Here is a 72,089-nt window from a genome sequence, read left to right on the forward strand (position 1 = left end):
AGGTACCCGGGAGAGCTGGACGTCTCTCCTGTTCCTGGTTTCTTATGGCCAGGATAAATTCGGACCCGGGTTCCACGGTTCCGTCTTTGTCCAGATCCCTGCACGCACACGCGAGTCTAATCCCGGAACATCTCAGCTCAGGACGAGCTGAAGATCGAGACTGAGAACGGCAAGCCGATCCCGAGGGAACAGAGGCCCGTGACCTGTCCTGCGATTGGGGCAAATCTGACGAATCAGGATATAGGATCCCTTGGGTTATCGGCGCGTCGCCGAGAACATCAGCCAAAACAATTGTACTGTTTGTTTACGACCGAGATACAGTCGCCGTACACGTATTGTGGGCATTTCATGTAGCAAGGTTTAAACTCACCTGAAAATCGTGGGAGATTCGTTATTAAATCCGTGATTTAATAAAACCACCGTTTATAAATTCCGCCAAGTCTTCCAGCTAAAATCGCAGAAATCCACGGGAGTCGCCGACTACGCGCTCTCTAGGGCTTCGGGGCTCAATATAGACGCCTGCGTAAATAATAATAATAGTAAAGTGTATTAAAAAATCGTATACAATTTTGATTTCCGTACAGTGATTCGATTCGGTCGCGCGTACCTATGGCAAAGTAAGCATGTACAAAAAGGTTCCTCCGGTCCTGGGACTCGATTCTCGAGTTCATACGGATTTCTTTTTTTTTTTCGCATACAAATAAATTATCAGGCATTGTTGCAAAACCGCGTAATTAATCAACATTTAAAAGACGCCCACGAAATCGTCAATTGTCGAATTTAAATGTTGATCCCAGAAGAATCATACACTTGAGAGAGCCAATTCTTGTACACGGATTTTCTTTCCCACACGAATGGATCCGCGTAAAAAATCAGGCATTGTTGCAAAATCAACATTTAAAAATCGTGCACGAAATCATGAATTTCGCCCGCAAAAGTTGATCGTATGAGTTCGAGAATAGGTCCGTTCGTCGCATCGCGTAGAATGAACGGATCGAGAGAGACGGAGGGACAAGGGGGAAGGATAGAACAAGAGAGAGAGGGAAACGGAAGATCCAAAGGAGAAAATCCAGCCGGCTTAGGAAGGTCCAAAATTCTCGTCTCGCAGCTGCATCTGCGGATGGAGAACGCGTGGCCGACGTCGAGAGGCCGCAGGAACGGGAGGGTCTCTCACTCGCTTATACTCCGGTACCTTTCCTTCCTTTCCTTTTTTTATTGACAATCATCGTGACAAAAAGAGTTCCGTACAAATCTTCCTAATATAAATCCCTCTACCGTCCCCTTGTACCCATCCGAGCGACGAGAGAAGCGGTCCCCTCGCTACCGTGTGCGCCTTTTAAAAGTTCGACCGACGAGCCCGCCGCGATTCTTCGCAGATAAGTGTCTCTACGTATATTTATCTGTATACATATATGCGTACCTACGTACGAGTAAAGGATATATATATACAAATACATACACATACGGGTGTATATAACCTCGAAAAAGCTTAAGTCCTACTCCGAAGCATCGCGTTTCCTGCCTCGACCTCGACCACGTCTTAGCATCCGGCCTCTCATTTGCGACGTGATATGTGGAGAGCGATCCCATAATGTACGTATATCCGTACCGATACACGCGTCTCTCCCTCCCTCTCGGTCTCCCTTATTAATAATTACTCTAGATACACATACGCCGGTAATTGCGGGACCGATGAAATCGTCGTAGGCAGTGCGTCTTCGACTGGCAAGCTTCCTTTTTTCCATTTCGCGGTCTGTTTTCGGCGATTAAATAGGACTAATTACCGGCCGAGGACTCGATAGCTCGCACTTAGCCTTATTGCGGAGAGTACGAGTACCCCTGCGGATGAAACGCTGCGAGTGGGCCGCGAGGGATCGTCCCTAGAGGCTTTTCGCTCAGGAAATCTGACATTTTAGCTTTAGAAAATCGCGCGGAAATTAATTTAAAAAAATCATTAAGAGTATTGTTGAAACACGTAAAATGTAATTGTATCAAATCAGTAAGGAACTCGCGAGAGTGATAAAAATCCTTGGAAATCATACAAAACATAAACATTGTTATAGAAATTTAAATCACGAACATCGGCATCCGATTATTCATTGTTATTCATCCTATCATATTAATCGCCCGATTTTCCGACTGAACAGCCCCTGTATAATTTTTTCCTCTCTCCTCCTTTATTGCAGACTTCCTCCAGGATCTGCTCCGAAAGTTCTAGGGCAGTACGGATGAGAAATTAATATTAATCGTAGTGATATTAATATCGTACGGCGCCGGCGTGGGTTTGTACACGTATCGCGTATATTATAAATACATACCGGGTAATCCAAGGTACGAGCGACGGTAAAACCCCTCGTAACTTCCTCGCATTACCGAAAAAAATGTCCCAAAAAAAAGAAAAGAAAAATTGCAAGACTCACAATCAACAATAAGCACTGCCAGTCGTTGCAGATATCTTTATCGCGGGATATTAAAATGACCGGAATCATTTTAAAGCGGTACTCTTTGTCATTATCCTAAAGAGACCGCTTTGAAGAAGAACCCTTAACGGGGGAAAAGTCGCCTCGAAGTCTCGCAATTTTCGTCCAGGTAATTTTGTTTCTTTTTTTTTTTCTTAATACCGAGGAGGTAGGAGGGTCCTCCCGATTGGACCATCCGGTATTTATTGATATAATATAATACATATAATATTTATATATATATATATATATATCTGATACCGCAGGATATTTTTAGAGCTATTTTAAGACTGTGTAAACCTCCAGGACGCGTACTTGGGTCCTTCGCTTGCGTACTTATTTAGCTACATGGCAATATCGCTCCCTACGGTGCTCGCCTCTCTTTGCGGAGAATTACGCCGGAGAACGAGAGGGAGAGAGAGACGGAGGGAGGGGAAACTCGCTTCCAGAGCAACGAGGGAGACGGAGAAAATAGAGAAAGACGAGCGGTACAATGTATCGAGGTATTGCGGGATCGATCCCGAGAATGAAAGAACAACGAGCTCTCGCTTTACTCGCTTCGCGAAGGCCCGACCTCGAGAGAGTCTTCATTCTCACGCGCGTTCTCATCTCCGTTACACTCTTTGGACAAATCGACGGTTTTAAGGTCGTGGCGAGAGCGGCTCGACGTCGATATCCGGAATAAGAGGATCATAAAGGACCTACGGGCACTTTTTGCGGGAACGAGACGCGCCGGAAGGCGACATTTCTCTCGTCATCTCCAGGAGATTCCCCAAAGGTGACGAGGGGGGCCATCGACTACAGGAAATCCTTTCAACGCCTTGAAATCCTGGAAATCACCTGTCACAATTTTAAGGCCGAACCTTGTTACCGATTCGCAATGCTTTATCACACGAAATCAAAGGAAATCGCTATCACTGATTTCCAGGTGACAATGGCCCCTTCACGTGTTCGGATTCCCACTCCAGGTCTGGCATTTTCCCTTTAGACTTTATGACATTTTTTAAAATTAAAGTTTATCAAAATTTATTATCGTTTGGTGATAAGGGACGAGTGGATTTTTTTTCTGATGATAAGGGAGAACTTTAGGGAGATATCGGCGACGCGGTGGGTACTTAGTAGCCGTTTGAGAGCTTTTTAGGGGCTTTCTTTCGGACCTATCGGAATGGATAGCAATTCTTAAGGTCTATACAGTCTCGAGAGGGGGAGAAAAAGGAAGTAAGGGAACGGAAAGAGAATCGAGGCACGAGTCGGCCGGAGAAAGGGGAAACTCGAACGTTCCCTTTTTTGCGCGATCAGGTTCTCGTGCGGTACCCGCGATTTCTCCGCGGTTCGAGATCTTGCCTCGGAATATTTATCCAAGTGCACTCCCCGAGAGGCGCAATTAAAAGGGGAGGCGGACTTTTAGCTTTTGCCCGTAATTTTGAGGAGCCCCACGAAAGGATCGGCCCTGGTTTCCCTTTTTTCCACCGGCTGCGAAATCTCGATGAGCACGCGATGCCCACGACACCCAGACTCCATCTTGCACGCCTGCAAGGTGGCTCGCTAATTTCTGAGAAAACAGGGAATTTTTTAGAAACAAGGGAACTTCGCGAGTCCTGGAACGAGCAACCTTAGTCCTCCCTACCCGGGAGGAAAACCCTTGCAAAGGACTCTTCGAGTTTTCGACCGCGAGTCCGCTTCGTCTTCCACGTGAAGTGCCCGATGAGAAAGCGGGGAAAAAAATAGAAAAAAAAATAAATAAAATGCGCCCCATCCGCCGCAAACTTCGGAATGTAGAGAGAAGCTATCTAGGTCCTTTCCTCCGGAATCCCTTGCGGAAAGTCTCGCGGAATTAATTTCCTTTCTTTTTTTTTCTGGAGGGCGAAGTCTCGTTCGCCGCTCCGGCCACGAGCCCGGACTCTCGCTCCCTGTACATCCTTTCTAGTTCCTACAAAAGTGCTGGATCGATACTCACACTCTGACGACGACGTTATTTACAGTGAAATTCTACCGACTAAACGTGATATTTACAAGATATAGTACTTTGTCACTTACGACGAATCTAACCTATACACCTTTGATCATCGCGCGCCTCGTCCGCGAAGACGCGTCGTCCCAGAAATCGGCGAAAAATCCGAAGAGTGATCCAGTTCCCTTGTTCGTCCCCCGTAAAAAAATTGCCGAGTGTACCCGGGATCGCGAACAGTTCCTCAGGACAATTCCCACCTCCTCGCCGTCTTCGTTGAGCCGAGGTGTCCATCATATTGACTAGCGTTTCCCCCACATAGTGGCCACAAGAGTCGGCATTTAGGGTCGTTTCTCGCCTCTCGTCTTCGACGAGGTCTCAAGAAATTCCCCCCCGTAGGTTCCTCCTCATCTCCGTAGCCATCGTCAAGGGTTAAATTGACCTAGGGCTTTAATTCGTTCCCAGAGCCGTCCACGTCGGTGTCCAGGTCCAGTCGTTACCCTGAATCGCGTTTCCAAAGGACCCCCTTTCACAACGCAAGATGGCGTCGCCCTGATCGTCCAGGTCCCGGTATGACGGATTACCAGATCCTGGTAATCCATGTCCATGGAAAGGATCTCGTCGCAGGCGAGAGGAGGGACTCGATCCTGTCATCGATCTGCGCGTAACGAGCGCAATTTCACGACAACGGCGGCGGATAAGAAGAAGAAGAAGAAGAGGAAGAAGAAGAAGACGAGCGTCCAGCGGCGAGGCGTCGGGCGAGTTCTAACAGTTACGATGACTATCGATACGGCTAGCTGCTAGATAAATAGACGAGACGATGATACACACGTTAGACGGACCCACGATGTCCGCGGAGAGCTAACTCGACCCGGGCAAAGTGGAGGAGAGATGGGGTAGAATAGAACAGACGGACGCAGGGCGTGGGGGGGTTGGTGGGGGACACGTAGAGAGAAAGACGCAAACGCGTTACACATTCAGACACGCATTCAGGCATTCCGTTTGGTGGGAACGCCGCTCGTTCCCATACCCACACACACACATGCAACGGAGCCAGGAGCCGCGGATATCCTGGTCGGGGGGGTGGAATCCGTCGACCCCCGGTCAGAATTCCGCGGCTCGGGGCTCCTCCACGCGAGAAGACACGTGCGGGCCAGTACGTATATCTGGTAAGCTTGTGGCCATCCGGACTCCCCAGGAGACGGATCTAGCCTCCACCGGCGACGAGTGGCGGTCATAGTCGCGGTTTAGAGGCGATCGGTCCCCGTCCATCCGGGGAGCGGGGGCCCAGGTCAGGGGTCGCTCAAACCTCCGTGGCCTGGGTGTAGGAGGGCGCCAGCCCGTGGGCCGGGGTCAGCGGGCCCGTGGTCGAGGCTAGCGACCTCCTGGAGTAGATGGTAGCCGCCGAGTGCGGCGTGTGCGGCGCCGTGTGCGGAGTGTGCCTCCGAGAGGCGGTGGCGAAGGGCTAAATGGGCCCGTAGTTGCTGAGAGCGGAGGGCCGCTCCTGCTGCTGCTGCTGGTCGCAACCGGCCGTGCTCATGTCGCCCGCCGCCGACTGGTGGCGTCATACGTGCGTGAGCGGGGGCTGCTTGAGGACGTGGTGGTGGAGATGGTGCTGGGAGGCGCTGGCGACGGAGCCCGGGGGCAGAAGAGCGCTGCCGGGTCCAGGGGGTGGAGGGTACTGGGGCCCGGCACGGCCGACCACCCCCTTGATGCCGGCACTGCCGAGGCTCCCCACGGCCCCCATGGGGCCCATTCCCGCGATGCCGATGCCGCCGACGCCCCCGCCTCCGGCGCCTCTGCCGAAGAGCCGCCGCCAGAGCCTCTTCCACGAGTCGAGGGTCTTGCCGCTCCAGATCCAGACGCCGGAGGTGATGCCGACCGCCAGAGCCATGAAGTACTTGAGCATCAGGACGGAGTAGAGGGGCCTGGCCCTGGGCCGACAGGGGCACGCCAGGGAGCCCAGCCACTCGTCCCTCAGGGTGGACTCGTAGAAGTAGCAGGCCAGGACGGCGCTGGCCGGGACCGTGTAGAGCACGGAGAAGACGCCGATGCGGATCATCAGCTTCTCGAGCTTGTCCGCCTTGGCGCCGGGCTGCCGCTTGATCACCGAGCGTATCCTGAAGAGGCTGACGAACCCGGCGAGGAGGAAGCTGGTGCCCAGGAGCAGATAGACGAGGAGAGGCGCCAGGATGAAGGTGCGGACGCCCTCCGGGGCGACGGTGCAGACCCCCGCGACGGGGTCGCCGGCGACCCCGCCGGCCAGAAGGGCCCAGACGGTCTGGGCCGAGGGGGCTAGCCAAGCCGCCAGGTGGAAGTACTGCGAGTAGGAGGCGATCGCCTCGTTGCCCCACTTGAGGCCCGCCGCGAGGAACCAGGTGAACGCCAGGATGACCCACCAGACGGAGGAGGCCATCCCGAAGAAGTAGATCATCAGGAAGACCGTAACGCACATCCCAGGGCCCTGGGACCCGAAACGTAACACGGGACCCTCGCAGGCGATCTCCTCGTGGCCCAGGACGCTGCGCGCCAGGTACCCCAGGCTCACGACGAAGTAGCACGCCGAGAGGAAGACGATCGGCCGCTCAGGGTACTTGAAGCGCTGGGTGTCGATGAGGAACGTCGTGACGGTCATGAGGGTGCTCACGGCGCAGAGGCCGCTCCAGAGAGCCAGCCAGACGGCCGCGAATCCGCGCTCCTCGGGGGTGAGGAAGGCGCCGTGGCACGGCAGGGCGCAATCCGACACCCCGGCAATGTCCGGGGAGGGCGCCATGCCCGCCGCCCCCCCTACGGCCATGCTTAGGCCACTTCCGCTTGCCCCCAGGGGCACGAGGGGCGCCCTGCACCTGCACGCGCAGTCCCTCGCCCTGTCCCCCGGGGGGTGTTGGCAGTTTTTTTGGTTCTTCCCGGGCTTGCAGCGCGGAGGCTGCGTCGGCTTGGACGGCCTCGTCGGCCGTGGCGGCGCCGGCATCGGGGCGCTGCTCGCCGCCCCGCTGCTCGTCCGGTTGTCCTGCTCCATGCACAGGTTCTCCGGGTCCCCGTGGTTGGGCAGTCGCTCGCAGGCCATCCGCTCCGGCCAGGAAAACCCGTAGTGCTGCATCAGCGGCGCGCACCCGGATCGCGCCCTCTCGCACACGCTGCGGCACGCTGGCAGCGGCTTGCTGTACTCCGGCAGGCATATCGGCGTGTACATCGAGCAGAGGAAGAACTTCAGGTCGGGCGAGCACTTGATCTCCACCAGCGGCCAGAACTGGTGCACCTCCAGCCCGGCCTCGTCCTGCGTGTCGTGGTTCAGCTCGTTCGGCATCGCCGTCAGGTTGTACCCTATCCCCAGACACATGGGGATGGTGATCTCCACGCACCTGCTGTTGCCCCCGTTGCCCCCGGAGCCGCCCATCGTCGAGTGCCCGCTGCCCAGGGCGTTGGACCCCGGCCCCCCGGCCACCACACCCACCGCCGAGGACGAAGGCGAGGACGAAGACGACGAGGCCGAACCCGATGCTCCCGACCCCGCGACTGCCGCCGACGACGAGGATGACGACGAGGACGACGACGAGGACGAGGCGGGACCGCTCACGGGGATCGGCCCGATGCTGTTCGACGGACCCACCGCCGACTCGGCCAGCACCTTCGCCGGCAGGACCAGGTGGAACAGGAGCAGCAGGATCATCGCCACCTGCTGCGGCGCAACCATCCACCGAAACGACGCTTCCATTCTCGTGCTCTCCCGGGGATTAGGCTGCCGTCCGTTGCATCGCTTCGGCCTGGAACATCGATAAGAGTTGCCCATCAGTTATCTCGTTATCAGGGGGACTTTCGTGGAGGTCCTTCAATACGATCAATCGATCTAGGGGAATTCCCGGTGTACCAGCAGGAACTAGGCTAACCTAAGACTGAAATTCCCTGTTTGGTCCCCGGTCGACGCTAATTAAGCGTTAAGTAACCATTGATTAAGGAGTTCAAATCCTCGAATGTGGACGAAGGGTTGGAAAATTTTACGAAAATTGTCTCGGGGACCGATAGTCCAGGAATAGGCTGCAGGGAATTCGATATCAACGTCGGGATTGACGGATGCCCGTTATCCAGGGGGAACGGAGAACGAGAAGGAGACGAATGCTGCGACCAGGAATAGTCCAGGACCGGGCGCAATGTTATTGCGGGAGCCGGTGTTAGTTTTAACGTTTGTTAACCGGCACCGGCCTAATGCCCCGCTATTTATAGGCGCCTTAACCTCGGGTCGCATCCCTATCCCCCGAGGAGGAGGTCCTGTTCGTGCTACGCGTGTGGCGCGATACGAATCAGGATGTTCCACGGCCCCTTCTCGTCCTGCTCCGTTCACCCTGGCTCCTGGTATCGGATCCTTCGCCCACTGCCGGATCCGACTTGCCCCCCGAGTCCTGCGTTATTCCTGGCATCCGATAATTGAAAGTATCCCCCCGACGATGACCAATCGCGACCCCCTCGCGCTAAATTGCCCCGACTTGTCCACCCCTCTGGCCATCAAAAAAAAAATAATTCCCACCTAGAAATGAACTGTCACGATCCCGAAGAAATTTTTCAACCGATTTATTTGCGTTTATTTCAATTAAATAAATATTATTTCAATTAATGAAATATCTCTTTGCACTGTACTGCCCCAACTTGTCGCTCTCTCCGGTCAATCAAATCATAAAGGGAAATAATTCCCAGCTGAAAATGAATTGCCACGATCCGAGAAGAAATTTTTCAACCTATTTATTTGGGTTTTTTTGAGGGAAATAATTATCCCTTGAATTAAGGGTATTTCTCTTTGGTTCGTTAAATTGTTATTCTCGCTCATTTTTAACGTGGACGTCCTAGATGGGATGTAGATACTATATGGAGTTTCGTTGTTAATTTTCTGCATGGGAAGGTGCAAGCTCATATGTTCTACGTCCATGTAAGGAACTGATGCGTCTTTCGATGTTCGATTGGCGATTCGATACGCGACCCGATCGAACGACAATGGCCGAAGACGTGTTCTTCATTATCGAGGGCGAGAGGGCCCTTTTCCCTCTTTAATCCCCATGGAACAGCCCTTGCATTCCCATGACTCACGCGGCACCCCCTGCTCGACGAAACTGCATTTATGCGACACTCACGCGATATGCGGAACGCGTCCGGAAGCGGTAAAAATGCGTCGTTGCGGAAACGCTTATACGATATGTCTTCCTTTGCCTGATTCATGCACACCTCGAAGATCTCAGATCTGCCTGGAGTTATTTATTGCCGGCTCGGAATATCAGGGGCGACGAGGAATTAATAACGAGACGATTATTTGTATTAACGACCCCTTGAGGAGGGTCAGTTAATTTACGGGAAATTTAATCGCTGTGAAGTACGGATTTAGACATGAAAACCGAAAATAAGGGCAGAAAATCCCTTGTAATTATTAATCATAATTAAAATAAATTCTTCGCGTTTTCTTTTTTTTTTTCTGGAATTTCTATCAAATCCTCACTTCGTGGAGATGACGCAGGACTCCCTAAAAATATATGATTTCATACTTTTGATACACTTTATGAATCATATACCTGCATCTTTTATAATTTTAGCTCTCTTCCCTCTTCCTTGGGAGCAATTTATAATACGCGTTCTCCATAAGTCCACGCACAAGCGGGGACTATTTCCGACGGAAAATTCAGAATGATTTAAAACGGAGTACGTGGCCGCATCCCGGTAAATATTCCCGTGGAATTGTCCGGAAGAAATGGGGGGAAAAAGAAAATAGTGGAGGGAAGTCCATATCTCCTCGGAATTAAGGCGACGCTAAAGACGGGAAATTAACGCCCGAGGACGAGAATGCGTAACGTCGCCGTCATCCGGCAGAATAGCGGGTTAAAAGTATCGCAGAAGGTGTTTTACAAGATGCCGAGCCGAGCGGCATTATTTCCCGCCGAAGAAAAACAATTAGGAAAAAAAAAAAAAAAAACATTCGATGTATCACGCGAGTTTATACATCCGCTCGGCTCTCCTCTGCCTCCGGTTCACGGCTGGTTTGCTTTGACACCGAGTGGGAATAAAAAAGATGGAGATTGTCGGGTAACACGCTCCCCTGGTTCCCTCTAATTACCGGGGCCACGTTATTTGCCTTGTCGGGGGGAAAAAAGAGCGAAACGATCGACAGGTCGAGCTCTTCTCCGGGATCTGAATTTCCACGGCCATCTTGAGACATCGAGTCTAGGGCGTGGAAACGTTCTCAAGATTTCATTTGCATCTTCAATGCGTAATAACCCCAAGCAATGAAATCATTACCCTGAAAACTTGGCAACAATTTCATTTGCATCTTCAATGCTTAATAACCCCAAGCAATGAAATCATTATCCTGAAAACCTGGCAAGGATTTCATTTGCATCTTCAATGCGTAATAACCCCAAGCAATGAAATCATTATCCTGAAAATCCGGCAACGATACCCCATCGATTTTAAAAGTAAGACTTATGTCATTTCCAGTACGGGGAAAGTTCCCACGTTACGAAAGTCGCCCGATTCGGCAAGTGAAACGTTTCCCTTCCGAGTTAATTCCCGTTTACATTACATCCTTGGGTTTTATTACCAGCGCAATTTGCCCAGATTTCAATCCCTCGGCTCGTCGGGACTTATATACTCATCGGGACAATTTGCGCAAAAATTCTCCCCGGTACATTGTTCTCTCACTTAGTGACGTTTGCACTGAGCTAAAATCAATCCATACGAATAGGGATGATAACCACACCCAAGCCCAGTATCGATCATGTAAGGGCATTAGCATACAGTCAAATCAATACGAATAATAAATGCACCGATCAATATCACCAATAATTAATAATAATATAAAAAAAACTCATCTAATCGTTGTACTTAACTTCGAGCGTCGACGTCCAGCTCGCGTGGGTACCCTAGCTTTTGGTATACTTTTTCCTTTTTTTTTTCCGGACACTCGTGGGCATCATTGTCGAGGGCCAATTGTCCAAGTGCGGTTTTCGTACTCACTTTGAGCGGAAAAAAAAAAAAAATTTCGGCGAACAAAGCCGACGAGCTCGCGAGGTTTAATGCGAGAACGCATTGTTGAACCCGGTCAACCGGGATGGGCCTCATTGTCGGTTTTTCGCCCTCTCCTCGGGGGTCGTTCCCCGACTTATCGGGGTATCATCTCTACCGCGTATTCCGCACTTGCACAATAACTTCCCATTAAGGCGAAAACCCCGAGAAGGCTCGGACGTAGGAGACGGAAGGTGGCCGAGAGCGGCAGCGAGTTGCACTCCCGGCAATGAATCAGTTTTAAGACCTCGCCCGCCAAGAATACGCGCCCGACGTTGTTTGGGCTTATGATATACTCCTCTTGTATGTAAATCATGCGTTTCTCTGGCTCTACAGTCCGCGCTAAAAATACTAATCCCCGCAAGAGGGCCGATTCGACGGGAAAACGAGAAAGAAATTCCGTCCCGAGAGTACCGAGTCTTTAAACAAACGCTTAATGGTGATTTCTTTCTTTCTTTCTTTCTTTTTTTTTTTAACGCAAGTCGGCGAGCCCACCTTTTCCCAATTTCCGATTAGGAATTTCGACTCAGAATTCCTGAAGTTAAGAACCATTGCGTGCTTATTTAAATCGTGGTAATGACTTTTAATAACACTTTGTGTACTTAATTAGCGCGAAGTTTACATCTTTACCCCCGTGTCGTAGAAACGTTTAGGATGGACAAATAATGGAAAAAAAAAAATAATTTCCTACGGTCCTCTTCATCGGGTAAATTTAACGAGATTCCGGATTCTCCAGTTCTCCGTTTCGCGCGTTTCGTGAAAATGATTAAAAAACTCGGTAGAGTGTCGCGCCAAATACATATAGACAGAAGACGTTTCCTGAGCCTCTTGAAGGAGTAACGTCAACTTTACCCAGATCATCGCAATTGAACCATTTTTTTTTCCTGCGATTCCCGAGCTGGGGGCAAAACCAATTGGCACATTTAATCCAGAGACGTGCAATATTAAATGTTTCATTGTCAAGTCGGACCTCTGTCCATGATCTAAAAAATGGCGATTTCGCGGTACTCGCATATCTCGCCGCGGTACTCTCACATTTAATCCAGAGACGTCCAATATTAAATGTTTCATTGTCAAGTCGGACCTCTGTCCATGATCTAAAAAATGGCGATTTCGCATTTAGCTGCGTTACTCGCATATTCCTCGCGTTTCGATCGCGATGACCGCCTCCGTGTGTTTAATTCCCCGAAGTTCGCAGCCCGGTCGTCTGATCTCCGATCGTAGGATCGATACCCGGAGGGGGGATTTCTTTAAGGGTCCGCCATTTGGAGGATCCTCGACGGGGGAATAAATTCCAGCCGAGGACACACGATCCTGGGGCCGCGCCGTGTGCTCACGGGGCTCGTTGCATAAATTATCCTTGCCTCCGAGGTCCGCTCCTCCTCCTTTTTCATCGGGAAAATATTTACGTCCGGGCTCTTCGTCGGGGCCTTTCGAGGAGCGGGGAGCCTCCCGAGGGAGAGGGGACGAAGGAACGGGAGGGAAGACGGTGTCCCATGGAGTTTCTTAAATAAACCACAGGTAGGCGCGATATCTCCGAGGCGAGTCCTCGGACCTTCTCCACGTCCGCCTCCGTCCTCTCGTACGTCATCTCCCACTCGCATCCTGGCCAGGACACCGACACGAGGTCCTGCATATCCCTATCTAGGGGGAGAGGTCCCGAGAAATCTGCAAATCCATTCGCGGATCCCTTTTCCCTCTGGACGTCACTCTCGTCCGTTAATAGTCGACGCACATCATGCGTCAATTGCGTGGGCGGGTACGCGTACTTCACGTGGACAGGATGTCATTCTCAGTCCCCGAGGATCACCCTGCATCGTTAAAATTTTCTAGACTTTTAGAGTGCAAAGTTATACGAAGAAAAAAAAAATAAATAAATATAGAAATTTCACGCGGCGAGTTAAATCGATATGTATTGTTTTTCAATTTATTATTAATTAAGGGGTCGCGAGAAATCTGCAATTCCATTAAACGTGGTATGACGCCTTTTGCGCGGACGTCAGTCTCGTTTGGTTAATAATCGATGCATTTTTTTTTAATAAGAAAATATTTCGCGTATAATTCACGAGTACAGTATATCATTCTTCTTTCCGAGCGACGGCCATTCTTCGAGAATTTCGAAAGAAAGGCGAAGAGAACGCCAAAATGGGCGTAGACGTGAATTCCCCTTACGGGGTATTCCTGCGTACATCACAGGCGTATGTTAATAACCAATGTCCTCGGCACATACTTCATGCACGTAATACAATATATCGTAACTCGGACCAGGCTTGATTAACGCTTCGCGACGTCACCCATACATGGGCGACATACTTGCGGGAAGACTGATGGGAAAAGTGCCGCGACGTTAAACGCGTTAAAAAAAAGCCAAAAAAGAGCCATTTCCAAAAAGCCCCCCAAAAAAGGAGAAACCTCCTTAGAAAGTGACTCCTTAAATTAAACCGTCCCTAGAAGCGATTATATGATACTCATTGGCATTTCGACATTGGCTTTCGATTTCGGATGATAAAGTCCCTTTTAACGCCCTCGCGATTCTTGCGATGTTAACTATCTCGATAAAAAAAAAGATGGATTAAAAAAATCATTTAGGCCTGATATCGGCGGCGCACCGACACCCTCGTGTTGGAGCAATGAATCTTGGCTCTCGATTTCGGATGATAAAGATTTCTTTAACGTCCTTGCGATTCTTGTGGGTGTCAACTATCTCGATAAAAAAATAAAGATGGATTAAAAAAAATCATTTAGGCCTGATATCGGCGGCGCACCGACACCCTTATATTGGAGCAATGAATCTTGGCTTTCGATTTCGGATAATAAATACCTCTTTAACGCCCTCGCGATTCTTGTGGGTGTCAACTATCTCGATAAAAAAAAAAAGATGGATTAAAAAAATCATTTAGGCCTGATATCGGTGGCGCACCGATACCTTCATGTTGGAGCAATGAATCATGTAGGATTAACGTGGACATCCGTGTTTCCAAACGTCTCGTTACATGTCACGGGTACCATATTTCGGGTATTACGAGCTCTCGTCTGCGCCGTTGCCCTCCACCCGTTGGCGCGACAGCTCGTTAACGCCCCGCACGTCAGGAACACGCGGCCGTAATTCCGCGGAATCCGCTTCACCGGCACATAACGTGCATTAATTAACGCAAAGCAGCGTTTATCTCGTCGGGGGCCGCTTTCAAACGAAGGATATGCTGCGCGGCTTTTCGAATCTCTCTCTAGCGACTGTTCCCCGGAGTTGCGGCGTTTCCGCACAGCTGGATCCCGCAACGCGGATCGTCGTTCCCACCCTTCCGAGGAAACTCGACGGATCCCAGTTCCGAAATACTCCTTCAGGTGTGGATCTAATTACCGGGATCTTGAAATTAAATCGATATAAAGGTGCCTTAAGGCTTTCGCTAGCTCGTCGGATCATGACAGTAAATACGATTGCTCGTTAACAGTCGTTACATCGGGGTGGTTGGTAGACGATAATCCCGAATCCGCTTTGCCAAAAGGTCATTGATTTACGTACCGCGCCTATCCTCAAGTACCGCTTAGAACTTCAGTTCGTTAAGGCGGTACCTTTATCTCCAAAATATTCCTCCAAATCGGAATTACCGCGTTAAAGCGATCTCTAATTACCCGTAACTGTCCCTCTGTCTCCCGTAGGTGTAACCCCTCGTTACGCGACAACGCCCCGATCGTTGCACCGCACTCGGTAACTCGATCTCTCGTTACACGTCACCTCCGTAGACCCGGGGCGACAAGGGAACCCCTTAAGATCCTCGTCACCGCGTCCCGACGTAAACGCACCGCGCCGTAAACACGATGCGTAAGTACACGCGGGCGTAACGAGCATCGCGGCAGCTGCAGCTGCTTTCCTCCGATTCGCCGATTACCCGTGACCCGGTATATACGGAAACCTAATTACGGGAAAGTAGCGCGCGAGGTTTAAAACCAGGCTGCAGCTGCGCCGCGGCGGGATATTTCCGCGTCCGCAGGAGCGCAGAATCCGTCGGGGTCGCACCGCACGGGGTGAACCAGTCGTTGAACCTGGGATATCGAACGACTTCTCGGCTCCGTGCAAGTGCCTCGACGAACAATTCCTCCCGGATTTCCCCCGGCATACGGATTTCTCGTTTCCCCGGAAAGTGTTCCCCTCATCGAGAAATCGAGGCTGAATCAAGCGCCAAGTACACCGCACCGCGTCTCCCTCCACCCGGTACCATTAACCGCGGAAATCGTCGCATTACGCGACGTTTGGTATTTCTAGACTTTCAGAGGAATCGAATGCGCGGTTATGCGTGGAATTATATCCGGAGATGTTTCCAAAGAACTGCCGAGAGACCAGGTAGAACCCCGCGCCAAGTACATTTCCCATATACCTCATGTGTAGACACCATTAACCGCAGATATCAGGATCACACTTATCAGGTATACGAGAAGTTTCACTTCGGAAATGTATGGAAAGAAGTAACCGTGAGAAGGTATACAGATGAAGATGGATTTGGAGCCTTGATCGATGCCCAGCATCCGCGACCTGCCTCAACTGGGGGAGTTGAGGCAGGTCGCGGATCCACCTGTCACGTGCGGTCCAGATACTGGATGACATCTCGAGGCTATTTGTGCCCATAATTATGAAAGTGGTCTAAGTCATATATTTTTTGTTTCGAAATTACATTGAATTAATTTCGTTTGAAATAATATGGCGTGAAATAACTGATAAACTCATTTTTTTTTTTTAATTTTGACTTAGACCACTTTCATAATTATGGGCACATTTATCCATTACGCATCCCTTAGATTCATGGCAACGCACTATCGGGCCAACGTCTTCATCCCGTATCACAGAAGTTCCCTTCGTGAAATCCACGACTCTCCAAAATGAAGGTGGGGAGAAAAAAATGAAAAAAAAAAAAGAAAGAAAGAAAATCCGCGAGCAATTAACCTCGCCAGCCCTTTCAGGGCGCCTAGTCCTTCGAGACGCGAGTGGCATTCTCGGATTAAAAGCTAACGAGCTCGCAATCATTTTCTCCGGGCATCTCATTAAGCCTCGTTTCTCGGTATTCAGGAACCGCCCCACCTGCCGAAGAGGCTGCACCTTCGTCCACCTACGACGTCTACGACCTAACCGACGTCTAGCAGGAGCCCTCCTACGAGTCGAGTTTCTCGAGGGCCCGTCTCGAAAAAAGATCAAGAGATCCAAGAGAGATCTACGACTGCGTTCCCAGGAAGCCCGAAGGTGGGCGCCTTACCGAGAACCCTCTAGGTCGAGAAGCTTATCCACGGCGTATCTCCCGGAGGTTGGGACCTACCTCGGGCCCGAGGAGAGACGTCGCCTGGACCTTTAAGGCGTTGGGATACCCGCCCTAACCCAGTCGATTTGAACAAGCCACATTTTTTAAGGGTATCAATTATTAACGCAATACGATGGCTGCCAACGTGATAATAAACCTGGATAACGTGGTACATTGGATTCGTTCGAAATCATATCTAGATAGAAGGGAGGTGCACCTTAGATCGTCAACCTCGTAAATCGTCGACCTACGCACTCCTCGGGGCCCTGCCGGTCATAAGGCCCACGCGAGGACGAGGTTCGACAACGAGGTCTTACTTTATAGTTAATGCCTCGATTCCTACCTTCGATCTGTCGGCGACCCACGCGACGCGAGGTCCGGTCCCCCGGGTGTAGGGTACATGGTAGGTGTCTACATGGTGGGTAAATACCAGGTAAATGGTAGGTGTACAATGGCGGACATGAATGCCTTGCCTGCAGATACGGCATCGCCTGTGCAGGACGGGAAGGCATTGATGTCTCCCAGTGTACAACTTGTCTGCTTCGATACCTAATTCAGGAAATCGTGCGTTTCATTTCGAGTCAGATGTTCGGATGAACTCGGAACAAGACTGATAAGTGCAATGACGGACATGAACGCCTCCCCTGCAGATACGGCATCGCCTGTGCAGGATGGGAGGGCATTGATGTCTCCCAGTGTACAATGGCGGACATAAATGCCTCCCCTGCAGATACGGCATCGCCTGTGCAGGATGGGAGGGCATTGATGTCTCCCAGTGTACCTCGATATCCGTAGGTAGGCAAGTACAGGAGAGCGTATAGGTGGGAGAGTTGGGAGAAAATCCGCCGAGAGTTTGCGCTCGTACGTGCGTACAAATACTCCTTACCGAACCCGGAGGAAACACCTTGTATGGATACCTGCACCGAGCATGTACGTACACGGGCAAGGTAAACCGTGAAATCGCTATGATTTAATTATAAGCAGATCGAGGACACGCCGGAGGAGGGATTTGCATAACGTTTCAAGTCCGAATTGAATAAATTAATTTAACCGCGGCGCGCCGTGTTTTATGCATACATTAAAGGTGTGTACATTTACCCGAGGTGTTCGCGATGCTTGATTAGGAGCCTACACGCTCGGCCGGATGAGGGACGACGCATCGCCTTTTATCCAGAAAAGAAAAAAGAAAAAAGTGCATCCTCGAGTACCTGGTAGGTACTCCTTTGCGCAAATTCAATCGGCTGATTTTCATACATCGAAGTTAATCACGAGGAAATCGTATAATTTAGGGTAATGGAGAGTACGCCTCGTAACGATAATGCAAAGTGCTCGAGAGACTTCCCTTAAGCCGTTCGAGTTATTTCGCTAAACAACCTGTACCCTTTGAAGCGTTAATCCTAATTGACTTCCCTAATCCTAATTGTTTTCCTTTACTTTGTACGAGTCCTAGGGAAACATTTGCTAAATTTCAACTCCACTTGGTAAAGACGAAAGAGCGAAAAGAGCGAAAGGAAATCCGTCGATTCCATCTTCCATGTGCCATTCGAGACCTTGACCATGGTCAACGTAAGACAGGTAGTCCCAGTCCATGCGTCCACCATGGCCAACCACAGGTGGGGCAAGTACCCCACGTACCCATAACTCGATCTGGGATGAGAAAAGTCCGCGATAACCCGTGATAACGACCGAGGGCGAAAAAATGGTGCGGCAGAAAAACCACCCCCTTGCCCCTGCCTTACTTTCTAATCTTCGAAGCTCCCTTTTATCAAAGCCTTTGAAGTCGTTTCCCGAGTCCTCCGTCCTGGGGACATTGAAGCGGGGTCCCTAGGAGAATGGGAATCCGTCTTCGATCCGTCCCTCTCTCGAGGCCTTGACCACGGTCAACCCTGGACAGGTAGGGCGAGTACACCAGGTACGAGCGGAGCTCGGGAGGGACACGAAATCCGAGAAAAGGTGTCCCGCAAGAAGTGGGACGGCATAAGACCTCCAATCCTCGGTGTCCCTACGCCAATGGGGATCGCTACCGATGCATCACGGAGCTGTCGACCGTTCGTTACTTCGCGATAAACTTTCCCGTTTCCCTTCCCTCCTCTTTCGTCCACCTACCCATCGGTCGAGGAGAAGAAAGAACCGATAGTGGCCGCTCGGTAGAAAGAGAGAGAGAGAGAGCTCACCCATCTTGCCATGATCCTATACCCACAGCATCTACAATGTGCGCGTTGTCCCACCGGGGTCATTTGGCGTCTTGCGGCACTGATTAAAAAAATTAAAGAAAAAAAAAAGAAACAATGAAATTTACGTGGATTTTTTATCCACCTCATACCTGAGATTTTTCACGTGGAAGAAAATGCATCTACAATGTGCGCGTTGTTCCACCGGGGTCATTTGGCTTTTTGCGGCACTGATTAAAAAAAGAAAAGAAAAAAAGAAACAATGAAATTTACGTGGATTTTTTATCCACCTCATACCTGAGATTTTTCACACGGAAGAAAATAGTGTATATCTACTTGAACTAAATGTAACACCACGTTATCAATTTCCTTTCATTTAACTTAGATGCCCTAATGTGACATCACAGAGGTAATGTAAGTTTACTGCAATCATCGTGCCATAATCAATGATAGGATAAGTGAAGTTCCAACGGGCCTTGTTATCAGTGGGCGAAGAAGTTCCACTTTCCCAGAAGATCCGGATGATTAATATCGCGCATTGTATGAATTATCACCGGGGGAGAGACGTGGGGTGACATCACCGTCCTCGTCCACGGGAAAAGCCGTGGCAGGGTTGTCCAGGTCGCACATAGAGCGTTCCTCGTCCGACCTGAGAGGACACTCGTGGATGCGATGCACGGCGATGCACACGCGTGCACTTACGGTGCATAAGGTGCATACTTGTCCCCTCGCCGCCTAAGGAGGCCTCATTGGTCGGGACGGGTAAGTTCGTCGTTATTTAGCGTGGCGGTTAAGGAAGCGGCCGGTTCTTTCCTCGGATTAAGGGAGAGGGAACCAGTCCCGAGGGAATATCCAGGATCGGGGATCGCCGCCAACCGGAATTACCTGCCGGCGAGAAATCCCCGATTTGATGCACCGAGATACTCGTCTCGGCTTTTTTCGCCCGGTACTCGACCTGGGCCCTTTCGAGAGCACCGAGAGGCCTCGAGGTGATCCTGAGCTAATTTACTGATTAATTACCCCCAACCGGGCTGGTTCCTTAATACGGTCGTTAGCATGCGTTGATAATTCGCGACCTGTGTGCGCGCACAGAGACCGGGGGATAATCGGAGGTGCGCACAATGCGTATGACCAAGGAGGGTTGAACCCCTAGGTGCGATAAGTTCGATACCTCCGATCGATTCGATGCCGAGGGTGCACCTTTTCCACCCTTTGCAATGTTGCACTTTGATGAACACGCGCGTACCCCGAGGAGGGAAGGCATGTCGAGATTAATTGAAAAAAAAAAAAAAAAATTCGTTAAACGGCTACGATAAAATGATTTCAACGAATAGGATCTTGTCTGACGGCACGGGATAAAATGATCATCTTTCGGGTAATTCCGTTTAATATCGTTTAATCGAGGAGTCATACCTCTGCCCCACGTGCGCCTTATTTTTTATTCATTTTTCTTGAAATCGAAATTAACGTCCCATCAATTGTTACGGTCATTAGCGACGAAAAGTGCACATTGCTCAGGGCGTTCAGTAGGTTAAAATAAAAGGACATATTTGCTCAAGACATGGGGGACATTGAAATAATTAAAACGGAATAATTAAGGCAAACATACCGAGTGGGACGATGGAAAAGCGTTCCTTGACCGAGCACTGGGACCGATCACCGGGCCTGGGGAAAGAAAATAAAAAGAAAGATTGATTTAATGAATCGAATTATTACGCAATCCCGATATCGCAATTAGTAGCTATCCTAATTACAGGGTCGATTTCTCCCGGAGAGTAAATTAAATCTAACGAGGAGAAAGTCCTGTCTCTAATCGCCTTAATTGGGGAATGATCACTCGGAATAATAGCGCGTAGAGGAATGATTAAAGCAGTCATTAAGCCCCGATTAATTAGACGTGTCCATGACTCGTCCCGGGTTTCGTCGCTTTTTCATCCAGAAGAGTACCGAGGTGATTCCTCGCTAATCTCCCGATTAATCGACCAACGTGCAGGGTGTTCCATCCGGTGGCCGGCATGTGCTAATTAGCAATTCAAAGATCAAGGGAAACAATAATTACGAAAAAGTCGGCCGATAGGCGTCCAGTCTCGATATTCCGATAATCGGGTCCTAATTTCCTGATAAGTCTTCACCTATTTTTAATTATTCCCCTTTTTTATTGGTGGAGGTGCTAGCTTTATTAGTACCCAGCACCCCCACAGAAAAATTCAATTTTTTTTCTTCCAAAAACCGAGCCGGCACAAAATTTCCGTATGTAGCACATAATTAACACGTAAAGAGCACAAAATGTTAGGATAAAGAAATTTGAATTTTGAAAAGGTGGAGGCGCCAGCTTTACGCACCTATCGGGCCCGACCCATCCGAAGCTCGTATCGACGCGATGTTATCAATAAACCTCTCGATAAATATAAAATATTCCCCAGGATAATTATCCTCAATATTTATATTCCAAGAGCTAACTATACTGCATAGTTCTCTGATTAATTGGATATATGAGAGACCGGTCTCGCGGAGGCCGTTAACATGCCTCGATAATTTGCCATGTGCACACCGAGGCGCATATGCATATCGCGAAGATGGATGGAGGATAAAGCCGAGGGTACACGCCGGAGAACTCGGTGAAAATAAAGGAAAGAAAAAAAAAAATAAGAAAAGAAAGGAAATAATAAAAGCGACATAATCATTCCGGCATTTCCCTGAGGGGCCTGAGACTTTATAAATGAAGTTTCCCCGAGATTTCGGGGAAACTTCTTTTGTAAAGTCTCGGGCAAGAAAATAAAGTGAACTTCCGGTACGCTGATAAAGTCTTGAAGTATGGGAATAATTAATTTCCTCTCGGTTAGGAGTTATTACTACGTCGTCGGACAGGGACGAAATCCCTTCTTAGTGAAATTAGATGCGTACGAGAGCCCGGCACGACAGGAGTCATAATATCGCGATTTGCAATGTTAATAAGGAGCGACAGGTAACACGAAGTAAATCTACATCTTCATCGATAATCCTAACGCGACCTCGCGTAGCATTTGTCGCAGCCGGTTTGCCATCTGACGAAATGAAAAGGAAATAATTAAAAAAAAAATAAAAATACCTCCGCTGGTCTACGAGTCTATTTGCAATTAACATCCATCCTGGATTTCCATCGAAATATCGAATCATTCGATATTTCTTGATAAACTGAAAACCCTGGAAGATCGGAATCGATCTATATAAATTATTCCAGGCGCTTGTTAACGAACAAAAGTATGAAAAAAAAAAAGGAAGGAAGGTAACCGTAAAAAAATGAAGATACTCGCAGGGTCGTCAATGAACGGTCATAATTCATACATATTTTCTCGTTGTAAAAAATTTAATAATTTTCACGCGGCACTTGAAAATTCCTAAGCAAGGCCAGATAATAAGGGTTCGCTCATTACCCTCCGTTGCATGACTTTCTTCCCAAGTATTCGATGGAAAAAAGAAAAAGAAAAAAATTCTTCGATAGTAGTTCTCGCCCGAAACGACTATTACAATAAAAACAGGACCACTGTTAATTCGTAAATTACGTACTACGTAAATAACGTACGTACGTAAGTTACGTAAAAAATTAAAAAGAAAAGAAAAAACGCCGTACGTCAAGGTACCCGAAATCCCTTCGGGATGTCGATTGTTCAGGATCGGCGACATATTATCTCCGTCCTATCGCGGTTATCCAGGATCTTCCCGAGGACGGAGAGTCGACGACCTGGACCGCCTTTTCCCATCCCGAACCGCAGGATTTTTTCTTCCGGTAAATCTTCCGATGGTGCTCCGGCGGTTCCGCGTTTGCACGCGGTCGATAGGTCCGTAACAACGCCGGTCTACATAGCCACCGACACGGCACCGACACGTCACCGACACGTCACCGACACGGCACCAACATTGCGGCCTGGTCCCCCTGGAAGAGCCCTCCAACCGAGCTATCGACCCAACAGGTTTTCCCACGGGAGCCCTGTGGAAAACTCGGAAACGGCCCGACCTCGTCTCATTTCCTGCCTCCCGATCGAGAGAGGACCCTCATCGAGGCTTTTGATCGCCGACCGGCCCGAAATCGAACGGTCGAAACTCCCTCTCGAATTGGCGAAAAGACGAGTGTGGACGAGAGAGGAGGAGAGAGAAGCGGCGGCCTCCACTCCGGCCTCGTCAGCGAAAATCTCGGCAATTTCGCCGTAATGCCGCACAGACAGAAGAGTGGAGTACCAGTTTACCGGAACAACTCCCCAAGCCGGGAAGCTTCACGATACTTTCGACAGAATTATCCCAAGCAGCTTAAGATTAAACTCCTAAATGATATTCGGAAAATTCCTACACCCTCCGCCACGCAAAATTCCGCTTCCCGAACATGACGCTTTAAAAATCACTACCCCGTTGAAAATGGATATCGTAATTATATAAAATACTTCCAAGAGATTTATGAGACGCCTCGTAAACTTGGGAGAGGATTTTCCCGGGTAGTTTCATGAAGTTGCGAGATGGTATCGCCGAATCGTAAGTTCACTTAGGAATTTGTAATAAATGTGCGATTCAGGTACAATGGTATGTACCGAAGGTGCTGGAATTTCATGAATATCTCTAACAGTGCGCGCGTGCACTATAAATTTCTATGGATACATGCGATCTTGTAAAGTCGCCTGGATATAAATGAAACTTTATGGAATTAATGCACCGCGTGTTGGTACGAAACGAATGAAAATGTAACAAAGTTACAGTGTTCCCTCGAATAGCGTATTTCAATTTAGGGGAGGCTTCAGACCGAAGTAGGAGCACGTCTCCTCTCTTTTACCAGGGATAAGTCTGCAAAGTGGAGGAGTCTCTTCACGTCCTCTTCCGACTTCGTATGCAAATCTGAACGGCGAGTGGGTAGCACAGAGGATAAGAGTACGAGGAATCGTTCGAAGAGCTTTCCGAGAGTTTAGCGGCAAGGTACCACGGTCACGAGGGTTCTCTCTCTTAAAGGCCCGACTTTAACCGCCGGAGAATTATGGAAAAGCTCGGAAAATCTGGGAAACCGATAGCCTTTAACGGAGGCCGCGATACCGAATCCGGGGCGGAGGAGATCAAATAAAGTGCGAGGGTACCTCGGTCGGCAACTGCTCCTTTGCCTCTAAGGTCAACCCACAAAGAGGATAGGTACAACGGATCGGTGGAAAGTGCGTTCGATTATTTCTGAAAATTGGCCGCCGCTCGATGGTTATATGGAAGGCCTTCCCGTTAGCAACGGCCGTAAACCTGGCCGAGGTACGGCTTTGGAAAGTGCTCCCAGGGCGGAAAAAACGAGGCCTTTCGGGCAAATTCCAGGAGCAACCTTGGTGCACGAGGAATCAAGGCTAACCCTTTTAAGGTTCCCAAGAAACCTCTCTATATATACATAAAAAAAAAAAAATTAAATACACATTGCACGTACTGCCCTGCTCCAAATTCAATTAAACAAGTACATTCGATGTCAATTACGATCATCCCAAGCACTACAGTCTCCAAATTTCTTTTTAACACAAAGGAAACAAGGAGATCCCTCTACGTCCAAACCACGTGGTCAGGCGCCACGTGGTTTTGACGTAAAGGGATTTCCTCGCGCCCCTTAAGGGGACTTCCAGTCAATCGATGGATCGATTCGGAACGGTTAGTCTCTTAAAGGAACTCCCGGCACAGGTTCTGAGCCAAGTGTCAAGTCTCGCCATTTAAGGTCAATATGTGTATATATATATAAAGTCGCCGGTTAAGTCGAACCGGATCGCGAAAGGCGCGACCAGCAGGACGACTTTCACCGATTTCGCGTTTGCTGTTATCTTTACGTGGCGGGAGAAAAAGTGGGTAGTCGAGGGGCAAATCGGCAGTGGCAAGACCTAATGATCGATGGATCGGTGGCGATCGACGTCGCTGTGGATCGCGGCCGGTCTCGGGGTGATCGCGCTCAGAGTCGCGGCCTTAACGATACTCCAATCAAAGGGGTAAGGCCTTAATGCCGCTCATAAAGTCGCGGGGCCTCAATTATCCAGCGTGTCAAGGTGATCGGATCGAGACGAGTCAAGCGGAGGCATTGACTCCAACCTCGTCGAGATCATCGAGGATCTAGGGTTCGGAATCGATCCGCTCGCTCGTAACACATTTGCATCGGGAAACGAGAATCCTCACTTTTAAAAGACAAGCGTTCAAAGTAGCCCGATGCCAATGTGTTAAGAACCGTTCTTAACACACATGAAAGTGATACGAAAGGGTTATTATATATATAGAGCGTGGAAACATTAATAAAAAAATTCTTTCTCCAAATTGCGTGTGCCGAATCGTTGGACACTTGACTACGGAGGCCCTGAGGACGAACGCGAATGAAATTTCATAATCAATGTGCTTAAGTTTAAAATGATTAGGTCCACCCGGTGATAGGCACCACTTAATCCGATCAAAGGAAGGTCTCACGTCGGTTCCGCGAACCCCTGAATTGACATTAAAGAAATGGAAATAAATCATGAGAGACCAAGCGGACCGTTCTTGGAGCCCGTTTCACGTAACGAATATAAATGTATATGCGGGCACCCGTAAACGAAAAGAATTAAAAGGCGAGACAATTGATGTCTAGACCCTGCCGGGAGTACATCGGTTGTACCACTATCGGCGAGATATTTCAAGACTAGGTATATTCAAGAATACGCGTCAATTCCCACATATCATTGTCTCCGCCGTCTTTTGGTACCCAGAAAATGTAGTTGGATTCAATTCGCACGTACGACGAAGATCGTAAAAAGGATCCCGCGGTTTGGATCCCCACTGGGTCCATTATCTAGACCGCGACCACTATCGGCGAGATATTTCCAGACTAGGTATTAAGAAACTCGGTAGAGTTTCGCGCCAAATATATATATATAGAGGCGCGAAACTCATATCCAAGAATACGTGTCAATTCCCACATATCATTGTCTCCGCCGTCTTTTGGTACCCAGAAAATGTAGTTGGATTCAATTCGCACGTACGACGAAGATCGTAAAAAGGATCCCGCGGTTTGGATCCCCATTGGGTCCGGCATTCGCGAGGCTTTAACCGAGGAAAATGATCCGGTAAATCGTTCCTCGCGAGGCAGATCCTGCGGTTCCTCGCGACTCGGTCCCGCAATTCCAGGGCCGTTTCCTCGGCGCCTGCCTCTGCAACGAGTGGCATTTCGATGCAAATTCAAAGAGAGAGAGAGAGAGGAAGAGAATGAGAAGCAGCGAGTACAGTGGGATAAAGGGAGCGGGGAGAGAGGGAGAGAGACGAGTTACGGCGAACGGGAGAACAACCGAGACAATGTGTCGGTGCGATGAGGAGAGGTGTAACGAGTGCCAAGACGAGGACGGACATGAAATACCGAGACGGAGGGAAGTAAAGAGAGGAGGCTCCTGCAACTGGCCTTAAGGTGATGTGAAAGCGGCATCGAAGAGGTTTTGTTTATGAAACATTTTTCTCAACTGGATTTACCGAATGGTTTGAAACTAGAACGTGAATAGGTAGACTATAAGGAAGGTCCTGAAACTCATGAAATTTCTTTATAGGTATATTAAAAATAATTTATAAAAATGAAATTTCCTGAGTTTCGGGACCTACCTTAGGGTCTCCATATTCACGTATTAAAGTATGAAACGATTTGAGACATCCAGTTCTATGAAAAATTGAGCTTTCGGATGCCACTTTCACATCCCCTTAAACTCCCATGGGACCGACATCTCTTTTTCTTTCCCCATTACCTCCGTATTTCTTTTCGTTAGCCCCCTCGCACATCCGTTATATGCAAATCCGCCATTCCGCGAATCCGCGTCCCACACCGCGTCCATTGCTCACGGGCCGCGCATTAAGTCCGGGGAATTGCGTAATTGGCTGAAAAGTAGAGTCGGCCTCGCGTAGGTGAGCCTCCTAGCGAGTACCTCGTTACTATCTCCGGAGAGATCTTCCAGGAAGGCGCGAGCACGGATCTAAGTCGCGACCCCCCGCGAAGCCGCGCTGGAAAAACGACCGGAAACCGCCAACTCGCGTTTCCCGTTTAAAAGGAGAATCCCCGGGGGAAAAAAAATTCGAAAAAGGAACCTCGAGGATGGCGAAGGACTGACGACTCTCGAAAGGGCGCCATCCGAAACGTTCGCCGGTTAGTTTAACTAACCGCGAGCCGGGGGAGGAAACGAAAGATAAAAAGGGGGAAGGAAATAAATGGGACTAACAAAAAAAAAAAATATAAAAATAAAAATACAGAGAATATTGCCTCCCTGTATGGATATATTTTCCCAAGCGCACGAGAGTCGCTCGGGCTCGCCCGGAAGGTTTTCCCCCTCGAAGGGGATGAGATAAATAAAAAGGAAAAAGGAATGGGTAAAAGAGAGAAATACCCCGAATTTGGCTCCAAAACCTGGCCCGAAAAGGAGCCCCGGCGTTCGGCTTTCTTGCGCCCGGAGTTAAACAAGAGGAAAAAGAATTTCCACCACTCTGATCCTCGACCCTCGGATGGATGTGTGAGGGAGAGGAAGAGAGAGAGATAGGGACCCTCCCGACTGCGCATCCCTCCAGCGATGAGTCAGACTCCGAACCGCAAGGACCAGATAAAACTCCGGAAAGGGAATTCTAAAGTCGAAACGCGAAAGAGGCACCACGTAAGGTCCGTTCCGCGTTTTTGTTTTTTTTTTTTCATGATAACGAAACGCGAAAAACGTCAATTACGAGTTATCGTGCGGATAAATCCGAAATGTCCCTCGAGAGCGTTAAGGTGGTGTTTAAAGTAGCGTCAAAGAGGTCTCGTTTGTCAAACCTTCCTTGGAATTTATTACAGCGAATTGTTTAAAACATTACAATGTGAATATGGAGGCTGTTTAGGCATTTTTAAAATTGATTATAAAATATGAAATTCCACGGGTGTCAGGACCTTCCGTATAGCTACAAAGGGCGCCGAGAGAGGAGGAGAGCGTTTCTTCCCGACGACGACTCCACCGTCGGAGCGGTACCGGTCCCTCTGGTCCCCCTAGGTGCACCTCTGGTACCTCTGGTACACCCTGGTACCTCTGGTGTATCCTCTGGTACACCCTAGGTACACCCTCGGTGCACCAGCCAGGGCCGGCAAGGCCCTCGACGGGAAAAGGGCTGTGAAAACGTTGTAGCGAGACCTTCGCCCGCCAACTTTTCCCGGACAACGGCTTCATTGTGCCCGGGGCGCATAATGCCGCCTCGTTAAAAATAATTCATTTAACCACAATGGCCGCCCCGTCGCGCACGCTCGCCACGCATCTTCCACGGGGTCCTCTCTCACTCTCTCTCTCTTCCTCCCGGTGCGGCCCAGTCGCCGCGTCTCGGCCGCACCTCGCGCCCGGCATTCAGCCCCGGTCGCACGAGCCGATAACGAGGACGGGCCCCGACGTTGTAATTAACGCAATAAATAAGTATCGCGCAAATCGCGAGAAAAGGAGTCGCCATGCTTTCCGGCGTGGCTTAAGGGGATGTGAAAGTGACATCCGAGAGCTCAATCGTTCATAAAACTTTTCATAAGACTGGGTGTCTCAAATCGTTTCATACTTTGGTACGTGAATATGGAGACCCTAAGGTAGGTCCTGAAATTGGTGAAATTTCATTTTTTATAAACTATTTTTAAAATACCTATAAAGAAATTTGAAAAAAAAAATTGAAATTCCATGAGTTTCAGGACCTTCCTTATAGTCTCCCTATTCACGTTGTAAAGTTACAAACTATTTGGTAAATCGAGTTGGGAGGAAAGTTTCACAAAGAAAACCTCTTCGACGCCACTTTCACATCCCCTTAAGCGACGCGACGTGACACGTGGCGCGCCGAATCTCGCATGTGCGGTATGACGTTTTTCGGCAAAAAGCGAGTAATCCTTGAGTAATGGAACTTTGAGGGAAGGTTTCCGTCAGATGTTTTCTCGTCTTTGGCCTCGATATAAATGATCGCTCGAGAGGGGAGACAGGCCGGACCGAGAGAGATCCCATGCAACATTGTATGGATTAAGAGCGGAATTCAGATCGGAATCCGAGGAATGGTCCACGTGTTCATTTTAACGTATCGCTATCGACTTTCATCACAACTCCGCGTGTTTAAGGAAAATCTTGACCGATCGCAATTAATTTTTCTTCGTGTCTAGGGAAATGCGATTTAGCAAATTTAAAAGCTTTTCACAAAACTGTAGCATACTTAATCCGGATCCCTGTATACATTTCATACGTACCTTCAACCTGAATTAATTTAAGAGAAATAAATTTGGAGACCCTCGTTACTCCAATCGACGTACAGGAATTTCCCTTAACATTGAAAATCTCGGACACGCGAGTAATAACGTGGTACCAAGTACCATGTAATTAATAAAATAGGTTTTCCTCGGTATTATCAGATAAGATCCGAGGATCTTAGGCGTCCATCTGGGGGTAAAAAGAGCAGGTTAAACGAGCTCCTGGTTCTGCATGTAATTACCCGAGGCAATTACTAAACTAGACGGCTCCATTCCGTCGATCCTTATCCCGGCGACTTTTTCCGGCCCCTCCACTTTCTCACGGCTTATCATTAGGGAAGCTCTCTGTACGCTATATCCACGTGTACCCGGTGTCAAAGCTCGAGCTATCGAATCACGTCCCGGGATTTGAAAGCGCGTGATTACCAATAGCCGGGAGGAGAGGCGCGAAACCCGGCGTCGGGACGCCCGGACAATAATGGCCGCCTCCGTCCCTTTGATCGCTCGAAACGGCGCGCGTACTGATAAATGCCTTTGTTACCCGCGTACCTGCCGAGACTACATCGCCACTTTTCAACAAACTCTCATCCCCCTAAGCGCCTTTCCCGATCGTCGACCAAGGCGTCGCGGCGAACTCAAAAAGAGAAGGAAAATAAAAAGGGGGGACAATCAGCACCCTTAAGGGGATGTGAAAGTGGCATCCGAAAGCTCAATCGTTCATAAAACTTTTCTCCGAACTGGGTGTCTCAAATCGTTTCATACTTTAATACGTGAATATGGAGACCTTAAGGCAGGTCCTGAAACTCGGGAAATTTCATTTTTTATAAACTGTTTTTAAAATACCTATAAAGAAATTGAAATCTCATGACTCTCAGGACCTTCCTTATAGTCTCCCTATTCACGTTGTAAAGTTTCAAACTAATCGGTAAACCGAGTTGGGAGAAAAGTTTTACAAACAAAACCTCTTCAAAAATAAATAAAAATGGAAAAGATAACCGCGGAAAAGTCCGTCCACGGGGAAAATTTGACCGGATCCGGCCGCCAAGCGACACGCGTGGAGTAACGAGAGGTGAACCGGCGGTGAAAAAACGTTGAAAAAAATTGAAAAAAAATAGAAAATAAAAATAAATAAGAATGGAAAGGAAAACCGCGGAAAAGTCCGTCCACGGGGAAAATTTGACCGGATCCGGCCGTCAAGAGACACGCGTCGAGTAACGACCGAACCGGCCGGTTTTTGGAGGCGTGCCAACGTGGGGCTCGGTTCCCCCTTTCCTCGATTCCTCCTTTTCGGATATAATATGCCATTTAGTCCGGATCCTCCCGAAGAAACCGAGAACTCCTCTCTCTCTCGCGACCGGCCCTCTACCACGGGGTAGAAATTAAATTAAGCCCGACGCGAGATGTCACGGTGGAGGCTAACGAGCTGGGACTTTAACGAGGGAGCCACCGGTGGGGGCGAGTATTTTTACGAGCAACGAAAACATTCGTTAACGGGCCGTTATCTCTCTCATATGAGGTAGGAAGGTCCCTCGTGCGCGTTTATCGATGCGTTTCGCTTTTTTCCGATCGATGGGCCGGTCTAGTCTTAATTGGGAGTGATCGATCGGCCGCGTGGGCGATCACTTCCGATCGATCGACACGACGCTCCGGGATTTCTCGACAAGACCTTCGAGACAACTCGGCAGAGATTAATCGATCGAGCACTCGCCGTGGTAATTCCGCCAATTATCGAATTAATCATATTTTTACCACCGTCGCGTCGATGCCGTAAGTGTAATCGCTGTTCGGTATGTAGGATTTCGCAGGCAACCCTTTCGGTATTAAATTTTCTATTATCACTAGTCCTGGCTTTATCGGGTACTATTGTAAATCCATGGAAATGCCGAGGCTTAAAAAATTAAACGGATTAACAAGTAACGGCGGTAAGGGGTTACGTTGGAGCAATTTTGATAAGGAGTATCGATGAACTTCGGAGGATTAATTTGAAAGGTTTTTGGTAAGACTCTTTCAGGGGACTTTAAGCGGTAATTAAGGGAGGACTTAAACGAGAGTTAAATGTCTGGGAATAAAATCGACGAAGTTAAAATCGATCGCTCGTGTCCTTGCTCGCTTTCGCGATAACAGCGCAGAGACGGTTGCCGTCGAGAGGTCGGCGCGTATTTCCTACGAGATTAGACAAAGAAGATTTACAAAGTCCCGATATAAAGTGACTCAAAGTATAAAGTGCACCGCCATGGGCCCGTGTTAACAAGCCCGGCCTTCTGAATCATGTCGCTCGTCTTCGGCCCCGCAAATTCACCGGGGGGGATTTACATCATTGTCCCAAATGACCGTAATTTTCCCCCTTTTGCCAGAGCACTTTGAACAATTACAATCCAGTCCTCGTGGACTAATTAGGGATTTTATAATACTCCTCTGGCCCGATTTACTTAGGGCGAGATTGAGTCTAACCATTCGCCCAACATGCCTTAGATTCCCATTACACCACGGAGACGCTATTCCTGCGCCACAATTAGCGCAATTAACCCCTTAACGCACAGATTTAAAAAAAAAACCGGCCAAAAGAATCAATTTTTTTATGTAAAAAAAACCACGAACATTGTCTTGGCAATAAAATAAAATTCTGGATTATATTCGAGGGTGAAAAATTATAGTAGCGAACGGTTAGACTTAATCGAGATTAAGTCTAACCGTTCGATTACACCACGGAGGCGCTTTTCCTGCGGCACAATTAGCGCAATTAATTCGGAAAATTAATAGCCGAAGGTTTTGTAGTATCGAAAGGTCGGAGGAAACCGCATCGGCTCCGGGTTTTTCATTATCGAATCGCGGCAGAATCGGGGAACAATTACGGGAAATCCCGAGTTAAGTACTCCGCGAGAGGCTTATCAACCTCCAATAGCGGGCTTTCGCGATTCCCAATCGAGGGTTCTCGCCATTTCCTCCCTCCCCGATCCTGAAACCGTGGGAATAGTTTTACAGGGGGATTTCGTTTAAACTACCACGAGCTATGTCAGGAATCCCGAGACTTGGCATTGGCATGCCACGGAGAGATGTCAACGTTAATATGCGCGAGCTGACTCGGGCGCCCCGAGTGCTGCAGATTTCTCGAAACTATTCGCAAATGATCCGGGATTTCCTTCCTTCGGACAATCTTCGAGGAATTAAAATCAAATTAAACAAAGAGCGCATGGTTTTATATACCTCGCGTCCTTATACACATCTCATATCTAAGTATGAAGATCCACAGACCATCGATAAGAAACTTCACAACAGTGAACATAGAAACTACTCCATACCAAAAAAAAAAAGAAACAACGTAATTTTAAATAATAATTAAATTCATCGACAAAATTAGGACCAGTTTATTGAAATTCTCAAAAAAATCCATGCAGTAGAGCATATAAAAAAAAATCATGTCATAAGCGAATCAGACTAACTATACAACCCTGGCTCGGTTTAACATCCTCGGTACGCGAGTACAAATGGCGACTCTTTGTATTATATAAAAATAAAAATAAAAATATATATATACGTATAAAGGACCTTTCCAAAGAAAGGGCAAAACGAAGAGAGTCGAGGCGCATCCCCTTAAGGGCGCCGCCAAGGAGTCCGAGAAAAGGCAATCAGGAAATCGTTAAGGGCTCCGCCACCCGACAACCCGGCGCGTTATATTCCCGTCGAAGAGAGCAAACTTCCGTCAAGACTCGTTCCCCGAAGCCAGGGGAAGAGGATCGCATCGAAAGTAGACGGAGGCTCGTTACCGCGGTTACCCGTGGTCACGCACATCATGCGTTAAGCGTGTACGCAACACCTGGACGGTAGGAGGTACAGTCGGCATGTCGGAGTGCGATATCGTGCGTACCAAGTAAACGAGTTACCCGTAATGTCACGTAGCCTGCCTCGAGATGGTTATCCGAGAGCCGCTTAACAAAGGTGAATGATTTCCACGAGTGCCCTCGCGGTGGGTGATAACGCACTGATAAAGACGTCAGGCGACTTGGCACCTCGCTCTAACGTTACCTCGAGAGATCATTGCTCGATCTTGGGTTCAAGTTACGTACGTGTAAGACATCGTATAATCGTCCTACGTCTCGATTAAAACGTGACCGGGTTTAATGATTAATCGATTAGATGTCAAATTGAACGAGGATCGATTATCGGCGCCGTGATTTCACCGAACTCTAAGTACTCGTTTGCGGAGTCGCATATAAAAGTGCCCTGTGCTATTAAAATACGGTATTGCGATTCTTCGTTGAAAATCGACGAAAGGATTTTCCATTCCAAAAAGGACACCCATGAAAGTGTCCCTTAGCTTTCCGGTCTACGGTGTTAAACCAAGGATAAAAAGTCTCGCCCCTGCCCCTGGTAAAACCTCCCCCCATAAAGCCGAACATGGCGCGAAACTCTACCTCGTCCCTAACCAGTCCCACCTCCACTAACCTACATTTTCGGTCAGTACCCAGTGCTCATTATCCAGCAGAGGGACTCTAACACTTCCACCTGGGTCCCAGGACATTAATCGCAATTAACCCCGTCTAACCCTTTCCCAGGGAGTCGCCTAAAAATTTCCGAGGATCCTCCTCGACAGACGTCGGTTTATCCTCCGAGAGAGAGGGAGAGAGGTCACGTGTGCTCATAAACCTGGGACAAACCCGGCACCGTGTATACGCCAGGCTGGCTCGTTTCCTCGAAAGCGAGAGGAGGCACCCTGGCCATGTGTATCCCGTGGAGCGAAGGAGGAGAGGACGAAGAGCGAGAACCGAGGAGAGGCCTCGAGAAGCGAGAGGGAGCGAGAGGGTGCGAGTCGGGCAGAAGGAGTGCGAGAGAGAAGGAGCGAGGAGCGAGTCACGGTTGGCGTACATTCGGCAGAATGGGAGGCAGCAAGAGAAAGAGAGAAAGAGAGAAAGAGAAAGAGAGAGAACGGCTCGAGCCATTCGCCGGACGGAATAACAAACGCGGCCCGACCCGGGTCCTCTCCTCTCGCTCCAGGGGTGTGTTCCACTCCCACACAGGTACGCCGACCGGCCTGAAAACTTTCCCCCGTCGGTTGAAGTCCTGGTGAAATGGTCTCCAAGGTGGAGCCAGGACTCGCCCCGAAAGGGTTGTTCCTCGGCCCCGGTTCTCCGGTAAGATGGTCAGTGGTACACCTGGTGCCCAAGGCCGTCCGTAGGTAGCACTACCCGTAACACTATTTCTACCAAAGGTGCCAAAACACACCTTTCAAAATTTTAACTTGAAATTATTTTCAAACATTAATCATTTCTTCTCAATGAATTTTTTCAGTTTTCGTATAATAATTGTTGGATTTATTTAGCGGTATCATTTTCCTCCAGCTCATCGAAACCTTTCGGTGGAAATAGGTATACACAAAATCGTGGTAGAAATAGTGTTAACTCGTCCGGTGCGTGTCAGTGCGGCGTCCGTTCCGTGTCAGTGCGGCACCCGTCCCGTTCCGCACATTTCCTCCTCTCCGGAGAAAGAATGGCGTTAAACGATCGCCAAACAAGCGCCAGTCAGGAAATCCGCGTACAACCATAAGAAAGAATAACCTTTCGATCTGAAAACCTCCGATGGGTAAATTTATTCTTTCTATGGTCGTACGTCACGTCCATTCACAGACCGGCACGGCTCGTAGTGGGAACGTTTAACGCTATCCCTTCTGAACATAATACACCGTGAAATATACCTCCCGGAAGCAGGGAGACAACAGGTACACAAACGTGACGAGTCCATACGTTCCGGCATGTTTAACAAGAAATGACATACATTCCGGCATGTTTAACAAGAAATGACGTACATTCCGAATGTTGCCTCGATTGAACCGATACGAAGATTGGTCATAGGAGACCAGGTTAGGTTAGGTTAGGTTAGGTTAGGTCAGTTCAGGCTGTTAAAAGCGCATTCGGGGGAGCAGTATGGGAGAAATTAAGCACACATCTAAGTGTTTCCCGTATATATACAGCGTTTTATGTTTTCTATTTCAGTAGAGCGAGTTAGGTTAGGTTACGAACCGGCAGGCTGGGATCGTAAACGAAGGCTCGCGTCTCCCAGCCAGCTGCTCGTTCCCTCGGCTCCTTGACAGAGCCATATCCCAGGAACGTACCTGTCGGCGGGAGGTACCCGTCGACGAGGACGTCTCCGAGAAACGAAGCCGGGTAGGAGGAAGCGGGCCAGAAAAACCGCAGAAACACCGGCACGCAATGCCGAGCACAAAGGATTCTCACTCGATTCTCAACGCCTCATTTTACTACCACAAAGCGACACCTCGAAGGGGGATCGGAGCCGTGTAATGATTTTTTTTTTTTCTTTCATTTTTTCCAAGACAGGGGCTTGACATTCCGGTTCCTTTCGGCCGCGTCCAGAATATCCGCTTTTTAAATCCAGAGCACGGGAATAAACCGTAGGAAAAAAGAATAAGAAAAAAGGAAAAAGAAAAGAAAACAAGCGATTACAAGCGCACATGTCCTTCCCCCGAAAAGAAAGATGGCGGCCGCGACCTGTCGCTCCAAAAAGTGGGAATTAACGCGACTCGTTTCCAGATCGACGAGACTTGCAATTAACCCCTTTAACTGTATCAGGAGACTCGGTAGAGTTCCGCGCCAAGTGGACTAAAAAGCACGCGCGGACGGGACCGAATTTAGTAACCTCGAGGTAAACGTGAAAATAATCGAGAGAGAGTGGGTAGGTATAATAGAAACAATTGACGCAAAGACGTACTCGGGGTCATTCCCGAGTGTTTACGAGTACCCACGCCCCTGCGGGAGGTAATCCCGGCCCCGTGGCGCAGCGTCTCCCGAGGGTTCGGGGAAACCTCCCGGCCGAGGTGCGCGACCACGGCGGATCGTTCCCGGCGAAGAGAGGAGAGCTAGGTAGAAATATCCCACCAGACGGAGAGGGAACGAACCCGCGCCCAGTGGGCGCGAGAGAGACGCAGCGCGCGCAGGGTAACGCCGGACGGTCCCTCGGGAACGGAGAAAGGGGGAGACCGCCGGAGAAAGAGGTTATGCTCTCACCGTGGCGCGCGGTGAAGGTTGACCTGCGTCGTCGAATTAATCCATTATCACGTGGTCGGAGCAACGGCTGCGTGCGGCCCTGCACCCTAGTCCAAGGCGAGAGACGCCTCCACGCTGTGGAAAAGTGAGGTTAGGCACTGCCACTGGAGACTCCGCGCACCGCGTCGACAGGGACGAGTCGAGGGACGCGTGCGCGCGTCTACGTATTCGCGCACCGTCGGACGGGAGAGGGCGCGACACGTGCGGAGCTGCGGACGCGAAACGACCCCACCACGCCGAAGGGTCGGAGCGCACTGAGCGCAGCGGCGTCGCGCGGCCGGCGAGCGGCCCCGCCGGGCGGAGTGGGGGTACGCTCTCCCTTCCCCACGCCCCGCTCGCCCCCGACCTCCCGCTCGACGCGGCGTGCCGGCGTACCCCCTCCTCTCGGCCGGTGCACCTCCCTGCGCGACTGCCACCACCACACTGACGCTGCCGTCGAACGCAACCGCGCCGCGCATGCGCTCTGCCCGCAGGGCCCGCGTCTGCCGGTGACGTCACGCCGGGCGCCGCGGATAACGAGATGGCCGCCCGACTCCTTCAACCCTGCCGCGCTCTGCTTTACCCGCCGAGCCTCGAGGAGGTCCTCGGAGAGGAGGGAGCGGAGCCGGGCTTTAAATAGAGTCGCGAAGGAACGGATACCTTCGAGGAGGAACATTTCTCTTGCGAGTCCTCTTTCCCCCGGACGTCTTATACGGGAAGAGAAATTTATTGCGATTTTTCTTGCGCTCCCTCTGCAGCTTAACCCGGCAGCTACCGGGAGGAAGTCCTTCATGATTTTAAATCCCGTTTGTAATCACTTCTGTACTTTAAGGGATAAATATCAATGCATTGTCCACGGTATCTTCCATAAAGACCTCTGAAACGAGGATGAAAAACTGTTAAGACCATCGCTTAATAGCAATTACCATGTAAGAACCGATTGATGGAATCATCGAAATATTTCTATTCCTATTATATTTCCTAGCATTAAATAATATCTGGAATATTTTTTAATAAGTGACGCGGGAGGTGGAGAAATTTGAAGGAACTTTAGTAATCGACGTATCATCGAGAAGCATCACGTAGGCAGTGAATTATTTCTCAAGGTGTACTCTGTACATGTACTCAATTTCCTAACCGATAAACATGTTATCTCGGACTTTTATCGTTTATTGTTCAGAGGGACGATCATTATGCTCGGCTGAAATTAACGAGGAATATGCCGTTACTTTAATTGCGGAGTCGAATACTGTTTGCAGGGAGGAAAGGACGAGCATCCTTATGACTCCGTGGACAGGATTTGCCTCTCGGTAAAGACCGTCAGGTACCATCGAGTAAAGCGTGGTCAGCAACGGCGACGTTGCTGGACCCTCCAGAGAAGAGAAGAGAGATACTCCCAGGAGGATAGGACGGGTCGTTGGACTTTCCCTACAGCTATCCGTTGCACTTTTGCTAAAAAGTCTGTGCCTACGTACGGATATATCTACCCGGCATGTCACGTGTCATCGAGGCTGTCATTAGTAATTAAACTCAATAGACACTTTATCGCTTTAAAGTGTCCACGGAATCGCGTTATCAAACGAAGCGTCGATCGTAATTGCGAAAGGCGTTACCATCGTAATCAGATTCTATTGATAAGGACATTCGGGAATACTCGACTCGACAGGAATATATCTCAGGAGAGAAAATTCGGTATAGCGAGATTTTTTTTTTTACCGATTTAGAGGATTATTTGTGCCCTCTTATCGGTCAGCCTTGTCAGCATAAGCGAGGTCAGGAGAAAAGTGTCCTCGAGGACATCGAGAACCTGTCAGATGGAAGAGATCCTTGCAACTCCCTCCACTCTTTTTTAAAAATCCAAATGCCTGCATGACGCGAGCTCTCGTCCCGTCGAGCAATTACTCATTACCCTAGAGAGTCTTGAGATGGAATCGACTGTCGCACTATTTCATCGGCCCTCTTTTTTTATATCATTATCTTTTATCATTACTGGAGCAAGGACGAGGAATTATGTTTAGAAGGTTCTCACGAAATGCTCCAGATTCAATTCTACGATTTAATTGTGTTGAGGACGATCGCCGTCTCAGGAGTCTCATCGACGTGGCAAATGGCCTCGAAGAGGAGGTCGAGGACTCCTCCAAGGAGGACTGGCTAACTCGACCTCCCCGGAAGCCATCTAGTCCCTGTCTCCTCGTGTCCTCGAAAGTCCCGAGGACCCAGCGATCCCGGAATAGACCTAGGGGTGGTTTTTTCTCTCGAGGCGGTCGAGCGACGCCCAGACCTGTCTTTGCTTTCGATCGTAATTGCTTCATCTCGCCTCAGCCAAAGGATTCCATTGGTCCCCCATTGATGTCCAATGTTAAATTATCCAATATTCGATTTTCGCGAGGGACGCGTGGAGGCGGAAATAAACGAAGGGGAAAAAAAAGAGAAATTCGTCGCTCCCGGAAAGAGTCAATATTATTTCCGTGGAATTTCACGGACAAGGCAATGGCGTACTTCGGGGAGGGTTGGATCTCCTAGAAGAGGGGCACGTCCTGGGCAATATTCCCTCGACACCCTTGGTTGGTCCATTGTTGGGTCACGGTTGACATTCAGGATGTCCACCCAGCTCCCCGGTGGAAGTTGGAGGGAGTCTCGGAGCCCCTCACAAAGGACCGTCTACCCCTGAGGTCCTGGCAGGCGCAAGGCGCGGATCCTGCTTTAGAAATCCTCCGAAAGCAATTTATCTTAAGAAGCCTGTAACGCTAACCGGATTTTCTCCCGGGGCATTAGACGCTCCATTCGACGTGAAATTAGCGGAGGCACGACTGCCTCGCGAAAGGACTCCTGGAGCACCCGCGATCCAATAAGATCCTCGGAGGCGAATCCAGGAGGGAATTATTCCCCGATCGGGAACTCCCTGGACGATCCTGAAAGGAGCCCATCGGATCCGCGGAGTCGTCAGGGTTGCTGAATTTCCCGGATCTAAAGGAACGGAAGATTTACCCCATTGAGATCCATGAGAGGTTTAACCCCATAACGAGTCCGGTTCGCCCGAATTAAATACCCCCTCAATGGCGGGCTAATTTATGCTAATGCAGACGTATTGGAAAAGTCCTGGAGCACCCAGGGAAATTATATGATTATAGGGAAACGCGGAGGATATTCCTGATAAGATGTGTACTTAGATCCTGAATTCCCAAAAATTGCTAGGACCTTATCGGACGTTCCTTGAGATACTCTCGAGCAGTTTAGATAGGACTCCCGCAATAGGCAATGTGGAATGATCGTTGGCCATTTTATGGAAAAACTCGTTGCTTTTGCCGACCCGAAATCGAGGTTATCTTTCGCGTTATGTTCCCATTCCTCCCTGACGGCCTCTTCCTTCTATTTGCTCCCTCGAAGTGAACTTAACATTCGGTGGCGTGTCGAACCGAGGCAAGATAAAGTCAAGAGCCGAGTTATGTTCCCTCCTGCCCATCCTCGAGTATCCTTTTTTACTCGCTTTACGAGACTCCGCATGACGTACGGATTTTTTATTCCATCCCGGGGCCCTCCCCATGTAATAATGGCGATCGCCTGCATCTCTGACCTCGACCAGCTGATCGATGAGACGTGGACTGAAACGCATCCCCCAAAATTAAATACTGGTCAGGGAGGGTACTAAAACCCGCACACTCTTCTTCTTTATCGTTACCATACATAAGCATTCAATTTACGAAGGAAATAAATTCTGGGAGAGGTTTTCCTCGAGCTGATACGAAAGTGCCGTATGGAGGGTCAATCGTTTATGAACACTTTTCCCCGGAGTGAATGTACCGAATCGTTTGAAAATCATTCCATGGGAATATCAGGCTCCAAGGAAGGTCCCGCCACCCGTGAAATTTCATTTTCTACAACAAACATTTATAAAATGATTACGGATAAATCAAGGAAATGAAGATATCCATTAAAATCGATTTACGCCCGATTTCCCATGGATTTGTCATACTTCGCAGGAATTGGGACCGACTGCCAACGGGATTTACTTCGGTCTAACTTTGGGAAGTTGGCAGGAATTGTCATGGTGGCAGGTCAGCCAAAGCCAGGTCGAAACTGTCCAACGTAACGAATTTGTCTGCCGTTGGGGTGACACTTGGAAGGGTCTCTCTATCCTACCTTCACCATGGGGTGCTTTACGGTACTCCGTGCTGTGCTCCCCGAAAAGTGCCTCTTCCTTCTCCGATTCCTCTACCTTCCTATCCCTCCGTCTCCCTCTACCCTTCCAGGACCGTAAAAATACTCGGTTTCGTTTTTACAAACTCATTTCCTCCGTCCCTCCAGACTGGACGAACGAATGGTAGAAGAGGTCACTTCCTTTTCATTGTCCGAAAATTTACGCAACTTGTGCGATTCACAGAAGTTTGCAAACACTGAAAGAATCTGGCCCACTCCTGGGAGAGGATCCTCTTTCATGGAGACAAGGAGGATCATAGGTGTGACCACCCTGGATGGTTCATGGGGAGCGAGTGGTCTTCGCGTTTCAAAATGACCAACTCAACATGTACTAATGAAAAATAATTAATAAAAATAAAATGTCACAGGATAATTTAAAAAATATTTCCTTCTCTCTGCGACCAAGCGTTCTATAACATTGTCAAATAGTTGCCACCAAGGATAGTAATTAAATTAAATTCACGGATAGTAATCCGCGATGGGTATGGATGGGTTGACTCGATATCTCGACGTCTAGTTTATTCGCATAATTTCTAACGAGTATTCGAAAATTTTCCCAGCGTCCCCGAAACAATAAGAATTTTCCCGATTCAGGGTAAATTTCTGAGATCGGGCGAGAAATGAAATTAAAGTCCTAAGTCGGCACGTCGGTCCCGGGGAAAGGAGGAAAAAGAGCCCTCGAAAGAAGGGCTACTCCATCCTGTAATAGGTCGAGAGACGCGGAGATCAGGGGGATTTATCCGCGTCCTACTTGTCCGGGTTCCCTCCAGGGGAAGGAGGAACATCTTGAAGGAAATCTCTCCCCAAGACCGAGATGCAATAATCCGAGATGCCTCCCCTCTCGCGGCAATGGCCGGAGGGCTCGGTTTCGCAAGTACCATTCGAAGAGAGCGCGTCCTTCCAGGAGGAACGATCTAATAACCAGGATCCTTCCTTCGCCCCGAGGGAACCCCGGCGAGGCTCGTCCTCGGGCAGGACTCTTTCGGGATTCCCTTTGTCACTGCTCCGCGTTTACGGGACGAGGACTACCCACGGCCTCATCAGCGACGGAAAACCGCCTCGGGCGAGGCTCCACTCTTTAAGGAGATTTACGATCGCCCTCGCCATCCTGGAACTCGTTCCCGCGCTTAAATCCATTATTATTTCGCTCGATTTCGTCCGCGAGGTCCCCCCGCCCTCGTGATAGCGGTTATCCGTCAGACCGTCGCGGAGGGGGGCGCGAGAACGCGAGAAAGCTCGTAAATCGCCGATGAAAAAGGCGAGCCCACCCCTGGGATGCATTCCTCGCGTCCGGGTAGGTAATTCGATGCACAAAAGGCGCCAGAGTAAGATTTAATAGACGGCTCGACGGTCCCCCGTAGGTGTGGCCGGAATCTTGCCACCCCGAGGACTCCGGAAAGAACTTCGGATTCGACGAAAGTTCGATTTCCAGCGAGAAATTGCGCTTTCAAATCTCGAGGTGGAGCGGAGTGCGCAAAGACGCGCCATCTTCTTCTTTCCGGCGCGCCATCTCGCGACGCTGCGGATTCACTTCAGGCCTGTCGATTCGGAGCCCACGAAATGACTCGAGGGAGGATAAGATCGAAGAAGTAAAGTCCCCTCTCGGATATTTTCTTTTTTTTTTTATCATGTATATGTGAGTATACATATATCTCAATTATTTCCTCGACGTTTATCTGCTCCGTTATGCGGGGGAATTGAATTTCAGCGTATTGAAATTAATTTTTATACGTGCAATCAATTTTTTATCAGCGCGCAATTGGAACGCGAGTCGTACCGCGGGGACGTCGCGGGGTCGTAATAAAGTCGTAATATTCCGCGGCCGTAAATTCGAGAAAATACTGCGCGAGCCCGCGGCTCGTTCGCTCGCCGTAAAAAGGCCTTACGAGGTGATCACCAAGAAAATTTACTGACGTTACTTGCTCCCTTATGCATGGGTCCCCGACGTGAAAGCACGGCGACGCGAACGTCTCTACGAGAGACATCAATGGGCTCGTTCTCGATGGGCGACTCCATAAATGTAGACCAATTCATAAAATATGACATATGTATGAAATTCCCCGCGATTTGACCCCCCTTCGGCCCCCTCCAATCAAAATTCCCAAATGCAAGTGTTCAAGATTCATAAATCAATTAGAGGAAAAGCAGCTCACATTTTACCCACACCGACACAATGCATAGTCTCGTAATCAAGTGATATGAAAAGTAAAAAATTGACGTCTAAAAACTGAATGAACATACATTATAAGCTTTTAAGGGAGTTCCTAATTATAACATCCTCATATACGCGAATGAAATATAAAATTGGTAAAAAAATCGTTAGAAGATTACAATGTCTTTTCTGAACAGTGTACAATACACCGAAGAATAATTCCCTGCTTGGAGTACGCACCACCACGCCTCGAACTGATTTCCGCCAGGATAAATTGTAATTACAATGCAGCTTGAGCCTTGAAAGTACAATTACCGCAATCTTGACTTTCCTCTTTAGCGTGCTCTTCGCCCGAAAGACGAATGATGATAGTCCTGTCAATAACCGAGAAAAGATAGGAGCCCCTTGGAGGAATCGTGTCGGGAAAAAGTGGAGGAACGAAATCCGGAGTTTGAAATTGCGTAAAGTTATCTGACCGAAACGCGCGGAATTGCCGCAGGTCGATTATATCAGGGTCATGCCGTGGCCGATCAGGCCCAAGTAAACGCAAAACCGAGGCCCGGGTAAACATAAAAAAATAAGAGATCAGGCCCGAACCCCACAATTTCCGCGATATCACGTCATATCACCGCCCAGGTACGCATTAATAATAATAAAGCAGTCCGAACGAGGCAGTAATACCAATTAACCATCCTGGCGGCGAAAATTCGTCGCGCCGCGGGTGGCAGATTCGCGTGTTTTATCGGGGGACGTTTTAACGGCTCGTTTGTATCGGCCGGCCGTAAAACGGCAACCGGGGTATTATTGTACCGGATTTTTGTCTCCGATCGGCGATAACGCCGTCGGCCATTAACGGGAGGCACCAGCGGGGCACCTCCGAAACTCGAAACTCGGTGGAAAAAGACGATAATAATCTCGCATAACGAGTTACGAGGAGTCCTTACGCGGCCCTGACGTACTGCCGTGTCCCTGTCGTAGATTTCAGTGGTTGTCACTTGACACCGAGCTCGATCGGGAGTTTCGTGCCTCCTGGACAAGCCGGGAGTTCAGGAAGACGTTACTCTCTTAAGGGGTTGCACCCCTTGCCCCACCCAAAAATCACGCTTTTTTCAAGAATTTTTTTTTTAAGAGTTAAAACGTTTTCATCCAATTTAAAGTACAGTGAGGTATTGTACTACTATTAAACTCGCTCACTGGGAAAATCGGTGATCGTGCGGTGGGCAGGTGTATAGGTGTAAACGCGTTTTTCTTAAAACTGCATTTTGAAAATAATACCTTACTGTACTTTAATTTGGATAAAAACGTTTTAATGATTAAAACAAAATTTTTGGGTGGGTCAAAGTGGTGTAACCCCTTAAGCAAACGGAACACGTGGGTTACCGCCCACGTGTCTTCAGCGTCTCTTGGCATGGCCGAATCCTCCCGTGCGCGAGACTTCTTGTCAAATGGAAATGCGAAAGTAAACAGCTATTGTCCCCGCTCGTTCATGGACGAGTGAGAGGATAAATGAGGGAAGGAAAGGTATCCCTACTCGAAGGCTGTGGGCGATTCGATACCTCGTTTTTTGTTTAAGGAACGTCATTGTAAATACCCTCGATTTCATTATAACGTGGGACTCTGAACACGCGGTTTCGACGTACCAGGGTGCAGAAATTGCGACAATTGATTGAATAAATTTATGACAACTCTCACGTAGGCCGGCCATTTTTTTTCCCCCCATAATTGACACCTCCACGGTAATGGCTGCATCATTTTTATTTTCTACTCTCGTTTCGTTCTCGATTCTCTGAATTCTTTGTCTCTCCCGTTGGTGGCCATCCGCACACCGAAAACAAAGTGGCAGTCCGTCTTTGCAGGAGGAGATAAGGCATGCCCGGTATCGATAATTTCTTAAACGGAAGATCGATATCCTTCCGCGGGAAGAAGGTCAGAATAAGTGGCAAGTTATTCGCCGGAAGTGGAAAAAGGAAAAGATCTCTCGCCTCCGCGAGTCTCGTCGCGAAAGACGCAACGGTGTACCCGCCTGTAAGAGGTGTCCCATGAATAATTCAAGGTCACAGGCCTTCGGGTTGCCAGTGTTATTTTAATTCCCGAGTGTATTTTCATATTCAAATGCGCGGCGTCGCGGCGGAGACGCCCTACGTAACGTCCATCCGCCATCGCCGATGAATAGAGGAGCCTGTCGCGGTTCTCCACCTCTCGGGCTGGGATGCGCCTAGGGAAGAAATGCCGTCTCGAATGGAGGAGGAAAGAAGAAGAGGAAGAGGACGAATCGCGAGGCAGACGTCCTCCTCCGACACCGTGGGAGATTTTCTTTACGGCCGCGAGGCGGGAATTAACCGAGCGAGTAATTATTCCGATTCTTAGTCACCTGGTCGAAGAAACGAGCCCGGCCGAAACGACACTCTCGTTTGCGAGATGGTATTTTTTTTTATTAATGTATTCCAAATGAAGAAAAAAAATGAAATCTCTCGGACGTCAAGACGTCAGGGCCATGTTCAGGTTGGGGAATTTCATGATACTCTGTATGTCCAATTTGGAGAAAAGTTTCATGGAAGAGATCCTTAGACGTCACTTTCGTTCCAGCTTGAGGGCTTAAGAATTAAAAATGACAGTCACAGGGTATTTCAAATTGTTTTACATTTGTTTATAACAGGCGTAATATGGCCGCCATCTATTCCTTCTTCCAGCCCTTTCTTTATAAGAAAATCCTCCCTCCCAGTGGGGTGGTCGGGATGATCAGGTTGTTACCGTAAATGTCCTTTCCGGAGGCAGCAATCACGGACTGCGGAGTGACCGCAGACGCGGCGATAGATTTATCGCGTTTCTTTTCGCTGACCGTAGGTAATTTGAGGGAGGCGAAGGATGTATGGCAGGAGTTCGCCCGGGAGAAGAGGATTGGTGCGTCTTTGTTCGCCCTCCGGAACTCGGAGCGCAGTGACAGATGGTGAACGCACACGTGCACAGGCTGTAAGCCTGGCTTTTTACGAGGCCCCGGGTTGCTTTTTATCATAATAAAATAGCCGAGTGTCTAATGTCTATATAAACACAGGTATCGAGTTCGGATCCGTTCGCACCTGCTGGTGCTCACGCGACGCGGGGACGCATTGCGCGAGTCCCTCCACTTTAATCTGCCAGGTCGCGTGCAATTGAGGCTTCATCAATCGGACCAAAGAAACTGGACCCTTTTCCCCAAAGGTGGCACATAAAATTCGGCGCCTTTGACCCGACGATGAATTACGGGAAAAGGGCCATTTAATCGAACTCTCGGGAGGGTTCACTCCACCCTGGAACCGTGGGACGAACTCCTGGGGAGAATAGCAGGGAAAGCTGGCGGCGCCGCTAGAAATTCGAGAAGGGAATAAACTGCCGAGCGATACTGCTTAGCTCGATCCTTATTTCCCAGTTTTTCCAGGGGTTTCTCTTTCTCGCGTGGGAGAGGGACTTTCGGGCAGAGGGTGGCAGAAATGGATGGAAAGAGCGCACGAAAAGGCGAAACTCGAGACCCGTGCGCCTCGTTTTGGCGTTCTAGGGTGGTTTTTGCCCTCTTCCCGACAACTTTTCAGTTCTTCGGACCGACGTTTCGGGAACTTCGCCTTTTTGCGGATTCCGAACGCGGGGGATAACCTCGAGGGTCCACGTCATTAAGCCGAGTCAGGAGTCTGCGACTTCCGGCGAACAAGGGGATGCGAGGAAGGGTGCGACGGAGGGCTCCACTTTGATTGCGACGAATCTCCCGCGAAATGGAGCACCGTCATCGTCATTACTTCCTTGGGATTCGCTTTGTCGCGCGATTACGTGCCAATAGGTTCGAGGACTCGCGACAATCGATTAAAGGATCGATTCCTCCCGAGTTTGATCAATTGAGTTCTGCGTCGTCGAGTCAACGAGGGTTGATCCAGGGATATGGTTCATGGTTCGACCAATAAACAGGATTTTAAACAATGTATACGTGTATTAATAAATTTGCGACTTAATAGTGGAACTTTCTGAATACCGGGACCCTTAATCGTTCAGGACTCCTAGGGAATAAAACCAAAAGAAGTTCCCCATAAATCGACATCATCGCAAGGTAAATCCCGGCAAAATGTGACTAGAAGTCCCCAGCCGAGTATTTTAGATACGCTTCACGGCTCGACCAATAAACAGGATTTTAAACAATGTATACGTGTATTAATAAATTTGCGACTTAATAGTGGAACTTTCTGAATACCGGGACCCTTAATCGTAACGGCGCCAGGACGTCTCAGGACTCCTAGGGAATAAAACCAAAAGAAATTCTCCATGAATCGACATCACCGGTAGGTAAATTTCGGCAAAACGTGACTCGAAAGTCGGCGAATATTTCAAGGTGTACCTCCTGTAGACGTCCCTGAACCCTCCTGGGGCGTTCGATTGGCTGCACGTCGGGTAGGGAGGCACATGGAAATGACGTTCGTCTCGACGATAATGGTTTCCACTAGACCGCCGATTTGAATTCCAGGGGCAGAGTCAGGAGACACGGATCGTGGCATAAACGTCCACGAGAATCACTTTAAGTTCCTCGCAAGTTCTCTACGGGGTTCTCAGGTACGCCTGGTGGAGGTACGGCCAAATCGGGGGACCAGATCAGACAGCAAGTTCTAATCACCGAGTCAATTGCTTTTCGCTTTAATTAAATCCCCCTCCCCCCTGGCTCGGCCTGTTAAATCGTCCATTACCATCATCCTCGACGTAAGAAACTCCGCAAAAATTCCCACAATTATCAGAAATATTTAAAAATATATTAACCACTTTGCAGTGAATTTATTCAAATGCCATTTAGCCCTCTCTTGGACAAAGTGCACCATGAGGAGCATTATACAATAATATTTCTGGGCACGTCAAATTGTTTGAGATTTCACCTCGTAATTATTCAGGTGGAAGGTTCTGACTCGTTCGTGAAATTAAAATTCTGAAGAAATATTAAAGCAAATTTGTAAATAATTTCAAACAATAGAATTTCATAGGCGCCAGGACCCTCTTTACTCGATATTCACGGAGTAAAACGCCATTCGATTGCCGACAGGTAAATGAATTAATTACCGAAAATGTTTAGATTTAATAATTTCCAATAAAAAGTGGGAACAATTGTACGAGTCGGGGTAACTTGTTACATGGACGCCGATTATAGTCGGCATGCGTGACTATAGATCCTCGCATGGTTCCCGACTATAGTCAGAAGAAGCGAAAGGATTAACGAGGAGGACTCTCTCGATTACTCCTTTCTGATAAATCCTTAATGTATTCCTAACCGTAGATCGCCATCATCCGATGAGTTATTAACGAGAGGGTGCACATTTGAATTCCGGGGTGAGTCGAGAGGACACGGCCGTGTCGTGCACATTCGCGGAGATCAATTTGGGCTCGTCGTGAGTTCTCAGCGGGGATCCTGGCGACGTCCTGGACGGTCTGGGAGTGGTCCTGAAACGCTGGAAGGACGTCTGGATCGAGGATCGAGGATCGAGACTCCACGGGCTCTGCACGAGACAAAGCGACTAGGGTGGAGGGAGAAGGGGATATGGGGAGACGAAAGAGGGAGAGAGAGAGAGAGGACCAGTGGATTCTACACACAGAGACGTGTTCACCGTTCGCCACACGCTGAGTGACTTATGACGGCCGATATCACAGTGGTTCTCAAAAAACCATGATCTCTAGTCCACTTGTTCCCTGGAGATGAGTCAACATGTCCCATGGACATGTTCAGATACCTTCGAGTGATCGGGGACCTTCAACCTCGGGATATTCCTTGCGATATTCCAGTCGAAGTCATCATCCGTCAAAATCGAATTAATTTCGGGAATATAGAGGGAGGAGACTTTAAAAAACCATCATGCATGTATAGGTAGAATGTAGAATCTTCGGTTTGAAATTTCTTTAGGGAATTTCCTCCTCGTTGCATGTGCGGGATAATTATCATTTTAATATCCGAAATTTGTGTTGCGGCATTCCAAGCCTCGTTTATCCTGGGCTGTGTTCTTCTTTCCTTTTCCTTTTGTAAAAAAGACCGGCCTTCGAATGTCTCTTTGAAATTAATCATCGAAATGTCACGGGAACGTGCAGCCGATATTGGTTGAGATTTACGAGCGATGCTCGCCGCTTCTTGTTTTCGGTCTTGCTCCTTTTGCGCTCGGGAGATATCCTGTATTATTAATATTTCGTTTCCAAGGTAAGGCGGTCCACTCGGGGAGGGCGATTAATATTCTCCCGGTTTCTTGCCTTCGTTTCTATTTTTCTTTTCCTTTTTTTTTTGGACCTTTAGGGCGCGGAACGAAATCGGCGGATAGAGTCGTCTCGAAATCCGTGTCGAGAATTCTGAGAGCGGAACCTCCCCTGCGACGAGTCGATCGACTTTGTAGATAGAAATGCTACATTTGTCTTTCCCTTTCTTAACCCCCGTGTCCCCGCAATTGTCGGGAATCGTTCCATTTTCCAACGACGTGGATTAACGTCGAACGTGCCATGGATCTAGGAACAAAACTGTCCAGTAATAACAACGCCGTGTGTCCCTCGCTCCTCGGAAAGCGATGTAACTCCTTGAACCTTTGATTGCGCAATGACCTACGAGTTTCTTACGGCAGTGCATCTCATTGCCCAAGTAAGAACGCTTCTCGAAGGAATGAAGGAGGTACTTGGCCATGTACCGAGACTCGTTTGTACAACGCTCGAAGCACGGCCAAACCTCACGTAAGAAATGTGCCCATAATTATGAAAGTGGTCTAAGTCAAAATGAAAAAAAAGATGAGTTTATCAGTTATTCCACGCCATATTATTTCAAACGAGATTAATTCAATGTAATTTCGAAACAAAAAATATATGACTTAGACCACTTTCATAATTATGGGCACAAATGATCTCCTGACTTGTCATTAAGGAAAGTCCGTCTTCTCCGGCAGAAGAGGGTCCGTGGAATCGGGATTTGCTGCATTAAGGCCTGGGGGAACATCGAGCACGTCGGCGATGATTTTGAGATCCGCTGATGCAGATGACTCGCCCGTTCGGGCCCGACACATATTCATGGGCGTGACTGGCGAGATCGAGGCTCGATCCAAACTCGAAGATCGACTGCCCTGTCGGATCACGGGGAGCAGAAAACTCGGGTGTTCCCCGATAACGAGGCCACGAGGTTCGGCGAGTAGACCTCGAGAAGTCGAACCAGAGACCGAGAGTTTCGAGAGAGTCGAAGTCGACGATGCAGCGCCAGAAGTGACACATCCTGGCCACGTGGTCACTGACAACAAACCATTTTAGAAAAAAGAGAAAAATCCCACGCCTCGAAACCGCGACTCCACTTCTGTACCATCAACATGCGACGAAGACAAAAAAAAATATTAATATTTCTTCGATTTAGAATTATAAAATCATGTTATAGAGGAACTGCGAAGGAGGTACCTAAGAATAATAACGCGTATATCATGTAAATCCAAGTAATTGATAAAGATGATTTAAATTGATTTTAGGTAAAAAGTGGATTTATTAGAGATTCTCCTGGAATTCCGTAAACGTCGGGGAGTGAATTTCCAAGGCGAGGCTTAAACTGCAATTAATCGGGCGAATCCGGTCTTGGGAGATCCTTCACGAGGGATTACGACCGTTTTTTGACCAATTTCTCACCTCTCTCGAGAGAGGAAACCAAAAACTCGCGGCGTGAAGAGCCAACCGCTCCCGGTCGGTTAATCACGTCGACGGTAGGCTACTTTCAGGACGTAATCCAGCGTGAAGTCACGGGTGACTCGTGAAGCTTGTATAGAGAGGAACTAATCGATATCTCGCAGTTGCGTCAATGGCTGCCGATCGAGCGTGGGTGATTAAGCCGGAGCCAACGTTAACCAGGAAAAGCGTAACCCCGTGAAACTCAACGTGCGATTAGGTTACCAGAGGGTCGAAGATCCCTTATCCTTGACACTTGTGGTTCTTCCTTCGCACCTCCTCCATCACCTTATCCATACGTCCAGGGCGATGGATTTACTTTTTATAAGTGACATCGCAATATAATTTTTTTTTTAATTAAATAGCTACTTACTTAACTTTTTTTTAAAATTAAATAGCTAATTACAATGAAATAATGGATCTCCCTTATCCTCGACGCTTGTTTTTCTTCCATCGCACTTTTTCATTACGGTGCGGTGCGGAATAATTTATTGGTATGTACTCCAGAGTCTCGAATAGAACCTTAATAAACAATTACTCCCCCTAAATATTAGATAACCTCGGGCCAGGAATTGAAAATCGATTTTTCCGGTGGAAGGAGTGGACGCGAAGATAGAACACCTCCTGCAGGCTAAAAGCGGATAGATCAGCATATTAAACATTTAATCACATTACCCCGACCCCGGATTTACCGAAATATCGATTTCCGTCCTAAGCATGCTCTTATTCTATCAGTCGCGGATATTTTATCGGATCAGAAATTCAAACGTCCCTATTGTAATATACCATTAAGATAATCCAATTATTTCCGTCACGAGTACATAGACAAACGCTTAATACAAATGAACCTTGCCGAAAATACAATACTTATCGTTTTCTTTCTCCTCCGTTAATCCCAAAATGATTTCATCGAAATTAATGTTACACGTCGTCGGAATTTACGGAATTGATCGCGGAATCCGGGAGAAATGAAAGTACTGAGTGAGCCGTGGATGGTCGGATGGTGTTTAATAAAAAGCGTGTTTAATAACGATGTTTAATAATTTACGGAATTGGCCGTGGAATCCGGCAGAAATGAAAGTACCGGGTGAGCCGTGGATGGTCGGATGGTGTTTAATAAAAAGCAAAGGGAGGGAGAGGAACGACCGACGGGGGAAGATCGGAGGATCCTCGTTCCGGACATTATTTGGCGGCGTGGAATCGGTGACCCCGGGCCATAAAGTTAAAGTTGCCGGTAGAACGAGTGGAAGTGGTCTAGCGGAAAGGAGCTGCCGTGGGCTAAGTGAAATGGCGCGTGCCCAGAGGATTTCACGGCACGTTAGCTGCAGTCCCTCTTTCCCTCCCTCTCTCCCCGACTACATGGAGCCTCCTCTCTCTCTCTCTTCCCTCTATTTTCATTTTTCCTCCCGATGAGCACGCCGGCCAACGATCGTTACTTACACGGCTCGAGAGTTCCCGTTTACGGGCGTCCTCGAGGCTTTCCGATTTTTTTCGATTTTTTTAATTTTCGTCGATATTTTCGATTTTTGTCCAACTTTTAGATTTTCGTTGATTTTTTTTATTTTCGTCCATGTTTTAGATTTTTGTCCATTTTTTCGATTTTCGTCGATTTTTTCGATCGCCTTCCCAGGAATCGAAGAAATTCTCACGATAGGCTTAAGCGCTCTACGTGGTGGGAAATCTCGATTTACAAGCCTCGGTTGACGTGGCTCTTCTTCCCGGGTGCACTTAGGCGCTTTTTTTCTGCTCCGTGTCCTGCCTCGGGAATTTTCCAATTCCTCCGGCAATGGGCTTCCCGATACGTGGTCGTAACTCCTCCGATTCGGGATTTCCCTCACGAACTGATCCGAAAATCCGGGGAACGAGGGATCGGAACTTTCGTGGATTAATTGGAAATATGAATATAGCGCGAAAAATACAAATTTGCCTCCTTATATAAATACCCTGAGGCAAGAAGTTCATCTAACCGAAGAAATATTTCTTTGAACGGTACCGAAGAAAAGTATATCCTTAATACAAAGCGCAATTATTCTGCTCGAATAAGTCACCACAAGTCCAAAGAAACGTCGCGCCCGATTTATTAGAATTAATTTTCGGGAAATTGAGGGGAAAAAAAGAAACCCCGGCAATGAATTCATATACTAAAATATAGTGTACATCGGCGATTACTTTAATTACCAAGAATCTTCCCCTTCCCGTCGTTCTTTTTCTCATTACTTCGCATCTTTCCTCGCAATGTTCCCCGAGGAGGTTGCGCAAATTTCCTTAGATCGCGCAAATTTGCGTATGCGTCGAGTGAAATCACAGATTCCGGCTGGACACTCGAGGTGCGTGCACGTAAAACGCGCGTGCACGGTGCGTACACGCATACGTGCTCGCGCGTCCACCCTCGAACCGTAAGGACCGACATTTTATTATTTCCCTCGTGGACGAAGGCAAGCATCGCGGTGGTTGGCTCGGCGGACAATGAGACGTGTGATAGGCATATAAATAATGTCAATTTATCCTCGACTACGAGATACGCATCGTGCGTACGTTCCTGGGACCACCTCCTGTCGACCCACCCGTTCGGCCATGGGACATGTGGATATGTGCTCATGGTTTAATCCAGACGATTCCGTATGGGTGTCGGTAAACCGGAGATTACGATCGACTGCCTAAATCGCCGCCAGTGGCCAATGGGGACCATGGCATAACTTATGCACGGTCGATGCAACCGCTATGGGAATCTTCGTTACCACTCTGTAATCCATCTTTCCCCATGAGGAAGTCCAGTGATCGGATCTTCGATCGCGTTTCCTGTCGTTTCGCATCCCTAGCCATTTTTCCCCCTCACTCGTTGGACCTGGAAATTCCACTAAATTTCTCTACGTGCGATATTTCCCTTTTTTTTATATCTCTCTCTGATAAGTTATCCCTAATATCTAAAACAAGTGTCCCGGAAAAAATCGCGTGGAATAAAAAAATTATATGTATATATACACATAGAAAAATATCAAGAGATGAGGATTTAAGGGTGGTTTAAAAAATACTTGTTATCAGGGGTGGGTTTTTCCATGGGGGTAAGTTGAACGTCAGGTTTGATTTCGTTCCGGGGAATTCGATTAAGGTTTAATGCTATTAGTCGATGTTAAATTTCAAAGGAGTAGGCTTGTAAATGTCACTTATGCGACATGGATACGTGTAGGTGCATTCGACGAGGACGGGGAACGGAATTCCAGGGATCGCCGAGATTCGAGAGTGATCGATAGCCCGAGAACTGGTATAACGTCTCGATAAGCTTCTGGAAATCGAATGTGGTAGTATGTGCAAGCATGCCGTAGGGGATTACGTTTACTTAATGGGTGTGGTGTTCTGGTTGGCTCGCTACTTGCGGCGATACTCAGTCCTAGTTGCACCGTTTTGCTGGCTACGCTCCATTCATTCCTACGGTGCCTCGAACACTTGGAATAATGTCTTTCCCATCTTTGCGACTTAATATTTTCTTCTATACAACTTTTACTAGATCAACAAAAATAATGCTTGGTGCCTCGAACACTTGGAATAACTTCTTTCCCATCATCTTGGCGACTTAATATTTTTCTATAGGATTTTTATTTGACCAGCAAAAATTAAATTTGGTGTTTTGAAAACTTGGATTAATGTCTTTCCCATCATCTTGGCGACTTAATATTTTTCTATAGGATTTTTATTTAACCAGCAAAAATTAAATTTGGTGCTTCGAAAACTTGGAACGTCTTTCCCATCATCTTGGCGACTTAATATTTTTCGATAGGATTTTTATTTGACTAGCAAAAATAAAACTTGGAGTTAAAATAAATGCCTACATTAAATGATGAATCTTATGACCGAATTTTAGGATCCGTAAAGTAATTCGAAATGGCTTGAAATTAGGTGTGTCGAATCGTTTGATTCATGATCACAGACCTGCGAAGTATCTAATTGCAAATGTATATAAATTCGAACAAAGCATGTTTTTCATACCGTTAAAAAACGTATCCAAGGACCCCTTCCCCGTATTTAGAAGATTTTAAAGGCAAGATAAGACCCGGTAATCCTCCTCCGAGGTGCTTAACCGATTTCGGATTGTTCGGAGATAAAAACGAGAAGAGGAGGACGCGTCGACGAAGATCGACAAGGACACTCTGGAGTTTTGACAGAGGCCCGATGGTAAAGGACGATAGGGTCCCCAGGAAGGAGGAGCCTCTTTCGGTCCCCAAGGAACGGGAGTAATCGTCCTCCAGGGCAGGATCGGGCCCGTCGTCCTTGGGGTTTCCTCCGAGGAAAAGAAAAGCAGGAACGAATCGCCATCGGGCGCCAGAGATTGCGCCAGGACTTATCGGGATAAATCGCGCCTCCGCGAGATCGGCTTCCCTCCCCCTAGGAAACTCCGCTCCTCCTCGAAGGACCTCTCGAAAGCTTCCAGCTTTAAGAGTCCCCGACGTCCCGTTGGACGAGAAATCCCGTAATCCTCCTCCGAGGACGACCGGCCGATGGATTTTGACGCGTCCATCCTACTTAACCACCTGGAAGACGAGGGTGAAGCGCCCTTTTGTCGTCCACTTAAAGGTTTGGCTGAAATCCTCTCGCGATTCTCAGGGACGGATCCTTCGGATGAAGACGGGACGTGTAGGGCCTCCTGTCGTAGCCTCGTTTCTCTTTTTAATAACAGTTCTGACATCGAGTGTCCGCACGCCGGACGCCTCGAGTGGATGCAGGACCTCTGAAAGCGGAGGAGCAGTCCCTTCGAGAGACTCAAGGGATGTTGGCCGGTCACTTTTTTAATCCTGCATGTGTAATAAGGGGTGAAGTTCCGTCTATCGAAAGTCCCGGTGAAAATGCACAAATTATTTCCAACGCAAAGGACGTTCCGTTTGGGAAAGGATGTCTTCGGTCGCTCGATATGGAGGATCTTCTATACCGGCAAAAGCGGCAACTTTAAGGTGATGTGAAAGTGGCGGCGAAGAGGTTTTGTTTATGCCACTTTCACATCCCCTTAACAGTCCCCTTATCACGACGCAAGGCGTCCAGACCTCGTGTAAATGTCCGAAAGGAGGGAAACTATGGTAAAGGTAAAAAAAGGGGGAAAGAAAGAGAGAAATCCGCGGAACGCAGCGTTCACCGAGGTATTTCGACAAGTACTCATGCGGCATACTAAAGCGTCAGGTACACACGAGGCTGCATACAAATTCCTCGCAGAGCTCGGCTCGAGGAGAGCGAGAGAAATCGAGGATTCGTAGAGGAAGGACGAGGCAGACGGGAAAGAGGGGGCAGACAGTGGATGGATTTACATAAAAATACAGAAAGTTCGAAATCGCTTCGGCCTCCCTAGGAGATATCGCCTCCCGCTACCTCCTGGACAACTCGGCGACAAAGCGCGACCGGCCGAGTTTTTAACGAGAGCAATTCGAGCTCGTAGACGAGGACTTCCGGCACAAAAGAGTGACAGTGGAAGGAATATAAAGAATGGATCGCGTCCTTTCAGTCGGTTCCGCAAAGACGACTCTGACAAGCGGATCAACCGCGAGAGGAAGTGCCCCGAGTAAACTTGGTAACGTTATCTTTGTGGCCTTTGATATGCCTCGGGCACCGAGGAATCATCTTAACCGAGAGAGGGTCCACTTCCGCAAAACTCGTTCAACTATTTTCGATCACTTCGTTAATCGAAGCTCGCGCTGTATCCGCTCTTCTAATACCTCACCTCGGTCCGAGGTATTAATTAATAAATATATTATATTAACGAAACCTCTTCGATGCCACTTTCACATCACCTTAAGAACAGCTGTTTTAATCCCTAGGTAGAATAAATGATCTCTTGAACAAGAACAATACAAAATTGCTTGAAACCCGAACTGTCAATTATTTACCGTATCCCCCGCGCTTTTTACACATTTCTTTAATCAATCTTCCCTCGAGAATTTTTCCCACCTTTTTCATTTTTCTTTACGAAACATCTATACTGATATTTATTCATGCCATTTCTTCTTTAGATAATGCCGATACGAGGAATTCATATTTCTCGTGCACAAAATACTCCAATACTAGTCAATTAACATACATGAGGAAATGGCTCGACATCGAGATGCAATTTATAAGTTTGAATTCCAGGGTTTTATCGATGGTACCATTTAATTATCAATTGGCGCAATTTGAGGGAATACATTTTTTCGGCATTTTCACAGACCCGAGTGTCAATGTTTGGTATGGAATAAATTGGGGAGAAATTCCCGGAGTTGGCGTGCGACATCCTGGCACGCGTCGCTCGCTTTTTCCCCAGGTCCTGGGGCGATCCTCGCGTGCATCGCGAGTGCATTCGCGTACGTGCACGTGGATAGCAAAAAACATGGCGAGATCGCCCCGAGGAGATACCAAGACTCTACCTGTGGTTACGTTGAATGCGCGTGAGAGGCCGATACTCCGAAATCTTTTTTGTCCGATTTTGAGACTTCCAGGGGAAACTAGAGTCCCACCGGGTTGAGGCTTCGCATTGTCCGGGTATTTATTATCATTTCCTTGGGCAATCACGCGGACAAAAGCGGACCGAACGCTCAGAGATCGGAACGAAACTTGAAAATCGTTCTCGAGCCCCAAAAGAAACGAAACCTCTTCCCCAAACTCCCCTAAAGCTACCATGCAATGTGAAGCGAAACGAATTAAGAAACATTGGGAAATCTACGGGAAAGTAAATAATTCTCACGAGGGAATTGCCGTAATGAAATTAAATCACGAATCTGCGCATAAAATTCATCGATACCCTCTCATCCCTAAATTTACTCCGTGGGGGCGTTTAGAATATATTTCATTACGATAAAAGTATTAAGTTCACGTACAAAGGACTGGTCATTTATGTTAAGAATTACGTAATTTGAGTTACTAAGCAGTTTCGCTCACGGTGTAATAAATTCAATGAACATCGCAGGGAAGTACGTCTTCATGTCGCGCGAAGGGAGACCAGGTGAGATCGAGATGGCGCGAAAGTCACGAAAGTGCGTAAAGAGAGGGAATATTTAGTGGGTAAAAAGGGTGCTGCATAAATCAAGAGATAGGTAGGTAGGTGTTAACGCCGATACCGGATTACCTCTCGGTGCGTGCATTGGGAACAAGTGCCGAGAGTCCGAGCGATCGGAGGAGTGCACAAACTGCCGACCGGCACGCGGTTTCGTTTCTCTTTGCGGCATTTCCGGGGCGTAACATCGAAATCCCCCGATTCGGAGAAACTGGGAGGGTCGGGGCTTAAACATGCACCCACGTACGCGGAGATTTCCATCGTCTCGAGGCCCTATCGGAGTCTTGGCGTGTTCGCCCGCCGTAACTCAGAGCCGGACATGTCCCGATCCTGCATCGGACCGTACGAGTGGAGGGCCAGAAAACGAAGAGTCCTTGCGCCGATAATTCCGAACAGTCCCACCAGCCCAACTACGAATCCACGGCGGTCACTTTGGGGGTTAATTAACGCCTAAGAAGACATTACAGGGGGTACAATTCCCCTGTAGAAGAAAAACCCGGAGAGAGGAGGAAGGTCCTTCTTCCCCGCGTCGAGCGGAGAGATGGACCCCGAGGATCTCCCGAAAGGACCAAAAATCCTGGGGCGATCTACGTGGTCGAATCTTCCAGGACGAGGTCTCCTCCAGGACAGTCGATATTACCGCCCCGGGCGGTAATACTTTTCCCCGTTTTCCGGCCATTCCCTCCACCCGGGAGGAGGTATTCGTTGTACGGTGAAAGCGACTCGCTCCGTTTGTTCCCCCGGGTGGGCATATCTGGGATGTCCTTTTACAGGAACTGTTTATAGCCGTTAATTCGGCGCTATAAATAAAGATTACGCCATGGCGTTAATTGCCAGTCGCGAGGCTCTGCATTATCCCCGACCTCTGGATTTCTCCGATTCCACGCATGGTAGACGCGTTTTTCGGGCGTTATTCCTGATTTTATCATAATCCCTTGAATTATATACATAAACGCGTCTCTTATTCAGGGGGGATTCATTCGGCTGGGTGTCCCGTAAATCGTAGCTCTGTAAACCCCGGGGATGATTTATTCCTCGTTTAAGTACGTACCCACCGGGTGGCGGAACTTATTTCTCAATATGTTTCTTCGGCATTTCCAGGGACTTTATTCTAGGCGAGTTCTATGGGGTTCGTGCATTTTTTTTTTTAAACCATTTCAGCGAAAAACCGCATTTGTGGCTGAACTTAACCCTTTGAGTGCTGTCGACGCATATGTGCGTCCGACGTTTGGTCGAATATCGCTAGCACGCCCTGACGAAATTCGCCCATACGCCGAAAGTACTTAGCACCCAAATCTACTTATCTTGGGTTTCTCTGGTTAAGGAAATGGCCACGAAATCGAAGGCCAATTCGGCATCGACGTCGGTGTCACCTCATTCGCGGATAATCGCTCGTTCACTCCGTAATTTGTTTGACCACTTGGCTCAGCGCCAGTTCGGCTACAATAAAACTCTACCCCAATTCCCCTTCAATCACCGATAAGACTCTCGCCAGGCCTTCGATTACTTCATCCGGATAGAGCCTCGCAAAAACCGCGTCAATTCGGACCATTTTTTTTCTCCTCATCCAGACACCAACTTCCGTTCGTCGACGTGTAATCTCTGAAGTCGACCAGACCGAGAGCTGATGGGCGACCTACCCTCCTTATCGAGCGATTAATCCAAATACCCAGTATTAAGGTCAAACCCTCCTACATGAACTACATCATCAATTTAATATTCAGCTTACTCTCTCGTTAAACTGGATTTTTATATTTTCGCGCCTCCATTTAGACCCTCCTACCTTAATACGTCTTTCATAGTTCTTTTTTTTTTTTCCATGGTTTTAACTATCTAAATATGAATTATATATTCCAATTCGCGGTGGTACCATTACCTTCACACTTTATCACAGGAATTTTTAGACTATCAAAATTTGAAAATGCATATCAAGAGGGATTAGTTTTCGCCAAAGTATCTAACCAAGTCGTTCAGTCGAGCAAGTGACCCTCGGATAATTCTAAAAAAATCGAGGACTCTTTAAATGACCAAAAAGTGATAACGCACGCCAAGAGACATCGGTTTCCGCCAAAATGTCCAACCAACGAGTCATAAAGTCCGGAAAGTGCGTTGATTTATCCCGAGCCCTTTCGGAGGGACGCGGTGGATCCATCATAGCTCGGATAATTCTCAAAAATTGGGGGACTCTTTAAATGACCAAAAGTTGATAACGCACTACAAGATATCCAGCCAACAAGTCGGGCAAGTGCGTCGGTTCATCTCAGGCCCCTTCGGAGGGACGCCACGAAGCCATCATCGCTCGATTCGGAGCTCCCGAGGGCTCGTCTCGCATTCGCCGGGCGTAGACCGGCCGACAAATGGCAATTTAGCGGTGTCGTCGGCCACCTCCTCGTCCCGGTCGATGGTCAACCCTTTGGCTGGCCGGCTAATGCAGGTCCAGCCCTTTATTTCCGGTCGTCGGGCCTGGAGCGCGTCGTCCCGGTTGCCAGGAGACCCGCCTTTTCGCCCGGAGAGGATCTAATTGAGAATTAATTGTGACGCGGAGAGGGCACCGGTAATTTCTCCCATGGGTTAAATTCACCCTTACCCCGCCCTGCGACCGCCTCGACGATCGTTGCCCACTACGAGGGCCCCCACCGGACCTGGCACCGACGTCGTTCGATGCAGTCGTGGTGCTGCCATTTTGCAATGGAGATTTCCCCTATTGTCCCTCGGCTCCCGGTTTTTATTAAAGGGGGAGGGTCCGAGGACCTTACTCGGCCTCCCGCGGGGGTTAATGTCTTGGAAGACAAGAAAAATCCTATAATTGGAGTACCAAAGTGGAGGGAAGTGTCGAAACTAAGTCGGAAATAATGCGCGTCTAGATATCTATTTCCTGATTTCCATGGCACTTGCCGAAGTGATAATGGGACTGCATATTTATTTTATTAATTAGGGTCATATCGGGGGACATCTCTTTTCCAACAATCTGAACAATGACTCGACGCAGTTCCTCCTAGCCTAAAATGATAAATACAATATACGCGATATATATATATAATCATTTGCTTATCACCGTTCCGACAGAAAGCATTAAAAAAAAACCCGTACTCCCCTGAATTTCCCCCGATTTTCCAACAATTTGAATAACGACTCGACGCAGTTCCTCCTAACCGGGTGGTTAAGTGCGTCATTGTGTTACATAATTAATCCGCGGAGGATCGATTTTGCGCGGCGTAAACGAAACGTTATCAAAGAAGGGCCTGGATGGCCCTCCCCCCGTCATTCGACGGATTTGTAAATTTAATGAAGCAAGAGGCTCGTGCGTACATATGCGGCATTTCGGTATCGGCATTGTGACGCTTCAAAAGCTCGTTATAGCGAGCGAGAGAGGGAGAAAAAGAGAGAGAGGGTTGGGGCCGAGTGACAGCGGAGAATAGAGGGTGAACGAGATCGGGAGAGCGAGAGAGAGAGAGGGGGCGAGTGCACCCCTGCAGGAGGGAAAAGGGTAGAGCGAGTTCCCCGACCCCCGGGCGGGAGTAGTACCTACTTCTCGGGAACAAAGAGGAACACCCTCCGTTCGCACAGGACATCACTGATGAATCCGCGTAGGCGATAAAGCCTCCGTACTCGGCGTCAAATCGTCCGATACGGGGATATCGCCGGAAATTTACTTTTCCATTCCGAGAGCGATTTCCCCCGCGATTTATGAGCGTGGCTTACGCCACGTGGTTATTATCAACGCGAGATACATTTCACATTTCCTTACGTTCGAGCATTATCGACGAGGAATTCGATCTGGAGATCGACGGGATCTTAATTCCGCGTTTACCGATAAAGTCCAATGGATCTCAGAGATCGAAATATGAAAATCTCTTTTTCTATCGACATTACCCCAAACGACATGGTCCTCATTTTCGCTCTTTTTACATTTACGTATTGCGTTTATTTCTTCCGAGAAAGAAATATCAAATTCGATCTAGAGATCGACGGGATCTTAATTCCGCGTTTACCGATAAAGTCCAATGGATCTCGGAGATCGAAATATGAAAATCTCCTTCTCTATCGACATTACCCCAAACGACATGGTCCTCATTTTCGCTCTTTTTACGTTTACGTATTGCGTTTATTTCTTCCAAGAAAAAAATATCAAATTCGATCTAGAGATCGACGGGATCTTAATTCCGCGTTTACCGATAAAGTCCAATGGATCTCGGAGATCCAAATATGAAAATCTATTTTTCTATCGACATTACCCCAAACGACCTCATTTCCACCGTTTCTATATTTACGTTTATTGCGTTTATTTCTTAAAAAAAAAAAATATCAATGACGGAGACAATTGAAGGATCTTGAGTATTGAATATCCGCGAGGTCGACAAAATTGTGCTACCCTCAAAGGTTTACTTCCGGTCGATTAAGCCCTTACGCGTTCCTCGGCCGACTTTCTGCTCCGATCGTCCGATCGATTATCGGCCGACCTTAATTAATAATATCCCCCGGTATTCCATAAAGGTATCTGCGTCCTAGAGACCCGTAAGAGACCCGGGAGCCGCAGACAGGGTTAGAGAGCCCCGAACATCTCCGTGATACGTCCTGATAAGGTGCAACGTCGGCCGGTCGCGCGAACGGCGTCCAATCTCTGCAGCTTACCTGATTGGCGGATCCTCGATTAGATTACGATAATCCCACGTCTGGTTTGCTCCCGATAACCTCGCTACGTGCCACCGTGGGTCGGTGCCGGATGATGGGATTTCGCGACCTCGTCCTTCCTCCAGGGTCCTTCCTCCCCCGCAGTTTCTTGGCTCCCCGAAAACGTTCGATAACCTCCGGATCCTCCCTTCCGGGATATGCAGAAGAATCCCCAAGCCCAGGAATTAACTTGCCCCCACCAGAAGAGAATTACAGTACTTAGGAATTAATTCCCAATATATCTGAACTCACACACGACACCGATTAAATGAATCTACATATATAGCTTAATAGGTTAATCGGGATAAATAGTGTATATAATTTCTCTTCACACTCGGTTACATCCAACGAGGAAGGTGCCAAGGTATCCTAGATAACGTTTGCGATTCGTATTTCGATGTGGCACTTTGCTTGTGTTACGTTATCATCGATGCCACACACTAAGCCGGTTATTGTGGTTATTAATGATTGATATAATTGGATCGAATTCCAGTTTAGGGAATTTTATTAGCGGCTGGAGTCACGCCGAGATGGGTCTGCAAGCCGAGGCGACTCTCAGTGTTATCAGCCGAGTCGGATGCGTCGCCGGATGCGGAGATCGAGTGACGACTTATCGCCTCCGGGATTTTCTGCTCGTTATTATCGTAGCACTCTTGTCCTCCCTCTCGTTGATATAAATCCGTTAAACGGTCACTCTCCGAAAGGGCGATGTCTGACCCTCCGTCGTTCCTCTTCCTCCCAGCCACTCGGAAAGCTGGGAAACGCCCTGCCTCCGGCTGTTATCTTTCCCTCTCTGCCTTTCTACCTCAATTCCCTATATCGTTGTCCCTCTTCCTCGAGGCAAGCGGCAATAAAGTTCCTCTTGAGAGAAGGAATCTGGATGCGATCCGTAAGGATGAGAAAAAATGGAGAAATCCTTGTCGCCTCCAGAAATAGGAAAAGAGTTCTTTCCGCCTTCCTTATTCGGTCCAGACGGAAAAACCGCGGGAAAGCGCGTCGCCGCGTAGATCCAATTGTTCCTCTCTTATGTATACATAAATTAGTTAATACATATATATCTATATTTATACGTTAATTTTACGTCCTTTTCCCCAGGGACGCGAACCCTTTCAGCGGTCTCTACTTCCGCAAGGTTTAATCCTCCACTGTGGGCATCTTCCGTTTCCGGGTGGCTTTACTCTTCGGGGTGCGCCACCCTGTGGGCTATCTCTGCCCCTTTTCTCCCGGGCCAAACACTTATCTCCGGAACTTCCCTCCGCGAGATAACCGACATTAATCCTCGAGTAAAGTCTACTCCGATCCCTCTTCCGCGTGAATTCTTAGCGCTCACATCCGCCTTCCCATCCTCTCCCCTGGCTCATGAAAGTAAAGCGTTAATTTCCTCCAAGATTGAATAATGGCCACTTTTCGGTACAATTGGGGATGGAACGTATCTCACTCGAAAACCGCGCGGCCTTCGGGATCGGGGGGAAGTGGACACTCGGTGTGGTTCGGGTGTGGCGGCGTCGGAGTCGCGCGGTGGAATGCGCGCTCCTGCGGGGCGCGCTCGCTTTTATCGACGCGGGCGCGCGCATGCGCGCTGGCCTGATCAGGCAGAGGAGGTGAAACGTGCGCGAGCCACCTCGTTTACGCGGATGCTCTGCTGGGGGTGGCGGGTGGCGGAAGGTGGAGGGTGGAGGTGCAGGGGGTGGCGGGAGATGCCGATGGTGAGGACATCGACGACGCAGCCCCGTCGTGGTGGTGGATGGTCTTCTTTTGATCCTCGACCTCCACCGCCCTCGATGCACCTCCATTTGTACAAGTCGTGGTCCTTTCTCAGGGCGCACTCTTCAGGTGCGGTTTCGATCGGTCTCTCTCTCTCCTCGAGTACAGTGCACGGTGTACTTACCGCATACGGAAGAGACCTCCTCGAACACGAATTACCTGGAGGGTGCACTTGCTTTCCGGTACAGGGGCGTGTGCCCGTGTGTTGGGAACGATCCAATCGATCCGTATTCTCGCCCACGGTTTCCGAGTGTTGCCTTTTTAACGGGGTGCATGTGCAGGTCGAGTTTGAGGGTGGATACGGTGTTTGAAAATTTCCTTGCACCGGTGATACGAGTCTAATGGTACCCTGGACGTGGGGGGTTGTTTTCGGAGGTGGGGCTCGAATGGGGATCGTCTTGGAATCGACTCCGAAGGGGAGGAACCCATAGGGTATTAGGGGGCTCGTTTCAGCGATGCAAATCCATCCCGTATGCACAAGTGCATCCCTACGTCCCCTGCGTCCTAACCTCCTTCCATCGGGGTGCCACCCCGCAATTTCAAAGGCACCGGATTTCGAAAAATCTCCCAATAGCTGGTGCCTCCATCCGCATGCAAAACCGGGAGGGAAATGAAATTCGAATTGCCGTTTCGCGTTTGTCGAATGAAACCCACCGGAATACCCGGAGACAAGGGTGGCGATACGCCGACGAGGAGGTCAGAATTCATTGTGCCAGTGAACAGACCTCGCGTTTACCCACCCTTTCGCAATTTGCGCTCTTCAGGGGTGGCCCCAATTAGTTCCTCGTCAACTTGACCATTGGTGCGCGATGCATCCTACCTGTGTAATCAGCATCGGGTTATCGCTCGAGGACGGGCCACGCGAATCGCGTACTTCTTATTCCGAGGTACAATGGGACCTCCCTGGAACAATGGGATTAAACAGTCCACTTTGTCATGTCCGCGGGACCGAAAATCCCTTTCTGTTCCCTTTCCTCTTGCCCATGTCGATCTGGACTCGATATCGTCACTCGGCTGATAAGCCGATACCGTGTCCGATATTTCAGTTGGGTTCTCCAGTTTCACCCACGGTCAGTGCTCCCTTTTTGATCATCCCACTTTTGCTTTATCTCCGCGGGGTACGTTTTACACAGAACTCGGTGATAAGAGGGGTTGCAAGAGGGGCAGGAGGGTACTCGGGTAATTGAGTACGTACACGTACCTTCCGTACACGAGAATGGTCGTTAGATATTTCCAGCTGATGCGGCGGTGCATCGTGTAAAGTGTAATTTTCGCTTTTATGATCTCGGTAGAATTGATAAAAAATGGAGATGAGCGGGGAAACTCTTCTTATCAGGGCAGATATCCTTAAAATTTGATCTATTCCTGAAAACCAGCGTTTCGAGTGCTCTAAGAAATCCATCCCTCCCGCAACTGAATTAATTACAGAAATTAATAAATAGTTTCAACGAGATGTTTTCAGGACTTGATATATTTAATTGTCCCTAGGTCCTCGTGAAATGCGGCTTGAGACAATTATTACCATCTCATTGTTTTCTAAATAATTGCATTATAACCTCGTATTATATATTATTTCGAAGGTTACAAGAAGGCAAAATATGATTTTTATTTTTAAACCGAGACTCAATTCGGTTTAATGATATTCGGTGTGGTAATCCAGTTCGTAGAAGATGCGCATGATAACGAGCGATAAGCCGCGAAGGAGAGAGGAGAATTGAGGCTTGCTTTAAATATTTGTCCTGGAGATTAATAACCTAGAGAATGTGTACGCACCGTATAAGGACGACAAAATGCCATTGCTTATCGGCGTTGATTAATGACTGCACCCGCGCCGATTTGTCGCGCCGAAACACTAACGGCTGATTAGGTAGGTTTTATCACTTGAAGATAAATACTATCCGTCCTCTCTCTTAGTTACCAAATTCCATTAGACCCTTTCATTTATCCCTTTCCCTCGGCTTTCCATCATCGCTGAATAAATGTTCAAAATAATCCCTGTCAAAGGTAGTCAGTGTCGTATTCAAAGTCTCAAAAGTACATTTTCCTGAATTCTTAACACGTTCGAATATCGGTAATAAAATCAAGTGAAATGTACTCCACAATTTTTACCACGTACTGGAATGTCCGATCTTTAACGTCAGTGCTGAACGCGTTAAAAAAAAAATCGACGATTACCCAAAATTTTATCGTTTTCAATTTTTTCCGCCACTTTCGCGTCCCTTGACGCACGGAATGGAATGTCCGATCTTTAACGTCAGTGCTGAACGCGTTAAAAAAAAAAATCGACGATTACCCTAAATTTTATCGTTTTCAATTTTTTTCCCCGCCACTTGACGCACGGAATGGAATGGCTGCGCCTTCATTAGGGGCCAAATTAAAGGACCTCGGCGGCTCAATAAACTTACTCTCATCCATCGCGTTCGCACGCATACGATTCTCGATAATCGTTCGTCCGATCGACGAGGATCCCTGGTCGGAATCAAAAGGATTCGCGCTACGTCTGCGAGACTTAGCGAAGATCGAACAGGCCGTCGAGCTGAATAGACGGGCACCCCTCTGAAATCTTGCAGACGTCCCCAAAAAAGAGCACCAGCTCGTAATGAAGATATTAATAACTCGTCGAGAGTGTCCAGATCCTGGGATCGCGGATCAGGGATCTGCCGTCTGTTTTTCTCGGAGCGAAGGATCAAGAGCCTGGATCGCGAATCGAATTGGCTCGAGTCGAGGAAGAAGAAAAGAAAGCCATTCATCGAGGCACATTGTACAAAATATCGAGATTATCGCCGAAACCTCTGTACCAAAATAACCGCCTCGACGACGATAACGAGCGGGTAATTAGACATTCGGATTGACATTCGACCCAGTCCGATCGGACGTTCATCGGAGGATTTGATCCGTCATTACGTCAACCGGCAAAAAGCAGTTCTAAGTGGGGGAAAGGGATCGATTGAAAAGAAGACAGATACCAATGTACTGGTTTTCACCCCTCAGGGGTATGAAATTGCGATTAACCCCTTAACTTGTACGCCCGAGTTAATTAGAACGCGCTGAACAGGCCAAACTGTGCACACTCGAGATAATTCGAGCGGCGTTGTATTTTATGCTACTATAATTTTTCACCCTCGAATATAATCGAGAATTTTATTTTTTTCCCAAGACAATGTTCTAGTGTTTTTTTTTACTTGAAAAAAAAAATTGATTTTTTTTAAATCTGTACGTTAAGGGGTTAAGCATTACGATCGGCCACTTTTTCGAACGCCAGATGAGTACTTGCAGAACTCTCGTGGACCAGTTACGTCAACGAGTGGGCGAGCTTCTGCCAAATTCGGCACACCGTGGGAAACGTGTCTCCTTTAATAGGAGCCCCACTATTTCGCCTATCTCTGTGAGAAAAGTGTCGTCGGGAGCTGGCGTCGCGTTCGAGGAGCCGGCGGAAGTCACGACGTCGACGTCGACGTCGTCGCTTGAAAGCTCCTGAACCTGCACAATAAAGTTAGATAACGACGTACGCCCGGGAGGAGCCTTTGCTTCGACGTTCGCCATTGAAATCATGCTCTAGCACATGTACAAGTTGGAGGAGCAAGGAGAGCATGTCGAGGACGACGAAGAGAGATCATCGGTGAACGGAATGGAACAACCGAATCGGGATACACGGTACAATGCATGTCGAAATGTCAATGCAGAGTAGCGAAAATTAGTCCGCTCGATGTAGAGAAGAAGAAAAAATAATGTAATTGTGTTGCATGTAAATTAATGAGAGATATTAGACGTTTCCGGTTACTTTTCATTACTCTTTCGTGAAATGCCCTTACACCTTTCGTTCGTATTTCCATTTCACTTTAAGTACCAATAATTGAGGAGATAATTATTAAGTGGACTTTAACGGAAATTTTGCCAGTACAAATAGGCAAAGATAAACGCACATAGTAATTGACTGTAAAAAGGAGAATTGGGATGAGAGACCGGTAATCTCGGAACCCTGGAGGAAGGTCCCTCAAACGCGAGAGTGCCACTAGAGGTTTAAGTAACATTCTCGACAAGAACTGATCTACGCAGATTTTTCCCTCGAGGAGTAACGAGCACGGCATGCTCAAGGCCGGACTTGAAGTTCGAACAATCGTTTCCCCGCGCTTTGATGTCCTTTTCGAGTGGGTACTTTGGTAGTTGGGACGATAACGTCATCGAAATCCAAAAGGAAGGGCGCCATGGCGGAGTAGGACTCGGCTAAGAGGCTAATTACAGTGTTTCCCCCCATTCGGGGATGGATATTTGCACGATGGTCATTGTGGCTGGATGGTACCTGCTTTGATTTCACGGTACCTTTATGTACAGAAAGGGAGGGAGGCACGGAAAGACGTCGAGGACATCCTTGTCACAAGGACGCATCACCGGGATGAGGTGTAGGTGTATCGACATAACCCTGCATGCGATGGATTAAAAAAAAAAAAAAAATGTTTAAAGCGTACCAACAGGAGTCTATGACACATCTGTCTAAAAATATCAAGTCGAAACAATGCCCAGAAATGACGTTCCTATTATCGGTACGCTAATGTCATCGGAGTTCCCAAGAGAGACGCAACGTTGGCTTCGGTTGAGAGGGTAATTAGATATAATTTTTTAGATATCTCCAGCAGCAAATGCGCCGGATGGTCAAGTAGAGTGGATAGTACTTGCTTTGATTTCCCGATATCTTTACGGCCATTCGAGAGTAAGAGGATCGTAGAAGAGGGCCGATGACGTCCTTTCTATAAGGAGCAGTCATCACGACGAGGCGTACGGAGTACCATCGCGAGGGCAGGAAGAGCATCCCAAACGTTTCCATCATCACTTACATATCACTTACCGAAACGCGAAAATTTCCTAGATACGTATTACAACCCCCAGCCGGGTAATCCAGAATAGAGGCACCCTTAAAGGCGCGTAAAGCGGAAGGAACTAAATTCCGAGCATCCCAAAAGTTTCCATCATCATTTACATATCACTTACCGAAACGCGAAAGATTTCCTAGATACGTATTACAACCCCCAGCCGGGTAATCCAGAATAGAGGCACCCTTAAAGGCGCGTAAAGCGGAAGGAACTAAATTCCGAGCATCCCAAAAGTTTCCATCATCATTTACATATCACTTACCGAAACGCGAAAGATTTCCTAGATACGTATTACAACCCCCAGCCGGGTAATCCAGAATAGAGGCACCCTTAAAGGCGCGTAAAGCGGAAGGAACTAAATTCCGAGCATCCCAAAAGTTTCCATCATCATTTACATATCACTTACCGAAACGCGAAAGATTTCCTAGATACGTATTACAACCCCCAGCCGGGTAATCCAGAATAGAAGCACCCTTAAAAAGGCGTAAAGCGGAAGGAACTAAATTCCGAGCTGGCTAAAAGGATTTTTGTCATCCCTCTTCGGTCACGTCCAGCAACGAGTCCTCCGACTGTCGGTACTCCTTGCGCTTTGATGTCCCCCGAGAGGACCACTCGTTACCGGATTACCCCTAGAACGCTAACACCGTTCGAAATTCGTCCTAGAGAGAAAGAGCGAGTACCCTCCCCCGGTAATGCCGGCCCTCGTTAAGGGGCTAATTACGGTGGCCCCGGGGACCATTCCACGATGGTCATCGTGGGTGGATGGTACCTGCTTTGATTCCCGGTATCTTCATAGCTGCTCAGGGCCAAGAGGGGTGCAGAAAGACGCCGACTTTGGCTCGGCGTCATCGGGGGTGCTTTGTGCCCCCTCCCTCTCTGCGGCGTTTTCGCCTGCGCACATTCCGTAGCCTCTTCTTTTCGCGGGGCTAATCAACCAAAAAGAGAGCCCCTCTCCCTTAGGATCCTCCCTTTCGCCGCTTTCTTCCTCCTCCTCCCTCTTCCAACCCTTTGGCCCTCTGGTTATCTTTCTCCTCGGCGGCAAACTCCTGTCGCCCTCTCTCGCTCGGCGCCTCCTCTGTCCGCATCGGGCCCTCTCTCTCTACCTCGTCTTTCCTCTCTCCTCCTGTCTTGGTCCCTCTGACGCGTGCAGGGCGGTCCTTTGCTTCCGATGCCGCGTATGCAGAAAACATCGCGGAAGTGCCCACTCATTGTCCCGGAGTGCCGTCGAGTGCAGCTTTGACGAGCGGGAGGACGAGGTGAAGAAGGAGGGCCGGTGGGACGGCGACGGGGTAATTAGTTCGTATTATACCTTGTGACATCGACGGGCACCGTCAGAGAGCACGGATTTTCCCTCCCCTCCTCTCTTTCTCTCTTCAGCCACTTGATACCCTCCTCACTAACTCCGGGAAATCCAATTAGAAATTCGGCTTTTCGCCTCCACCCGAAAGACCGCGGCCTTTGTCTCCTACCTCTTCCTCCCTCGAGAGGGACCGTCGATGAGACGGAATTTCGATTCGACGTTTGCACCTGATGTTTCCACCAGGGGCTTTTAGGACCCTGGACTCGGGCTCCTAGTGATATCCTATATCACCTCGTTGGAGAGAGTTTTCGGGACCCGGGAACGGTCGAAGGGGTTTCGGACTCCGTGTTACGCAAACAGAAGGGGAAGTTACTCGGTTTGTCCCGTCAAGGGATGCTACGGGTAGATCGGGTACCCTATTATTCCCGAGTTTTGATATTTTCTTTAGGCGAGGATGTCCAGGTTTGTTGGAGGGTCCGTGGGAACGGCCTCGCGATTCCTCCTTGAATTTCAGAAAATTACCGGCTTGCGTTGCGATCGATCATCAGGGGTTGCGAGAAATTCCACCCTCGTGGTTCCAGGGAGGAAGCTAGCAGGATTTAAGGGGATGTGAAAGTGGCATCCGGAAGCTCAATCGTTCATAAAACTGGGTGTCTCAAATCGTTTCATACTATAAAACGTGAACATGGAGACCCTAAGGTAGGTCCTGAAACTCGAGAAATTTAATTTTTTATAAACTATTTTTAAAATACCTATAAACAAATTTCATGAGTTTCAGGACCTTCCTTATAGTCTTCCCATTCACGTAGTAAAGTTTCAAACAATTCGTTAAACCGAGTTGTAAGAAAAGTTGTATAAACAAGACCTCTTCGACGCCACTTTCCCATCACCTTAATGCAGAGTCTGGGTCGATTATCTAGAGCATCGATATCTCGATGCCACGTCCACCATGTCCATTCCCTCCGGATTCGGAATTTCCCTCCGACCTTAACCAGTAAGTTTTGCGGAAGGTAAACGGAGCGGAGGTCACGCAATTCTACCAGGCTACCTCTGTCCGAATCGGCATCTCGACAAAGGGAAGATGAAAGGAAAGAAGACGGGACGACGCAAGACAAGAGGGACTTCGAGTCTGCAGGACATAATCGCGGGGTGCGTTACCGACCGAACTTGCCCCCCGCGTCGGGGCGAGTTCGGGCTTGGGGCGTCCCGAAGAAGGGTTCCCTTGATGTTTCGCGTTGGACGAGCCCCGATGTCGAGAGAAGACTTTTAACCCCCGGCCTCAGACTCAACGACACGCCGCGGCATTCTTTAGCCGGGCCCCTCCACCCCGCGGACGACCCTTTACGAGACGCACCGACGTATGCGTCTTTACCGACCGGGTGTCGCGGGATCGCGCGGGTCATAGGGTGCAAGGACCACCCCTTTCTGGCCCCCTCTCCGTGTTTACGTCTCTCCGTCTTTGTCGAACCAGCCCTTCCAAGCATTCGCTCGGTCGCTCCCTCTTTCGCGCACCCTCGCGACTCTTTGCGCCTTTTCCTCTGTCTCCGTCCTTTTGCTCGCCCCCTACCCCCGGCCTCTTCCCTCTCTCTCGACGGGGCGAGCACCCACACCGACCCCCGAGAGAGAAAGTCGGCCTCGTCGATGAATTCTTTGAACCGCACTGTAATTAGTTGGTGGCAGCGCAGCCACCCACCAACAGGGGATGCTAGCGAAAATGTTTGAGTGGCGATCAAAGTGGTGCGACTCCGGCATGCACCCGGTAAAGGAGAGGGTGCGGACCTACGGAGGAGAGGGAGGAGGACGCGAGATGGCTGGTTACCCCCCGCGAGGGTGGCGGGGGTGGTGGAGAGGGTCGAGGGCGCCACCCCCGCTGTCGTCGAACCGTCCAAAGTCGCTTCGCAGCCACTTTTAAAGCCACTGCCCTGCTCCCTGGGGTTGCGGCTGCACTTTCGAAACTTCGGCGCGGAATTTCTTCCTTTGGAGAAAGGGACTCTTAGGGGTTAGGGGGGTTAAGCGGTTCCTTAACCCCTTAACTTACGATATCGTGTGAGACGTAGTATATCAATCGGGCGAAACATAAACCTATGAGAGACGTGTGAGACTTTGAACGTTCAGCCCAACCGTGAAATGTCCTGATGTATGACCGACATTTTTATTGTTCATGGCACGCGCTATTGGAATTTAAATCGTAAGGCAAGGGTTTAAAGTCTACGCGCCATGTTTGAAAAATCCAAGGTGCTCGAACCGCACCCTCTGGCGACCGGAAAACGTGGAGCTCGCCTCAACCCTTAGAAGGGGTGGACGGGCATCGTCGAGACGCATCGACG

General features: G+C 48.6%; 1 protein-coding gene across 2 annotated transcripts; it reads right to left on the minus strand.

The window, feature by feature from the left end:
* Nucleotides 1–524: 524 nt before the first annotated feature.
* Nucleotides 525–36,375, minus strand: LOC105696538 (frizzled-5-like). 2 transcript variants are annotated; one of them, XM_012419089.1, is made up of 3 exons: nt 36,119–36,375; nt 20,511–20,566; nt 525–8,171 (listed from the first exon to the last, which is right to left on the minus strand). In XM_012419089.1, the coding sequence occupies exon 3, from the start codon at nt 8,120–8,122 to the stop codon at nt 5,972–5,974; it is 2,151 nt and encodes a 716-aa protein (XP_012274512.1). In that variant the 5' UTR covers nt 8,123–8,171; nt 20,511–20,566; nt 36,119–36,375; the 3' UTR covers nt 525–5,971. The 2 variants fall into 2 exon arrangements, with proteins under 2 accessions (XP_012274512.1, XP_012274513.1); XM_012419090.1 differs by lacking the exon at nt 20,511–20,566.
* Nucleotides 36,376–72,089: the final 35,714 nt, after the last annotated feature.

Source organism: Orussus abietinus, unplaced genomic scaffold, assembly GCF_000612105.2.
Source record: "Orussus abietinus isolate OABI.00-Male unplaced genomic scaffold, Oabi_2.0 scaffold15, whole genome shotgun sequence".
Lineage (NCBI taxonomy): Eukaryota > Metazoa > Arthropoda > Insecta > Hymenoptera > Orussidae > Orussus > Orussus abietinus.

Excerpts from the sequence above, each read along its gene's own strand:
- LOC105696538 (XM_012419090.1), bottom strand. The coding sequence starts at position 8,122 with ATGGAAGCGTCGTTTCGGTGGATGGTTGCGCCGCAGCAGGTGGCGATG.